Source organism: Hydra vulgaris, chromosome 03, assembly GCF_038396675.1.
Source record: "Hydra vulgaris chromosome 03, alternate assembly HydraT2T_AEP".
Classification (NCBI taxonomy): domain Eukaryota; kingdom Metazoa; phylum Cnidaria; class Hydrozoa; order Anthoathecata; family Hydridae; genus Hydra; species Hydra vulgaris.
The window spans coordinates 12,888,023-12,960,111 of record NC_088922.1 but is presented as its reverse complement, the minus strand read 5'-3'; the positions used below and the strand labels follow the sequence as shown (position 1 = coordinate 12,960,111).

Here is a 72,089-nt window from a genome sequence, read left to right as displayed (position 1 = left end):
ATCAGGTTTGCAAGTTGCAACTAGAGTTCTAACTTCATCAATTTTGTTGCTTAGTGACGCTGCATTTGTTGACCACACTGTAAGATTAGGAATGTTGTGTTTTTTTGTACAATAATCTTTTAAACAATAAGTTGCTGTAACTTTTTTGATGTCTTTCCTAGTTGACAAATCATTATTTTTCTTTCTAATCTTAATAGTGTTTGATTTAAAGGAACAGGCACCTCCGCAACCCATAAAAACATAAGTTGAAGAATACTACTAATGTCTAGTGATGAACAAATTTGAAAAAAACCATTTCTTATTGTCTTTGTCTTCTTGCATTCACAACACCTCCAAATATGTTTGTCCTAAATGAAAAGTAAATTTGATAAATCCAATTCTGATATTGACTAAAAACTTAAAGCTTAAAAAAGCTTATTTTGACTGAAAATAAGCACACAAAAAAAAATCAAAACTAAGCTTAATGAAAGTTTATTAATGTTTTTGTGATAGTAAACATTCCCAAAGATTAAATAAGGATTAACAAAGCTAATATAAACATTACTCAAGCTCAAAAAAAGGTTAACAAAGCTAATAAAATATTACTCAAGCCTAATTAAAGATAAACATAGCTTAAATACTATTTAAAGCTTTGTTTATTCTATATTTAAAATATTTAGATAATTAAACAAAGCTTAAATATTATTTTAGCTTTAATCTTTATTTAAAATAAAGATTAACAAAGCTCAAACAAAGTTTAATATAAACTAATATAAACACAATATAAGCTAATATAAACATTAACACAGCTTAACTAAATAATTATAACTTAAATAAGATTTAACTAAACTTAAAGGCTTTATTATTTGTTTTTCGCAATTTAAGCATAATGAGTTAATATTTAAAAACATTTACCTGACAGAATTCCAATAAGCACGCAACGTTTTATTCACTTACCAATCACATGAATTTTAAGTGACATCGTCCAGGTGACTATTTTACGTGAATAAAACGTGAGAGTTACGTTTCTGATATGTTTTTTTCAAAAGTGCCTTTCGGAACTTTTTTTTTTATTAGCAGTAGAAGCGTATTACTTTTGAAGTGTTTGTGATTACAAACGTGGAGAAAAAATTTTTGTTGTATTTATTACTTTTTATGTTATAGTTTTTATATTTATTTTATTAACTTTTATTTATTTTAATGGCGGACGTGTAATCGGCGCCACACACACACACACACACACACACACACACACACACACACACACACACACACACAAACACACACACACACACACACACACACACACACACACACACACACACACACACATACCTAAGTTTGGTAACTACCGACAATTTACGAGTGCGATTAATTTTGAAATCTATTGGTTAATAAAAAATAAAATGATTGGTGAAAAATAGTTTTCGAATTTCGAAATTCAGAAATCATGTTGTTATTTCACTTTATGTTAACTTTTCAACGCTTTGAAGATGTCTCCTCCTACGCATTTTATTGAACTAATAAATGAAGAAAATTTAAAAAGATTTCTTAAACACAACAGATTAATGGATATTCAGAAATTTTGTAAATGCGGACATACTACGAATGTTCAAGTGTATAATCGCTCTAAGATACTTGAGAGAATTATGCACAATTGGTTATATAATTTTTTTAAAGAAAACAATCTCATTTATTTCAAGCAGTTCGATTTTCAAAAAAATACATAAACTGAACACACAACCCTTCACTTGGTTAAAGAAATAAAAAACTTCCTGAAAAATGCAGAAGTTACATTAGGTGTTTTTGTAGATCTTTTAAAAGCTTTTGATACAGTCGACCGCTTTTTATCCAAAAAGATAGAAAGCTACTTAATATGTATATTACGGAGACAATAAACTCTCTAATCCGTCTTTAATAGAGTGTAGTAAACTTAAGGATTGATACTTGGGCCTTTGCTCTTCGTAATCTATGTAAACGATCTCTGTATGGCACCAAAAACAATTTCAACTATAATGTTTGCTGACGAAAGCAACTTTTTTATCTATAGAAAACTTATTAGCGAGCTAATAAGTTTTCTAGAGATAAAATGAACAATAAATTAGAAAAATTTCAGAATGGTTTTAGGAAAAACAAACTTTTTATGAACTAAAGTAAAACAAAGTTTTCTTTATTTCCTCCTTCCTTTAAAAAAAAAGAAGTTCAATCTTCTTTTACGAAATTGTTTATTGAAAATAGAGAAATAAGTAGGGATACTGTTACAACATTTTTGGGTATTTTTATTGACGAAAATCTAAATTGGAATAAACATATCGCTTATTTAGGAAGTAAAATATCCACAAACATAGGAATGATATATTAGTCACGTTACTTATAAAAAAAACCGCTACTCAAACAAGTCTTCTATAGTTTTGTTCAAACTTAACTAAACTACAGTAATATACCAAAAAGAAATTAGAACACCTATATCGTAAACAGAAGCATGCTATACGTGTAATTAGTTTTAAAAGTAAACTATCTCCTCTATTCGAATTGATAAAATTATATGCCGATTCAACTCCATTTTTTTCTTTTTTTATACAACTTTAACAGAGAGTCAAAATTTTATAAATACTTTTCATCGTTGCGAACAAAATAGCGCATGAACCAAAACTGATATAAAAATAATTTTAGTACTATCTTATTGGAAATTTAATTTTAATTCTGAGAGTATAATTTTTATGCATTTAGGACAAAAAGTTAAATAAAAAAGCATAAAAGCAAAAAAAAGCTATTTTTTCTGATAAAACTGCACACTCGATTAAGGTGGTACTACCCTGCTAATTTTATTTTCCAAAATAAGATCTTTTTCTTAAAATGATAAACATTTTGTGATAGTCAGGGTTAAAACATGCAGTCACAAGAACATAAATAACTTGAGTAGTATTTGAGATAAAAGCTTTTAATTTTACAAATATATAGCTAAATGGTTGGTGGAGGACACTTAGTAGAATTTTTTTAAAATACTGTGCCAAAGTAAAATGACAGATATTAACCTGTAAAAATCTTAAAAAATGGTCCGTGGGGTATGTAAAATTTTAAATTCTGGTCAAAATAAAAAATATTTTATGATTATTCTACTACCAGCCCTTTCTATAACATCAATGAACAAACTGTTAAAATTTTAAAGAAAAAGAGTAAACAGTTTCTGAGATATCCTTTTTTGTTCGTGGTTATTGTAACGAGCGGACGTGTTTTTGGAAATTGAAAATTTACAAAGAAAAAAAAAAAAATATATATATAATAACTTAGGACAAAAAAATGTTTCATATATGTTAACAAAAAACTATTAAATTAATAGTTGTAATAAATTTTATTGATATTTTGGCAGTTACACTTGTGGAAATTAAAAAAATGATAAAAGACTTGTTTACAAAGTACAAAGTAGAGACGGACGCTGCGCTAAAGCAACAAGAAAGTAACTTTATAAGTATCGTTAGTGCAAACACCAAAATCTTAAACGAAAGATTAGACAAAGTAGAAAAAAATATTTTAGAGAACGCTAAAAAGTATCAACACTTGCAACAGAAGTTGAAGAAATAAAGGTTAGTCTAAATTTTCATGAGAAACTTATTGAAAAAAAAATAAAAATGCATTAGATATTTTCATAAAAAATAAATCTAATCATAATGAAATACAAAACAACAACACTGACCTCAAAAAATTAACACTAAGCTAAGAGAAATTGAAGATAGAACAAGGAGGAACAATCTAAGAGTTGACAGAGTTAAAGAAGATGATATTGAAACCTGGCTGGAAAGCGAACAAAAAGTAAAAGAAATATTTAATGAGTACTTGGGTGTAGAAAATGTAAAAATTGAAAGAGCACATAGAGCTAGTAAAAAAGGCGTAAAAGAGAACAGAACAATTGTTCTGAAATTATTGGACTTTAAAGATAAGGAGGAAATTTTAATAAAAATTTAGAAATGTCTCTAAGTTAAAGGGAAAAAACATATATATTAACGAAGATTACTGCATGGAGACGAATAAAATAAGAAAGGAATAGCGTGAAAAAATGAAAATTGAAAGAAAATCTGGAAAATTTGCTTACATTTCATACGACAAGCTTATTGTACGCGAGTGGAAGACAAATAAAAAGTAATTTTCTACTTATTTTATTTACGGTTTATTTAATTTTTATTTATTTTTTAAATATTTTTATTGATAATATATCAATACAGAAACCCTTTAAAATGAATCCGAAAACGTTTGAATACGAAAATCTTTTTGAAAACATTTCAGATAAGGTTTTTAAAATAAATGATCAAAACGCTTTTGATAAATATGACCTTGACAAAAACTTTATTGATAACTTTTCATTTATGAATACGGAAACACCTTACATGTTTCCAGATGAAATAAATAAGTATTTAAAAGATGTTAAACCTTATGAGAGCCTTTCTCTTGTTCATCTTAATATTAGAAGTGCTAAAGCAAATTTTGAAAAATATTCTAAGAGGAAAGCAATTTTATTTTTAATATTTGTTTAAGCGAAACATGGTTAACGATGACGAATTTAACGAAAGCACGCTTTTTCAATTAAATAACTATGAACGAGTGCATTTGCAGAGGAAATGGAAAAAAAGAGGCGGGGTTGTTGTAATTTACATCAAAAATAGTTTGCGGTATAAATTACAAAACGACCTATGCATATCTGGTTAAGACAGGGAATTTGTTTCTATTGAAATCATTAACAATGACTCTAAAAATACTTTAATATCATGCTGTTATAAACCACCACAAACATCAACAGAAATATTATTAAATCATCTTCAAAATATTATTTTGAAAAGCACCCAAGAAAAAAAAAAATTTATTTATCGTAGGAGATTTTAATCTTAATGCTCTAAATTATGAAAGTAATAAAGAAACACAAAGTTTTTACAATAATTTATTTCGATTTGGTGTAATTCCTCTTATAAATAAACCAACCCGAATTACAAAAAATTAGGCAACACTAATTGATAGTGTTCTAACAAATTCTTTATTTGAAATCTCCTTAAAGAAAGGAGTAATTAAAACATCTATATCGGATCACTTTCCGATATTTATTTCAGTAAATATCTCAAATAAAATTAAAATAAATAATCACAAGGCGGCATTTTTCTTTGAATAGCCAGGTTAACTTTAAAAGTGAGTTAGCCAATATTGACTGGTCAGATTTAGAATCCTCAAATGATACCAATTTAATGTATAATACGTTTAGAGATATTTTTTTATTTGTTTATGATAAAAACTTCCCCAAAGTAGTAAAAACAATTAAATTTAAAGACATAAATTCACCTTGGTTGAATAAAGGTCTTAAAAAATCATCTAAGTGGAAACAACGATTATATATAAAGTACCTTAAAAAAAAATGCGATAAAACAAAATCAAAATACAAGAATTATGCAAGTCTCTTTGAGAAAATTAAAAAACCCGCTAAAGCTAGTTATTATAATAAACTACTTGAAAAGTGTCAAACAGATTCTAGGAAAACATGGCAATTATTAAATAAAATTATTGGTAAACAAAAAATTAACAAACCGTGCTTTCCTAAAACTATAAAAATCAACCACAAAACAGTTGATGATGAAAACGTCATTGCAAATTAATTTAGCAACTTCTTTGTTAATATAGGATTTAAACTTGCATCCCAAGTTCCTTGTGTAAATAAATCTTTCGACAAATATTTAGATCGTAATAAAAATGAATTGAATAACGAAAAACTAACCATGTTAGAATTTGACAATGCTTTTAAAAGCCTAAAAAGAAACAAAGCAACCGGAATCGACGATATTAATAGCAACATTATAATTAACTGCCAAAACGAGCTTAAAGTTCCTTTATTTAAAATATTTAAACACTCCTTAAAGGAAGGTATCTTTCCTAAAAAATTAAAAACTGCGAAAGAAAAACCTATTTTTAAATCAGGAGATACAAGTAAAATAGGCAATTACAGACCAATATCAATACTTTCGACATTCTCTAAGATACTTGAGAGAATTATGCACAATAGAGTATATATTTAAAAAAAAAAAAATAGATTTATTTACTCCAAGCAATTTGGTTTTTAAAAAAATACATCGACTGAACATGCAATCCTTCACCTAGTTGATGAAATAAAAAACTCTTTCACAAACGGAGAAGTTACATTAGGTGTAGTCATAGATCTCTCTAAGGCTTTTGATACAGTCGACCACAAAATATTATTATCAAAGCTTAACATGTATGGCATAAGGGGTAGAACGAACAAATGGATAGAAAGCCATTTAGATAAACGTGAGCAATCTATATACTATGGAGATAATAAACTCTCTAATCCTTCTATATTAAAGTGTGGTGTTCCTCAGGGTTCAATAATTGGGCCTTTGCTTTTTTTATTCTATGTTAACGATCTCTCTCGGGCATCAAAAAGAATTTCAACTATAATGTTTGCTGATGATAGCAACTTTTTTATCTCCGGAAAAATTATAAACGAACTGTGCGTAGAAATGAATCAAGAATAAGAAAAAGTTTCTAGATGGTTTAGGGCAAATAAACTTTCTATTAACTCAAGTAAAACGAAGTTTTCTTTATTTTATCCTTCTTATAAAAAAAAAATAAGTTGAATCTTCTCTTCCAAAATTGTTTATTGAAAATAGAGAAACAAGTAGGGATAATGTTACTAAATTTTTAGGTGTTTTTATTGACGAAAATCTAAATTGGAATAAACATATCGCCTATTTAGGGAGTAAAATATCTAAAAGTATCGGAATAATATACCGATCACGCCATTTATTGAAAAAGCCGCTACTCAAACAAATCTACTATAGCTTTGTTCAAAGTTATTTAAATTACGGCAATACAGCATGGGGTAGTACCTATAAAAGCAAACTAGAACCTCTCTATCGTAAACAGAAGCATGCTATACGAGTAATTAATTTTAAAAATAAAAAAGAACACACCAAGCATCTTTTTGAACGGATGTCTTTACTAACATTTTTTGAACTAAATATATATAATGTTCTAAGTCTTATGTATAATAGTAAAATGCAAAACACTCTTCCAATTTTCTATAGTCTTTATAAACAAAAGATAGAGTATAAATAACTGCACAAATAGTACCTTTTTAGAGCCTTCATGCAAAACTAAGCTTGAACAATTTAAAATTACTTATCGTGCACCTCATATCTGGAGTAAGTTTTTATTACTTAATCAAAGTATTATTGACTTTGAAAACTTAAATGGCTTTAAAAAAACTATAAAAAGAGTAACGATATATCTTTGTATAATTGTTATCTTACATTTTAATACAATTATAATGTAACAATTTAACGTAAAAATTTTGTAAATTTTTTTATTTTTCTATACATATATATAACCATGAGCGAGATCTCGTCTCGTTCTCGTTTCTCGTGAGAAATGGGACTTCTCGTGAGAAACGAGAAATAGAAAATTCTCGCGAGAAGTAGAACGAGACTTAAATATTATATTATTTTCCAAATTAAAAATTATTATAATTTACAAAATGCTTAATAATTTGTTTTTTTAATTAATTAATATTTTGACTCCGTGATTTTAATAAATCTAATAAGCGCCTTGACCAAGACTTGTGCAACAATCATATTTTGCAATGTGCAGTTCGAGACTTATTGGGAATGACTGCTGGAATGGATGATGCGTTGCAAACATGCAAAGATTTGGCTTCTTTAACTCACCAGTCAACAGTTGCAGCTGAGTTGCTTGAATCAGAATCAGACGCTCAAGGAATCAATTTTAGACAGTTACGCCAATCTGTTGACACAAGATGGAATAGTGAACTGGATTGCATGGCTTCTGTCCTTCATCTAAAGAGTGCAAATATCAGCTTATATGCAAATGAAGATATTTTTTCTTTAAAGACCATAAGTGCATCACAGTGGAAATCAATCGAGGGAGCAGTAGAAATTTTGGCACCACTTAAAGAAGCTACAGAAACGTGATCGGCTGAGTCTATTCCAACAATTAACACTGTCGCCGATTCTCTTTATTTAATCCATGACAAAATTGATCAATTTATTGAGACGGATGGAAAAAATAGCTACCTTGTCTTGTATGCAAAAACTTGAAAAGCTGCATTGAGAAAAGATTTTCTCTTTGTCACACTGGAAACTTATTGAGTGCTGCAGCAAACTACTTAAATCCTGCTTTAAAAGAACTTCACTTGAAGCTCTTCAAAAAATTTCAAACAACAAAAGAATGGTTAGCCTCACAGGTTAAGGATAATGTTGAGTGCCAACCTGTTGCCAGAGTCCTTTCAGCAGATTTGTCCCCGAAATACAAGAGCCAACATCTGAACTGAATCCTATTTTAAGCGAAATGTCCCAGTATGAATATCTCCCTGATGCCAAAAAAGACTTTCCGATTCTTGATTGGTGGAAATTGCATTCAAATACATTGCCAGAACTCTCTTCATTAGCTAGGCAAATTTTAGCTATTCCAGCAAGTTCAACTAAATCAGAGAGAGTTTTTAGCTCAGGTGGAAATGTCGTCCGATCATCCAGACACAACTTACACCCAGAAAAAGTAGAACAAATCATCTTAATCAGAGAAAACATTGTCTTGTTGGAAAAGTTTGGCAAAAAAATTCTGAATTAATATTTGAAAAAGTTGTTTACATTTGACAAATGTCATTTGTGTCTATTTGTCAAAACCATGTTTACATTTTTTTTTTACTTGGATTTTAATAACTTTGTTTTCAAAAATTGTTAAATTTCTCGTCTCATCTCGTTCTCGGTCTCACGAGAAGTACTAACTTCTCGTCTTGGTCTCGTCTCGGTTTGAAAAAACCTAGTCTCGCTCATGGTTACGTGTATATATATATATATATATATATTAGGGATATGACTTTTTTGCAACCTACTAGGCCTGTATCGTAATTCAATGAACTTTTATGTAAAAAGAACGAATAGATGTTTCATTTTGACATATTTTGAAAAAAGGTCACCCCAAAACCAAAAAATCGAATTTTCAATAGGTACACTTTTGTACAGTAAATGAATATTAAAGGCTGAAGATGTTGTAAGAGTCATACTCCTGTTGTTATTTTATTTATTTATGCAACATGTACTGTGATATAACAAAAAACATTATTTGATATATAATTATACAAGTATTACAAAATTAACAGTATCAAAGCGTCTAGTACAACAATATACATAACTGTCTGTGTCTATAGGCCTACTGTGTTTAGTACATGGGTCGCATTATGCTCACGTCTCATAAAGAGTCTAGCGCTTATTACTTAGAATGAATCGAAGTTGCAGTTTGTCTTTCTTTCTGCAGGAAGCATACAGGTCTTGCATCACCTTGATTGCACGCACGTTCAGCTATCTGATTACTTCGTGGTATGTCGATGACGGATGGCTCTTTCTTCCAGTGATTTTTGAATGACTGCAATGCCTTTTTGTAAGGCTTCTATACATCAGATAAATTCTTGAAGTCATTGTCATTGTACTTTTGACTACTAAACCAATGTTCTGCCCACTCATATGAAATGAACCTGCAAACCTTCTCCAAATTCTTTCTCGCTTCAGGCATAAGAATGAACGCAAGAATGGCGAGAACGGCTCTTGAGTTCCATCTGGCATTGCTCATATTAGGAATGTTCTGAAAGTGAATCAGAGGGAAGTTTCTTTGTTCTTCATAGAACCTAAACACTCTTGTTAAATGGTACAAAAACTTCATATCGTCTCTCCACCCTGATTTATCAAGAATTTCTACAGTTCCATTCACAAACTTATCCTTCAGTTCATCATACTTATTCAACAGTTCAGACACAAATGGGTATTCAATGTTTGGAGATTTGGTATCACCCCCAAGTTCTTCGTCCATCACCAGACGGAGAATCCTGTCTAGTACGTGATGCTGACAACCGATAAATTGTGGTATTGTGACACCCTTTAATTTAAACATACGTTGCAACTTCACAACAACTCCATTTCTCTTCCCAGTATTGACGTTTGTTGTATCAGTAATGATCATCTTAATTGAATTCCACAAATTGTATTCATCAATAAGTTTGGCAATTTTTTCAGCAACAGTTTCAGCTTTGCCATCTTTTAAACGCAGTGCATCAAGTTTCACGTCAGTTCTTTCATTCTGAAGTACAACTACCTGATATTCCTTATCATCTATTCGTTTGCCGTCAAAGTGTAAGGACCGCTGTTCCATTTTAAGTTGTTGTATCATTTCTTTTTTTAATTTACCTGCCTCTTTGAATATGGACTTGTAAATTGCTGATTGACTTGGAGTTGGAATATCAATACCTTGTTGTGATAATACATTGCATATTTTAGCAGCTTTCTTTGTGGAAACTCCACTTGATGTAACCATACTTACAGCAAACTTACTTTTGTAGTGCTTTCTAGTTTTTTTCTGAGTGTCCTCATCATCGTCTTTATCACCGTCGTCGTCTTCATCATCTTCACTCTTACTTTTGCAGTTTTCAGATTCAGTACCACTGTCTGTGGTAGACAGGACTTGTGATGTGGAAGGTATTGCTGTTCCAGACTGGACTTTCCTTCTCTTGGAAGGGTGAATGGTTTCTTTACTTGCCACTTGTCCTGTTGAGTACCCCACCTGTCCTTTACTTTCTTTTTGTAGGTGGTATAGACGTTTATCTTCCGAGGATAACCACTGGCCATTCACTTTCGTGATGTCAAATAATGCATTGAGAACATCATATTTTCCACGCTTGACACATTCATCATAGACCTTCAGCACCTTCATAAGCTTTGCTCTTATCACTTGATCAGACACACGTGGAAAATTCAGTTTATTTTCCACAATTTTGTAATTTCCTTAGAAATTTGGTCTATTCGTTCTTTTCTTCCTTTAACATATGCTCCGAGAAACTGGTATCTTCCTACGATCTGCAATTGAAGTGGTATTCTGGATTTTTCATCGAGTGAATGTTCTTCTACAGCCACGCTTCCTCTTCTTCTGTGTGACTCTTGAAATCTCACCAAATTTTTAGTCCAAGTCTTCTTGTTCTTTGTTACTGTGGTATGACTTTTCTTGTGAGACATCATATAATATTGTTACGACTTTACGGATAGCTGAGCGTAAATATCCGTTTAATAAAGTCGTTTAATTAATAAAATACTTTAACTGTATAGTAATCCAATTATAGTTCGATAATCCAGTCCGTATCCTAACGATAATGCTACAACTACTTATACTTCGTACACTTACAGCGTCTTTAGTTCGCTACAGTAGTTCCTTATTAGCTCAGTTACACGCAGAGTACTTCATAGAACTATTCACATTATCAACACTGAGCTCTGACAGCAGCTCGCTTATATAATTATTTAGAGCTTCCAGAATGTTCTACTAAGTTCTATAATCTTCTACAGTCTGTTACAGTCGTCTATATCACCGTGGTAACACAATGACGTCATCGCATAACAATTCCAAGTATTTGCCGGCACACGGCCGTTTCGTTGCCATGGTAACGTGTGGCGTTATATTTATAAATTCATAACAAAATAATGAAATAAATAGAATTAAGCTGAGAATTAAGCTTAAGATTAAAACATCGGTCAAAAATGAATGTATAAAAATGGTAAATCAAATTTTTATTTTGGGGTGACCTTTTTTTGTTGCAGAAAGCTATTTGGGCCTTTTTTCATGATTTTAGGTAAAAGTTCATCGATTTATGATACAGGAAACATTTTATTTGAAAAAAAATTAAACAGTCATATCCCTAATATATATATATATATATATATATATATATATATATATATATATATATATATATATATATATATATATATATATATATATACGTAATATATATATATATATATATATATATATATATATATATATATATATATATATATATATATATATATATATATATATATATATATATATATATATATATATATATATATGTATGACAATGTAAAGCGGTTCTTGATGATAAGACCTTTGGTCTTCTGCAAGTTTCCCGCGTTCTTCTTACAGTTCGTATTACAGAAGTTTGTTTATTATTTATGTTTGTGATTTTTTATATTTATAAGTATGTTCAATCTTAACGAATCTTTATTATGTAATCACGAAAATGTATATCCTACTATGGAACAAAAAAAAAAAAAAAAAAAAAAATTCTAGTTTAAAAGTATTAAATAAGTCTCTGACTAAAAAACATTGAAACTGACCAGAAAAATATGATTAACCACCTTTGATATTTTGTTCTGAGTAATAAAAATAAGCTTTTTACAATACCAATGAAAAAGTTGCGAAAATAGGGAAAACGCATAAACAAACCTAGTTGCTAATGCCGTTGCTAGGGGTTCGAAAAAAACCTTGTTGCTTTTAAATACAAATTTTAGGACTTTCTGTTATTTTTTGAAGGAAAGTAAAGTTGTTCTTGTGATTGGTGTGGGTGTTCAAACTGGTGTTCATGGGTGTTCAAACTGTTAGAATTTAAAGTAAAAAAAATTTTTTTTTGCTGATTTTAGCAGGGTAGTACCACCTTAATTACTTAATTTAATTTTTCGCAAGTGACTAAGCGCCTATCTTTATCTAACTAACTTAGTGTTAATTCCGGTTTAATTAAAAATGAACTTTAATGTTATTTGTTAATATAATTATCTCTTACTCATTAAAAACCAATTATTATTTTATTTCTCAATATAATCATCAGTTACTTAATTCAATTCAACTCACTCACTTTAACATGCCAGTCTCAACGCTTAAAGATCGCAAAAATAACAACAACAAACATGACTCAGGTACAACAACAGTATTCTCAAATGAAACAAAAAGATTGATGGTGCATGCGTTCCAATTAATTGGTGACTGGGTTTATGGTTTAACCCGAAATGAAATCCTAGAATTTGCATGTGGCTACCTTAAACGGGAAGATCAATTGCACTTATTCAAAAATGGCAAGCCCGGTAAAGACTGGTTTTATGCCTTTATGAAGAGATGGTCGAAAGAAATTTCAACAAAAAAAGCCGATAACTTAGCATCTAAAAGAGCCGCTTTTTTTACGCCAGAAACAATTGATCGTTATTTCAAATGCGTCGCCAAGCGATATCAACAGACTGTTATAACTTCTGGGTCGCATTTTTGAAATTGTGATGAAAATTTTTTTTCGGGTGATCAAGGCAAGGTAACCGTAGTGTCAAAAAGGGACAGGACGTGCGTTTAAACTTACTGGCAACAATGAAAAAATTCATTATACTGTAAACAATTGCCGCAACGCTGACGGACATTTTGCGCCATCATTTGTGATATACAAAGCTTATAGAAACTTTCGTCCTGACTGGGCAAGAGGTGGTCTAGTTGGCACCAAATATTCAATTTCAAAATCAGGTTGGTTGAAGCACGATACGTTTATTAAATGGCTGAAAGAAGTATTTATAGCCGAAACTGAGCAAATTGGTGGTATTCATATTTTAGTATTAGATGGGCATACAATTCACATAACTTTGGAAGCGATATTGCTGTGCAAAAAACACAATTTAATTTTGATTTGTCTACCAGAGCATTCTTCATATATTCTACATCCATTGGATAGAGGTGTCTATTGTCACGTCAAACAAGCATGGAAAGAAATTCTTACAAAGTGTTACAAAGACTCAATGTAAGAATTTAGATAAAAAAATTTTCCACCGTTGCTCAAACTGCTGTACGAGAGTGGTAAATGTTTTACACGCTTGCATGCAATCGCTGGTTCCAGTACACTCACTTATTTCCACTTAATAAGAACAACGTAAATCATTAGCAATCACACAAACGTTTAATCCACCTTCATCAACTTTAGCAGCCTCTGCAGCACCTACACCATCTTGCTAAGACACAGCTTCATCATCTTCATCAGCCACCGCAGTACCTACTGCAACTACACATCGATTACCATCTTTCTCAACTACACCAGCTTAGAGTTTTGATAGGTGCCAAGTATGTGTTGAGCGTTGCAATAACAGTATTGAGATACAGTTCAAGCATGTCAAAACTCGGCGGAAAATGCATTACAAAGAAAATGTGATCTCTGCAAAACAATAATGAAGAAGAAGTACCAGCCGCTAAACGATTAAAAGTTGCAAAATGTAAAAAGTGTAGGGTACAGTTACACACAGAAATGTGACAATTCGAGAATTCGATGTGTCGGGAACGGTTGTGTAAAGAAACATGTTACCAAAGAAATATGTAGTTGGAACTAAATTTTTTTGTTGCAAAAAATGTAAAAACTTTAATATAGTTTCTAAAATATAAGTTGTGTTAAAAAAAAAAATAAAAAAAAATTAAATTTATAAGATTCAACGTTTTCTCAAGTGTTCGGTTTTATCACAATGTTGCGCAAAAATAGCACAATTTTTTTTCTTTACAGAAATTTTCTTTACAGAATTTTTTTTCTTTATTTTCGATAATTTTGTTATTACTTTTTTAACATATATTTATATTATCCTATATAGATTTTTATTACCTATCGTATAAAAAAAAAAAAAATAAAAAAAAAAAATGAAAAATAAAAAACTTATTTAGAAAATATAATATAAAAAATAAAAATAAAATTTTTTATTGATAAGTGTGCGGTTTGATTCTATTGATTTAAAAAACTTAAATTGCTTAAAAAAAACTATGAAAAAGAGTAGGGGAGATGGGGGCGCATTGATCGCCGTAGCAGTGTTTTGAAAATTGCGCAGAACCTGAAAGAGATGTAAAAACTTATTAACTACGAAACACATGTAGAACTATCTGGCTTTTGGAATATATAAATATTTTGATTTAAAAAAATGATAAACATGAATAATTTTAACTTTTAAACAACCCTCTCTAAAGATCAATGTACCCCAAACTATGGGGTACTATGATCTCCGACTTGGGGCACATTGATCTTATATGCGTAATATTATCTAAACGTTTAACACTTCTATAACTAAATCTTGTAAATAATTTAGTCAAAGGGTAATACTGTATAACATATAATACATCTAAATTTTTTAATTATTTTTTAAATATAGCAGTTAAACCCACTAGTCTAATTTTTAATTAAAAAATGTATAAATCACAGCAGCTATAAGCTACCCGCTTTATATACGTTTAAAACTTTACAACAACTTGAAATTTATAAGAACTGAAATATAAAGACTGAAATAAGAATACAACTTTTAAGTTTACAAAACTTGTTAAAAGTACAATATTTTGATTAAGAATATTTCATCATTTGTGAAAGTCAAGTTGTGAAGCAGCTTTTGGTTTACATTGTTTTTTATTCCTAAGCAAGTAATTCTTAGTTTCTTTCTTATCTTTTGTGGAGACTTTTTGTTGATTTTTGGTTTGCTTCAAAATTTTCTTTTCTTTTGACAAACGAATTTCATTTCTGACAGGAGTATCAGTCAAGATCCTTGTTTTTAACTGCCTACTTTTAACATTTTTTTTTCTGGCAGATGCTTTTGGGTAAGGTTTTAAAACCTCAGGTGAGATTATAGAAGCAACACTTGTTGACACTTTGTTTAAAATACTTGTTTCAATATTTACTATAGTTATTTCAGACTCTATGTGATTAACATGTGCTGGTATCATTTCAGATTCCATGTTGTTGACAGGAGTGATAGTAACTGTATCTGGAGCAGCTCTATCTGTAACTGATGATGGTAAATATTCGTCATCTTTGAAAATTTCAGAATTGAATGGCTCAATGCCAGCTACTCTAAATCCTGTCTGTATATTAGATGGTGAGAAAGCTTTTGTATACGGTTCTCGAACTATTGAAACAATATCATAAATGGTCATTGGTCTTGGGTTTGAAACCATCCAATTATCACATGCAGAATTGTAAAACCTTTTCAATGGTCCAAAAACAGTTCTATCTAATGGCTGCAATTTATGGCTGCAATGGGGAGGAAAACTTATCATTGTAATTCCGTGTTGAATTGCAAGCTCCAAGCCTTTAACAGAAATATGACTTTCATGACTGTCGAGAAGTAACAAAACTGGAGATTCCTGAGAACAGTTTGAATATTTAACAAAATGTTTAATCCATTCTATGAAAATTTCTGAGTTCATCCAACCAGAAGGATTTGCAAATCCCACACATCCAGGAGGTCCTTCCTTAATCATGTAATCATGAAACTTTATCCTAGGAAAAATAAATAATGGAGGAATGGAATTTCCAATAGCATTAGAGGCACAACATGCAGTTACCAATGTTCCTCGTTCTGCAGATGTGATTCTTCCAACTTGTTTGCTTCCTCTACCAGCTAAAACCTTTACCGGCTTTTGAACGGTTGTTAAACCAGTTTCATCAACATTATATATACAGTTAGGATTATATTTATCTCGATTTCTTACCGTTTTAAGATTTTGAAAAAACTCTCTTGCAGTGTGTTTGTTAAAAGCTGTTGATCGAGCGAAGCTCGTTGCTTCAGGTGTTCGTAGAGACAACTCTGGTTGTCTTTTCATAAAACCTTGCAACCAATCAATGCCTGCAATTTTATTTTTGATCCATGATGATGGGCATATCTTATTGTTTTTTAAAGCAAATTCGTATGCCAATAATCGCGTTGACCTAGTTGAAAGGCGATAGTTCATTTTTGATGCAATTAGTAAATAACTTGATAAACTTTTTTCATCTTCTGCTGTAAAAACTTGTCTATTGTTGTAGTTAGGCTTGAAAGCTTCATTTGGATTAAGCCTCTTTTTACGACAATATCTTTTTAAAGTCATTCTATCTATGTTAAACTGACGTGCTACAACATTCAGTTGTGTTCCTTCTAAAACTTTATTAACAGCTACTTTCATTGTTTCACTTGGTATAGCAACTTTATTTGTTTTTTTAATTCTATTTCTAACCATTTTAAGATCTGTAAAAAAATATATCAATAAAAACATATGTTTTTAATAAATGCTAATACTTAACATAATAATATTATGTTAAATATTTTTTAACTATTATGTTAAATATTATTCTTTTGATATTATAAAATAATAGTATTATTATTACTAGCTTATAACATAAGTAGATTTAAAAAATGAAATGCTAAAAGCTATTGTTTGTTCATATATAGTTTTTTTTCTAAATTATAAATACAATTCCATTCGTTTAACTGTATTGCTTATAAACAAAAACATGGGGCACTTCGTCTTCTATGGGGCACTTTGATCCTCCGATCAATGGGCCCCGCATAGTCAAAGATCAATGTACCCCAATAGGTATAGGTAACATATTGATAGCAATATCTACTGTATAAATTGCAGCCAAATAAAAATTATATATTATATTATACACCTAACACTTACAAATTTAAAATAAAATTGTTGTTAACCCATACAGACATCTAAATAAAAATATATTTGAATTATAGTACGATTTAAAAAAATCACTTTTTATGACGAAAAACAATATTTTCTTTATTTTTTTTTGACGCTGATAACCTTATGAAAAAATATTACGAATAATCAATTAGGGAAGCATAATGGTTAATTAAATTGCAGCCTCACTTCTAGTAAGGCAAAAATGAACGAGTAAAAGCCAAAAGATCATACTGCCCCGGCGATCAATGCGCCCCCATCTCCCCTACTTTAAAGTATAAAAATTTAGTTATTGATTTTTAATAAATTTATTTTCTGCAAGCTTCTTAAATAACTTCTTATTTTTTATTATATATAAATATAATTTCAACATTGCAATAGTAATAAATGTGTAAATATTGTTGGAAAAAAAAATAAATAAAAATAACGATACTTGTAAAAATATATTTGTATCTGACATTTTAATACCATTATAATGTAATGAATTTATTTAAAAAATGTATGATTATGCTTTTATTTTACAGTGTTTATTATTTTTGTAAAACCACTTTGCAATACTTTGTTTTTATTTATATATTAAATATATATATATATATATATATATATATATATATATATATATATATATATATATATATATATATATATATATATATATATATATATATATATATATATATTCTGTTAACGAATCTTTATTATGTAATTGCGAATTTTTAATATTAAAGAACAAAAAATAAATTTAAAATAAAAAAATAATTAAAAATAAGATATTAGACAAAACGTTTATGAGATTTCATGCGTGATTTTTGGAAATGCCCGATGGTGAACTCGCAGCTCAAAAGTAAAAAAAAAAAAAAGAAAGAAAAAAAGTTAAACAATTTTAAAAATGTCAAACTATCAAAGTCGTTTTTCTCTGCAAGTTCATTTTTAAAACGCTTTCATTAATAAATTTTTAGAACTGCCAATAACGACGATATCGAGCTGATTTTTGTTTTAATTTGCAGCTTATTCTTAATAATTTGTTATAATTTGCAGCTTATTCTTAACTCTTTGTAACTCTATTGCTTTAATAACTCTAGATCTGATTTTGCACGAATTTATTTCATGTCTTACATACTATTGATATCTGACAATATCTAAAATGCCTGGGTTTTTCTATTCATTTTTTTAGGAGCCTATCAACAATAAAAACAAAAGGTTTGTGTTCTAAATTGGTTAATGGTTGTCAAAACTGCAACTGCACCACCGACTTCATTTTCATCAAAAAAAAAAATTATCATTCTAGTTTTTCTGTTGTCACTTGAAAATTCTCTCAAATTTATTTTTATCTAACGCATCTGTAAAAACTTAACTTTAATTGACTTTTATTAACCAAGGAGCCAAGGAGTTATCGTAGACTGGAGTGAGAACAAAGTAAAATACGTCATTTTTCAAGAAACAGTCTAAAGTAGTAAAATAATTTTCTATTCAACACTGCGTAATTATCATAATTAAAAGTTAACCAATCACATTCCACGTTTAACAAAAATTATCCAATGATATTGTTTCAAAACGTTATAAACGATTGCAAATAAAAAATCGAAGTTTAAAAAATTCGTAAGCAATGTTTAAAGTTGGTATATTGTTATTTTTTTGTTGTGCTATTGATCGACTAATAATAAATTTCTAGATTAGAATTTAACTAATAAATATCTAAATAAGAATTTGGTAGTATTTTTGCCGGATTTACAAAAAAAAGTTTTATATTTCTATATTTGCTTTTAAATCCGACAAAAATACTCCAACACAAAATAAAATGCGACAAAACTATATTTGCTTTTAAATCCGACAAAAATACTCCAACACAAAATAAAATGCGACAAAACTACTCCAATACAAAATAAAATCCTGGAGGGATTTAATAAGTTCCTGGCCGAAATAACAGTTTTAAAGAACGTAACTAACCTATAGCTAAACAAGCAAGCAAACAATAAGGTTAAAATAGTTAGTAGAGATTTAGGTAGAGAGTCTAAAACTTTGATACCTATAATTGAGGTAAGCAAGAAACAATTACTTCGCCTTAATCGTGATTTTTGTTTTAATTAACTTCTTGATTGACCGCATAGTTGTTAAAAACATATCCAACAAAACTTTTCTTTTACTAATCCATTTTGATTACAACTCTCAAAGCTTATTGATACGTTTTAAAATTTTCCATTTTTTTGCAAAAGCGCCATTTTGACTTGCTTCTGAAATAATTATACTACAAAGACTGTAATGCGATTTTAATTCATTTTCGGCTTTGTTCTCACTCCAGCTAAGCTATTATACCTCCTTGAATTAACTAAATGAAGTTTTTTTAGAACGGCTAAACAATAAATAAATAGCCTCAAAACTTTGCAATATTTCATTTTTTTGTTCCAAGATCAGAGAAGAACCGTAGGATCATTTATTTGAAAGATAATAAATGCGTTAGTTAAAAAAAAGTTTTAACCCGAACTTTATGCACAAAGAAACTTAAAGATATTTTATTAAGCTGTATTGAGGTATTTAGTGTTATTTTTTAAATTTCTTTTAATTTCAATTTTTTTATTTTTCATAGGTTTCTAAAAAGGTTTTCTTCGTTTTTTTCTTAGGTTAATTTTCGTAAGCCAACTTGAGCATGTGTTTTATTAAACTTTTAAAAAGTTTTTTTATATATAAACATTTACGTAAATATCGTAAAGTGATCTTATAAGTTTTTATTACTTCTTTTTTAAACAAAAATTAATTTTGCTGAATTTTTTGTAATTTTCATCAATCTATTTAGAAGAGGAATTATACAAAAATTAAATGAAAAAATTGTGTCTTTATCATTACCATAGCTTAGCGCCTTATGATTACTCTTCTACTACAAATAAAACTTTATTGCGTTATGGTTACTCTTTAAGTAAAAATAAACTTTCTGCTTCGGAAGCTACGAATAATATATTGAATATGATTTGTTTCTATTGATGGTTGAAGCGGTTGATACTTGCATGATATTTAGTTATTTTTAGTGCCGTTGTAAATGCTTTTAATAGCAAAACAAATCCTGCTGTATTCAGTTATGCATTGGACGTTTTATAATTTATATCAAAAACTATTTTGGATTTAGTTTTCAATGCCCCAACCTTTTTTTTTAAAGATATTCTCTGAAAATGAATTCTATTATTTATTTTATTGAAAACGCATGTCATCAGTTTAATTATAAAAGTTTGTTATCAATTTGAACAACAATATTTTATTTATTATTTGTTTTATTATTTTGAATTATTTATTTACTTTGTTTTAACAAATAATACTAAAATTAAAATTGATTTTCTCTGAGAATATTTTTAAAAACTTTGTTTTAGCACTTTATCATATTTAGCATATTAGGTACTTTAAAATATTAAGATAAAGAAAAAAGTTCTTAAAACGTTTAACTTAAGTTGAAGAAGAGAAAGATTCTCAAAAGTTTTAACTTAACCTTTTGGACGTCTTTTGAACGTTCAAAAGACGTCTTTAAAGTCACGTGCTCACTGGTTAATATATTGTTAGCTTTAAAACTATGATATATATTTATCAATACGTCGTAACGACGCCGTTTGCTACAAAAATACGATATAAGTTTAATGTCAAAATACTATTGCAATGTTTAACGCTTAGTTATTCATTTTAATTTTAACTATTTATTTTGGTTTTAGTCATTCATTTTGATTTTAGTCATTTATTTTGATAATTAAAATTAAAAGTTCTTGTTATAAAACTTTTTTTTTTGCAAAAATAAGGCGCAAATACAGATATGATATCATTTATAGATACCATGGCCTACTATAAATACTATTTATAGTAGGCCATGTAGATACTCAATAGTCCATATTGCAACGGATATTGAAATAAATATTTTTTAAATTAAAAATATATTTTAAATTAAATGTCAATTTTATGATTAAACTTTACATCTGATTTTTATTAAAAGCCAATGGAAACGGAATAAAGAACGATGTAGAATGGGAAGTTATTAACGTCGAAAAATAAATGTGATAGTTTACAACTTTCAACATATTTAAGCAAATACAGCGAAAACATTATTTTAGTCAAATTTTTTAATTAATAAATTGAACTTAAAATCAATCAGTCCATTAAGTTCATCAATTGTAAACAACAACGACTCATTTCATCAAATACAATATCAATAGATACAGTTCAGAATTAGAATACTTTTTATACTTTTATTTCATTACAAAAAATTCCAACAAAGCTACAAGCAGCCACTAAATTTTAATTAACAGAAAACGAACTGGAAACCTAAAGTGCTAGGAAGTGATTGACGAAAGACTTAAACTTTAAATTGTCAAGAACATTTATGCGGGGAGAGAATGCCAAAAGACCAATGTTTGCAGAAAACAAAGAGCTGTTTTAATGAGAGGTTAGTAATGAATGATCTATGAAAAAGTAGAAGGGTCAGTAAGAGTATTACCATTCATCAATATTATTAAACTACTTGCACTAATCTTTAGCAGTAATGAACTGATTTTGTTTGGGTTAAAATTCACAATAGAAGATTGATATCCATATTTTGAGTAGATGCAGTAATTTTTGATGGCTGAGAACTGCAAACATTTATATATTCATATTTATGTGAAATTATGGTGTATGGATACAAAAAAGCACTAAATTATGTGCTTTAATTCCCTAAACGTGAGAGTAACAAGTTGACAAAGAATTTTTTTTTTTTACGATTCTTCACTAAGTCTAAATTCATAGATATATTTCAAATTTCATACAATGACCTTTTAGCGTTCAAAAACTATGACCATATAAAATTTGTGCATCAATTTTGAATTGTACGTATTTTTCCGTGGTTGCATAACTATTTTATGTTTATTAATTGTTAGAATTTAAGGGAACGCAATTTTTAAACGCTCTCTTTAAATTTTTGCTTTAAACTTTCTAAAACTATGACTAAAGGCTTAACACGACAAAAAAATATATCTATTATAAACTAAAAACAAAAATTAATCATAAAACCTTTTTAATGCCTTTGAGTATATATTTTTCAAAAACTTAAGTTTGCTTTATGTCATGCTTAGCTTCCGTGCAATTTTCTTACGCAATAAAAAATAACAAAGAAAAATGAAAAAATCTGACTAATAAGAGCCGGCTTGAAAAGAATCGGCTGATCCAAATTAAATATAAAGAGCTAACAACCAAAACATGAAATGTCACGTGATATGGAACTGAGACAAATAAACTATTATGATTATAGCAATTTTTATAAATTTTGATGAAATGTATAAAAGTTAAAAGGTTTGAACTAATAGGACAATATGTTTTGAATTAGAAACATGATACAATTTTGCATTTAAAATGTACCTTGTCATATTTCTAAGGATACCTTCAAGTTTTAGATTATTTGGTGCTATATTTAAACTGAAAAAGCAACATTAAAAAAAATAGAACTTTAATTTAGTCTCGCAATTAACTCAACTTAAAATTTTATATAGTTTACTTCATTCAGTTTTCTTCAATCGCATTCCTTCTGATTATCGTTAACACTTTTCATAGAAGTAGCAATGGTTGGAGTTTTGAAAAGATGAGGATTGTCATCTAGCATTATTTTACAAGCTTATTAAAAACAGATTGATTCTTCTTTCCTTAAGATCACTATCTTGTGTTTTCTGCTTAAAGGCAAAGTTTGTGGTTGCATTCTCTTTAATGTATTAATGGTGAATGACTTTTCGCTTAAGGTGGTACCACAGGAAAAAAAAACAGATTTTTGAAGAAAAAATCAAAATTTATTTTTTAATGTTAATTGGTGCAAAATTTAATGCTCCTTTAAATAATATATAGGTTTCAGGTGTTTTTATGTCCTAAAATAGTGTAAGATTTTATTACTAGGCGGTATGAAGATTTAGTCCATAGAAACAACTTAGCAACGGGTATTACTCCATATATCTTGCTTTTTATTGCTAAAAATGGATAGAAATTTAACTGAATTGAATGTCATATAATATACTTTGCATTTTCGATCTAAAATTCTTTACTTAAAACAACAAACTTATGTAAAAACCTCTACAATGGAGCTTAAAAAACTGTCTACTGGGTAATAAAAACTGTGTACTGGTTTTACTCAAATAAAGAGTTTTACTTAATGTTATTCGCTGTTTATACTTTATAGTGTTATAATACTACTGAACAACTGAAAGTAAATTAACTATGAGTACAAAAATATCTAGCAAGCAAAATTTTATTAGACATCACAAAAGAAAGCGGAATGGCGTTACTCCAAGGAAATGTGCCACAAAAACTAAAATAAAGAACCGACTTAGTGAACCTACCTGTTCCAGTAGCAGGAAACTCAATGGCAATATAAATATTAATGAGAGTTTTTTTGGATAGAACTTGTGATAATGATTATTATTTTTTATTCAACTTTAATATTTTAAAAGAGATTATATCATCTCCAGCTTGTTAAATATGTCATAACCAATTAGACATTGTTGATTAACTTGACAGTTGTATGGGATTTTGCCATGCATTGAAACTCTTTTGTTACAGCTGCAAATGGAGTAAAGACTTTTACACCTCAAGTACAATTTCTCAAATAAAGATGCAGGGACGCAATATGTTTAAATCAAACATTCGTAGTGTTATAAGTTTTCGAGAAATCGGTCGTGGTTTTAGTGCTTTGGAGACATTTGCAAGATGTATGAACATGCATTGTTTAAGTGTAAATGGATTTTTGGGTATACAAAACAAAGTAAGCAATGCTTATGAAAGTGCAGCATTTGACAGTATGAAAAAAGCGTCTGATGAGAAGCAAAATAGGGTACCAGGAAAACCAACGCATAAGCGAGTAACAATTGATGGTACTTGGCAAAAGCGCGGGCACAGCTCTCTTAATGGAGTTGTTACAGCAGTAATAGATGATAAATGTGTTGACGTGCAAATCTTTTCCAAACATTGTAAAAGTTGCCAAGTTTGGGAAAAGAGAAAAGGAACTTCTGCATATGAAACATGGTTTGAAAATCATCAATGTTACATAAATCATCAAAATTCATCAGGATCTATGGAGTCTGCCAGTGCCTTTGAGATCTTTCGTAGATCAATAAGTGAACGCAATTTAATATACCATGAATACCTGGGTGATGGAGATACAAGTTCCTTCAAAAATGTTGTTCTTAACAATCCCTATAAAGACTTTAACATAGTGCCAATCAAACTTGAATGTGTAGGGCATGTACAGAAACGTTTAGGCAATAGGTTACGTAACATAGTGAAATCATACAAGGGTACAAAAATGCCTCTGGCTGGAAAGGGCAGACTAACTGATAAAAGAATTAATATCATGCAAAATTATTATGGCATGGCAATAAGGAAAAATAAAGGAGCACTTTATGCTATGAAAAAAGCTGTGTTTTCCATACTTTTCTATTTTACGGATTTTGAAGACCCAAGTTACCGCCATCAGTTTTGTCCAAAAACACCAGATACTTGGTGTAAATGGCATCAAGATCAAATTAATAAGACTAATAAGTATAAACTTACTGCTAGTATGCCTATGTGGATCCATCACATTGTTCTTCCAATTTTTAGAGAGTTACAATCTGATCAACTTCTTAATAAATGTTTATATGGAGAAACTCAGAACGCAAATGAGTCTCTAAATTCAATTATTTGGACAAAGATCCCCAAAAATGTTTTTTTAGCAGAAAAACACTGGAAATGGGAGTTTATTCTGCTGTTTTACAATTTAATGAAGGTTGTAATGGTATTACTAATGTTTTCAAAGCATTTAGCTTACTTGGAAAATTTACCCTGAAAAAATTAGTTAAACAAGATGTTAGTCGTGCAAGAAGAATGTTGCGGAAAGATTTGATTGAAATAAAAAATCAACGAAAGAGATTTAGAGGAACAAATGAATTCTTATATACCTGGTGAATTTATCTAAGATTATTAAGTGTTTTATTTTTTAAACTTAGTTTTGTCTTCGCCTTTAATTTTTCTAGAGTTATGATTTTTGTGAAAACTTTAAATTTTAAAACATGATATCTCGTCTAATAATATTGCTTCAGAGTTGAAATTTTCACCAATGATGCATTACATATTAAAAAATCATTTAACAGATAGGTTTTTTATGTCTTCTACTTTTTCCTATAAAAAGAATTAAAAAATAAAAAGCACTAAATTTTTCTAAATATTTATAAAAAATTCATTAAAATTTGAAGAAACCTTTTAGGCAAAAAATTAAACGGTTAAATGGAGCAAATCTATCATCAGAATAAGTGTGCAAAGTTTCAACTTCATTTGAAAAATTTCGCTTTTTAGCCCATATTTTAGGGTAAATTTCCGCCATTATGAATAGTTACCTAATATTTCAATTTTTTTTTTAATTGGAAAAAACATAAGTATATAATAAATCATAATGAAAATGAGTTTTATCTTAGAATCTGGATTTTAGTTTTTTTCCCGCGGTACCACCTTAAGCATAGGTATCGTTCATTGCTTTCATAAACAATTTTCTCCATGGCTTTAACTTTAACTAAATGTTTATCATTAACCTTGCTGGCTGAAGAAAATCTTTTTTTATATTAATTATGATTCTTATACTCGTATAGAATTGTTTCGCATTTTAAAATTTTTTTGTCTTTGAGCAGTAGTAGGCTTATTTTGCAACAATTTTTAAAAAAAATGTTTTACGAGTTTGCATAAAGTACATAATAGAACGTGTTACGATATTACTTTAATTTAAGTTTAATTAAAAATGGTGTGTAATTTTAAGTCATTATTCAAAAAGAAAATGTAACAAATCTGATTATATTTTTTTACTTCTCATTGGTTTGTTTGTTAGACAAGGGTTTAAACTTTGACTCTATTCTCTTTATATCAGCTATACGAAAGTTATATAAAGTAATCCTCCTGAGCAAGTTTTTACGCACTACTTGCTCTCAAAAAGTATTCAAGACCTAAGTCTTGAATACTTAATATTTTTAAGAGCAAGTTCAGTGATGCGTATCATACGACTACCACTATTCAATTCAGTTGTACTTTGACCTTACCTTTATCCAAACGCATTTTGTTTTCACTTAGAATAAACTAGGTTTCAAACTAAGCTATGTTTAAACTTGGTTTTACCGTTTTTTAAATTCTACAATAAAAAAATAAAAAAAATTAGTTAATCTTAATTTTTTTTGTGACAAATCAGGTAATGATTGTTAGCTCCTCATATTTTTAGTTTAATAAAAGTTTATTATGTGAATGCAATTTAATAAAGGGTGTTCAAGTTTTGATTAACTTTTTAATTTTTTAATAACACAAATTTAATAAGCAGATATTTTTATTGAATATTAAAGTAGACGCAAGGCAGTTAACAACGGAAAAAAATGTCACATAAGTGACCACCAAATGCAGCTCTTCAGGCCTCCAATTTTTTAGTAAAATTTTCAAACATATGATGACATAATTATAGTTCAATTTGAGTAGTTTGTTTGATTATATTTTCTTTCAGATGTTGAATGGTTTGAGGATTATTAGTGTAAACTTTACTTTTTAAAAATTCCCACAAAAAGAAATCTAATGGTGTTAGATAACATGGACTTGGTGGCCAGTTAACAGTTCCTTTTCGATAAATTATTCGATCACCAAATTTCTCTTTTAAAAGATTGATTGTTTCTTTTGCTGTACAAAATGTTGCAACGTCCTGTCAAAGCCACATATTCTGTACATCAATATGCTTCAATTGATCAAATAAAAAATTACTAATCATTGTTAGATAACATGCACTATTCACAGTAACAGTGTGTCCATTTTTATTTTCAAAGAAATATGGACCAATCAATCCACCACACCAAAAACCACTCCAAACAGTTACTTTTTGTAGATGCTGTTATTTGTCCGAAATACTCGTGGATTTTCTTTACACCAGGTTCAACAATTTTGTTTGTTTGCATACCCACCAATTTCAAAATGAGCTTCATCACTAAAGATTACCGTAATATCAGAGCCAAAAAATTTTTTATTTCGAGTCTAATTTGAAACCCTTCACAAAAAATTTTTATTTTGTTTAAGGTTAAAAGTAATATAAAAAAATAATATATTAAGTATTAGATCAGCCACTTATTTTCGTTAAAATTTTAATGACTTACTTTTTAAGACATAATCTGTTTTTTTCAGTTTAACCCTTTAAATTAGAAAAATTATTCACGTTACTATTAATTTTAAATCAGTCAAGTATTTATGCAGAAACATTTTTATATTTTCCCCCCTCCCCCCTCCTTCACCGGCAAAAAAGTTGCGGGGGTTCTATGAAAACTTACATTTAAAAATGAAATGTACAATACTTGTTTATTATAAAAAGTTAATAAAGCACGATTAACTATATAAATAATATATATTTTATAAATTAGAGAAAAGACCCTTGAATCTCTGGTTCAAATAATTATAAAAAAAATGAACATCGAAATTATGTTTGAGAGAAGCATATTTAATATCAAAAATTAACTTTACCTTACTTATTGCAGAATTTTTAAATTCATAAAAGCTATACTATCTTCAGGCGTAATAATTTTCAGAATGCTATCAGGAATATAAAAAAAAAATTTGAAAAATATCCTAAGAAATTTTTTATTTATTTAGCTACCTTAAAAATGAATTTTTCTTGTCTTCTTATTCGCAAAGTCCACAATTACTTTATCACAATACTTGTGCTTTTTCGTTCTCTATTTCCGAAATTGCACAATGTTTGAAATGTTCCTGAAACATGCTATTTCTTAAAAATGTTTTGATTAACATTAATTTGTTAACGGATCTTCATGCACTAGCAACAGTCACAGGTATTGTCATCAACAGTAATGTTGCTATGTTTACATTTGTAAAATACATGTTTACATTTTAAAACTGTAACAGATAACCACAAAGCCATCTTCTGTGACTGCTGCAGTTCATGGGTTCATGCTAAGTGCAACCAAATAGATTTTCTCACTTATAATCTTCTCACTGAAGACTCTTCGGAATGGTATTGTTTCAACTGTATATCTAAAAACATGTCATTTGGTCTGCTTACTGATAATGAGCTCTTAACAACATTATCATGCAAAAATCCACAAAATGTATCATCAAATTTTCTTGTATCTTCAATTCATTCAAGAAACATACTTAAAGAACTTAATAGAATCTCTGGTTCTGCTACAAATTGTAAATTCTATGATGTTATTGACTTTAACAAAGCTATCAAATCTAATTCAGATCTATATCTTCACCTTAACATTGCATCACTTCCCTATCACATTGATGATCTGTGCAGTCTTATCAGCAAATTAAATATTATACCCATGGCAATAGAGATTACTGTTACCAACTTATATCTTAATGATACCAATATTACAGACATAACTATTAATGGATTCAATATTAGGCAATGCCCCACTGAGGCCAAAAAAGGTGGTGCTCTTTTATATCTACAGTCTAATTTAAATTATGTAATTCGTCATGACTTAAAGATTTACTAACCAAAATTACTCGAGTCTGTTTTTGCTGAAATCATAAAGCCCCACAAAACAAATGACCTAATTGGTTGTATATATCGTCATCCATCAATGAATCAAAATTATTTCAATACAACATTTTTAACTTCACTTCTTGAAAAGTTAAGCGAAAAACAAAAATTGATTTTTTTAATGGGTGATTTCAATGCAGATCTACTGAACTATAGTGAATCTAATCTAGAAATTTCTAAAATCAACTGGAAGCTTATGATTAAAAATAATGACAATATCAATGAATCCATCAATCAATTTTTAAAATCATTTAATAGAGTTTTAGACCAATGTGTCCCCTATAAAACTTTGACTAAAAATCAAATCAAACTTAAAACTAAACCCTGGATCTCTAAAGACTTACTTATATCTATTTCTGTAAAAAACAAACTCTATAAAAATTTGCAAGATGTAAAAACATTAATACTAAAAATGAACTTTTCACAAAATTTAAATTCTATAGAAATGAAATTAGCAACTTATTAAAAAGTAGTAAAAATCATACAACATAATATATTTTAATAACAACATGAACAACATAAAAAATAATTGGAAAGGCATAAAAGATATCATAAATATTAAAGCATCATTACATAAAACACTTACTCAGCTAAATCTGAATGAAAATATCATCACAGACCATACCACTGTTTCAAATATATTTAATTACTACTTTGTCTCTATTTGTGAAAAACTACTCAATAAAATCATGCTATCGAAACGTACTTATAGTGACTTTCTTAATTTGCCTAATGCTAATTCTTTCTTTATTGACCCTGTGAGTGAAGATGAGGTATCTAGTCTTATTAATAATGCTCTTAAAAGTGATTTACAGAATTGCTCTGGTTTACAGAATTGCTTAAATGGCGTCCCACAAGGTTCAGTTTTAGGACCACTTCTTTTTCTTCTTTTTATTAATGACTTAAATACTTCTTTTAAATTTGCAACTGCTTACCATTTTGCTGATGATACTAACATGCTACTGGATGACAAATCACTTAAAAAAATCAACAAAAACATTAGTCATGATCTTGGAAATCTTGTTCAATGGCTTCGTTCTAATAAACTTTCTCTCAATTCTAACAAAACAGAGCTGATCATCTTTAAATCCAATCTGGCACCAATTAATAAGCACTTAAATTTCAGGCTAAGCGGACAAAAATTTTTTCCTTTAGACTCTATTAAATATCTTGGGATTAAAATTGATTCTAATCTTTATTTTCAAGGCCATCTGAATGACTTAGCAATGAAACTCAGCAGATCTAATGGAATGCTAGCCAAAGTCCGCCATTATGTAAATCTAGAAACTCTGCTAAATATATATCATGTTATCTTTGGGTCCCATCTAAGATATGCATGTCAAGTATGGGGACAATCTCATAAGCAAATCATTTTAAGGTTGTCCCATCTCCAAAATAAAGCTTAAAAAATAAAAAATAATATATTTTTAGTACAACAACTTTATATCTAATGTGTTATACCTAATTTCCAATATATTAAAATTAAGCAACCTTGTGATATTCCTTAACTGCCAATATGTCTGGAATTATTATCACAAAAACCTTCTCTTATCATTTAACAATTTCTTTACAAGTACAAATAGTCACTATCCTCTTCACTCCATAAGTAGCTTAAACTTAGTTGTTCCAAAACACCACTCTGCTAAATATGGAAATAAATCCATTAAATATCAATCTATTACCTCATGGAACAAACTACCTCCTGATCTAAAATCTCTTAATTCAATCTCTGAATTCAAAATCAAGCTTTTTAATTATTTATTAAAAAAATGCAATTAAATATTTCTACAAATTAATATTGGAATTCTTTATTATCTATATCAATTCGTGATCCTTCAGTTTTTTATTTGATATTTTTAACATTTTGAAACTTTTTTTTTATCTGCCATTTTGAAACTTTTTTCATTCTAGTATTATTAATTTTAGTACCAATATTTTGGCATTCTTTATTTATCTATCTATTTATTTATCTCTTTTAATTCAACCATTCTCTACTTCGTACTAAATGTTTGTTGTCGCTGTCATTATTCACTAAATTTTTGTTGCTGCTGTTATTTTCCTTATTTATGAAGTTCTCTTTTTATTATAATTGTTATCATTTTGTGTATATTATTATCATTATTATTATTAATACTGCTGTTGCTGTTATTATTATCATTATCATTATAATTAGTATTATTGTTATCAGTTATTACTACGAGTTTCTTTAATGACTATAAGGTTATGTTGTATATTCAGGTATTCACTTTATATTAGTACTTGTATTATTGTGAATTTCCTTGAAATGTTATAACTCTTTCAAAATATATTTGATTTGGTTTTGAAAAATCGCAAAAATCGAAAAAACTTTTGATGAGCAGTATGTTGGCTGTTTCTTTTATTATAGTTGTTTCAGTGACATTGTTTTAAATAAAAATGATTGCATTAATTAATTGGGTTGGAAAATTTTTTTTTGTAACTGTCTTGGTAATTCTGTTGTATTAATTAAATGAATCAATTATAATGAAAACAAATTTAAAGTTTAATATTTTGTCCCTTGATTTCGAGCTTCAGTTTATTATTCTTATTTCTAATATTTTAGAGAAATTTCATATTAAAAATTGAAAAATGTAAAAAAAATGAGTAAGTTTTGTATATCTCTGCAGGGCCTTCTGAGCTCCGGGCCCAATAGTGGATCAGATCTCAAAAAGCTGGTCAAATAGGAAAAAAAAGTTTAAATATGGTCATTTTGGACTATTAGGTTGGCTTCAGTGATGTTAGGACTATTTAATGCCGGCTGTGCAGAAGATCAGCTGTTCATTTCGTGCGCTCAATCGCAAGTAGAACATGTCAGTTCTTTATCTGTCGTGCTTGCAATCGTACAGCTAAAAAATTGTCTTTTCTTCAAAGATAAATATTTTTGTTGTGTGGACGTGAAACAAATATTTATAATATGTAAGTCATATTAAAAGTTTTTGCTTTATAATTAGTACATACCACGAGTATGTACTAATTATAAAACAAAAGCACTATTAGGGTAAACCGTAATAAACAGTGTAACAGGTAAACAGTGCAGTTATTGGACAGGGACAGATATTGGACACTACAGAACTTATGATTAAAAAATAAGAATAGATTTGAAGAAACTTGTAAAATATTTTTATAGATGTCTTCGTAAACAATTTTGCCATGCGTATAACCCCTTTCTTTACCAGCTTACTCTTTAAGTCAAAAACGTGTATTGTTATGCTGAACTGTGTATGCATTTTAATAGCAAGTTTTTCTTACAAAATAAGAGTATAGTAATATGCGTAATAATTTTATTTGGAAAAATGTACAAAATATAGTTATAAAAAGTGCATTTTTTAATTTTTTTTCACATTTATTTTGCTGTTTAACAATAAATAATCATCATATATATACAAAAAAGAAAAAATGTGTCCGTAGAAAAAAGAAGACAGTAAAATCTTGTCAACAAGCACCGTTTTTGTATATGCAATAAAAAGTAAAAACTTTTTTTTTTTACAATGATCTTTATAAAATAAAGAGTTAAACAGACAGAGGCTCAAAGAAGATGAAAATAATAATACGTCATCGCAACCTTTTCATAGAGCCCCTTTATACATTTTTAATAAAATATAGATATTAAATTAAAAACCCTAATGGGCATAAAACTGCTACGCTAATCAGTAAATCAAAAAAAAATCAAATAAAATAAATACTAAAATAATTAAAATTACTTGGTGATTCCTTTAAGCACAAATGATTCTCAAATTTTAGAAATTTGCTTGAATTTTAAATAGTCATAATCCACGGTTCTAATCGAAAATATCGAAAATATTTTATTTGGAAATATGAAAAAAATTTAGTTATAAAAAGTGAATGAATTTCAAACAATCATAATCCATGGTTCTAATCTATCATGTGTCCAATAACTATACTTATCAACGTGTTTTTTGTTAATTATAATTATAATTATAATTTATTTTTATTTTTTTATCTTATTTGATTCCAATGCAATTGAAATGTTTAAATATGGCGGGCTTAAAGGGTTTATTTAAAATTTTTATTTAAATAGTGGGTAGCCTTAATACAGAAAAATCTTTTATAAAATTGTAAAACTTGCTTTAAAGATAAAGATAAGTTACGAATTCCACAACATTCCATTTTCATTTACACTGTGTTCGCACGTATATAGTAATATTTTTGTAATTTAGCATTCAAATTCACCTACTAATACCAACTCCACTTTTTAGCCATGTTTTATATGACAGTTGCAAAATAACGTTATTGAGACATTTTGAAAGTTGAAAGTAAAATCATTTAACGGTGAGTTACATTTGTACAATTTTAATTATAATCGATGCCTAGAAGCATATAAAATATTAAATGTAGAAAAAGACTGGAAACAACGTTTTTTTCTACGCCCTGAGATGAATAACTTAAGGCGGTTCTCCACTAGTCGAAAATTGTCGCGACGCGCGATATTTTTCCTTGCTCCACATGCGCAGATGAATCAAATTTCCCAGTCGGCAAATTTAGTTGTAAATGCGCATTAGAAACTCGTTTAAATACGTATCGATGTGGTATGTATGTTAGCCATTTTATCGTGTCGATCACGCATTAGATGCGTATAAAGACAGGTATACAATACGACGCCTACTGAGTATCAGACTCGCATTTGAAACTCTTGTAAACACGTATAAAACACGATAACCAGAGAATATTCAATACGATATTTTCCTGGTATTACATGTGCATTCAAAACTTTCCAGAATACGCATTATTTTCGAATATATGTTAGCCATTTTATCGTATTAAACGCGCATTAAAAATAGACATCAGATGCGTATAAAGACAGGTATACAATACGACGCTTACTGAGTATCAAACTCGGATTTAAACACGTATAAAACACGATAACCAGAGAATATTCAATACAATTTTATTAACTAGTATAAATTCATAACATAATGATAATGATTAGCAGTAAGCAACCCGTAATACGGGTTATGAGTTATTAAATCATTAATAACAATAAAAACACATTAATAACTTGATATATTATCAATAATTGATATATAAAATTTTAAATACAAATTTATCTATAAATATTTTAACTTTGACTCCGTATCAGCAACGTCATTGCTTATAGGTAACGACATAAAGACCGCATTAACATCAGTTGAGTTCTTTTTAAAATCTGTCACAACACAAGTACCAGAAAAGGAAAGTCAAGTAAAGCCTGCAAATACCTAAAAAAAGACATGAAAAAAAAATTACAATTTTTAATTACAAAAGTACTATTTGCATTTTATTGTTAGCAGAATTAGGATAATAATTACAGAAAATTTATGAACCTGTCATTTCGAAAAGGGCACAAGTCTATTTACTAAAACTTTTCAAAATCAACAAAAATATGATTTTTATTAAAATAATGTCTAGGTTGCTAAAGAAATTAAACATAGAAGTAGATAAATAAAGAACGTATATAACTTATGTATTTTTTATTTTTTATAAAAAACACATAAATCATACAGAAATTTTTAATTCAAACTTATAAACTAACTGCTAAAAGTTTTGGACTTATGTCCTTTTCGAAATGACAGGTTCATATATTCTGGCTACAGAATAATTAAAAAAGATTATAAAAAGGCTAGACAACACAATGTATACATTGTTACTATAGGAACGCTGGCAAATAACACCACAACTTATCAAGATATTTTATTAACTTAAATACATGGACTAAAATGATTTTATTTATTACAATATTTGAACAATCAAGGGACAATTATAGTTAAACAATTTGAGCAACTATATCATAAAATAGCAAGCAACTCGTAAAATATTTCTTATAAATGGTCATTATCATTTGTGGTATTAAGAAATACATAAGAGCTCATTAAAAACATAAGTTTTATTAAATCTCCCTTTCATCTAAGAGAGAAAGAGAGAGAAAGAAAGTGTTTCCAAAGCAGCATGTTAACAAATGTAAAAAAGCACGGAATAAATAGTAGTAACTGGTTTTATTATGTTACCAATAAACAAAATTATTTTTACCTTGATTAAAAGCTAATTTCAAGCATTTCTTAATTAAGCTCCAGCTTCTCTATAACTGTTGACTAATGATTAATAGAGTAAATTTCACATCATACTAAATTTACAAAATTAAAACCATGTTTCAACAGTTAGCTAACTAATCAAAAGATGACAAAGGGAAGACAAACTAAAAAAAAATGAAAAAAAAGAACATAATTATGATAGAAATTATAAAAAAAAAATAAAATTATTTAGATTTAAAAGTGTTAATTGTTACTATAAATAGCTAAACTCATACTTTGCTTTGTTCTGAAGTGTCTAAAGTAAAACTTGCTTAGCTGAGTTGCCTAGTTTATAAGAATCTGAAAACAGATAAGTAAAAAACCGAGAACAGACTAACATTTATTTGTTAGAACTGCTATATTTAAACAAATTAAATTAAACAAAGAATAACGGGAATTCTCCTTAAATGCTAAAAAAAATTTTCAGCCCAAATTTGCTTGTAGACCTTGCTTGTAAAATAAAATGTGAATAAGAAACACATTTAGAAAAGCCTAGAAAAAATTCATAAAAATTTACATACATTTGTTCTTTTATATCGCATAAATCCATTATATGATAAATCTGAAATGAAAAAATGTAATGGATAAGTAAATACAAAGAAAAACATCAAATATGAATTGAAAATCAATATATCTGATAGAGATAGGATGTCATGATAAGAGAGTAGTAGTTGTTAAAGACGGTTGTTGAGACGGTGATAGGTCTTCGCAAATGGCGGTCGCGTTTTTTTAACGGTAAAAGAGAAAAAGAAAAGTAAAAATATTAAAGATAAAATTATGATAACAAGTAAATAATTATTTATTTTATATAAATAAATAAACTAATTTAAAGAACATACAAAAAAAAATCAAAAAAAAAAGGAGAGTAAAAAATAAAGAAATAAAGAAGTGTCAGAAAAAGTTAACGAGAAAGAATTAAAAAAAAACAAAAAAAAAACTCGAATTTAAAAAAAAAAAGAACACTTAAAAAAGAAAAAGAAAGAGTAAACAAAATAATAAAGTAAATAAATAAGAAAGACTTGAAAGGAAAAAAAAAAATTCGCAAGTTAAGAAGAAATAAAAGAAGAAAAAATAAAATAACAGCTAGATCGGTTGTTTTTATAATTTTAGACCTTTTTTATTACGATTTAAATTGTAATCATCTGTTTGTCTGTATATTTTAATTCATACTAATTTTATTACTATTTATTTTTCTAATTATCTTATTTATTCATAGCTAATTGTATTCACTTTATTTAAAATTTATTACTAATAATATATTTTTTGTTATTATTATTAAATATTTATTACTATATATTTTTATAATTAACATATTTATACTACATATTTATTATTATATATATTTTTTATTATTATTATATAGTTTTATTTGTTACATTTATTTGTTTTATGTATATATATATATAAATATAATCTATGTTAGTTAGTTGAATGTTGTTATATGTTATTTACCTATTTGTTGTTATACTAAGTATTTTAATATTTATTATTAATAAATTATCGCTAAGTATATAACTTTATTAAATTATTATAACATTAACTTTAGTTTTTTTCTTATTAAAACATATATTTAAATTGATTAACCAAAATTACGTAAATATAATAGCAATATTTATTTATTTATATTTTATTGACTTTGTCTTATAATCTTAATTGTTTAGCTTAACATTTATTAATTTATTTTAAATACTTTATACTATAATTAGTTTAGTATTTGATTCTTTTATATAGTTACGTTTAAATCTTATACATAACAATACATTAACTTTAACACTTTACTCATTCAATAAACTCTATTATGGAAAGTTTTCCTTGCATTGTATGCCACAAAAATGTTGCTAAAAATCACAAATCTATTCAGTGTGACAAATGTAATTGCAGGGTACACATCAAATGCAATAACATTAGTAGCAAACAGTATTCTGATTTAATTTCTGATCCACAGACCTGGTTCTGTATTATTTGTGATCCTCAACCTAGTTCAATTAAAACACTTAATTTAAATGTTTCAACTAATTCCCCTAATCTCAATTATTTGTTTAAATGTCTAAACAAAGTAAACAATTGTGTCTTAGATTGTAAGTACTACAATGTTGATGATTTTAATGCCTTAGATCTTAACCTAAACCCATTAAATTTCTTACACTTAAATATTTCCTCACTTTCTTTTCATATAGATGAGTTAAAATCTTTAATTAGTTCCTTTAAATTTCCTCCCTGTGTTATTGCTGTGTCTGAGACAAGGCTGAAACAACATGTATCACCCATAAGTAATGTAGAAATTGAAAATTATGTGATAGAACATACACCAACTGAGTCCAGTTGTGGCGGTGCCCTACTTTACATTAGTTCTACTTCTATATATAATAAGAGAGATGACCTTTTATTGTACAAAGCACATGAACTTGAATCAGTTTTTATAGAAATAATAGATCCTAAAGGAAAAAATACAATCGTTGGTTGTATCTACCGTCACCCTTGCATGTCAATTCATGATTTTAATAAAAATCATGAATTTAAAAAAAATGAAATTTCTTCTTAATTTATTGGAAAAACTTACAAAAGAAAATAAAAATGTTATGCTTATGGGTGACTTCAACATTAATCTTCTTAATTATGAAAACTCGCCTGAAATATCATTTTTTTTAATAATATGTGTTCAAATGCTTTTTTTCCTTACATTTCATTGCCAACGAGAGTCAATGTAAATTCAAAAACTCTAATTGATAATATTTTCATTAATTTTCACTCTAACAACATTATATCAGGTAACCTAATAATTTTAATCTCAGATCATTTAGCACAATTTGTTCAAATCCCAAGTTTTCACTCCAAATATACAACAGAAAAGATATACAGAAGGTGTTTTCGAAGGTTCAACAATGATGCTTTTCTAGATGATGTTAAGAGTATTCCTTGGTCCCAATTAATAAAAGAAGAAGACGACCCAAATCAATCTGTTAAATTATTCATGCAAAATTTTGAAAATATTCTTAATATACATGCGCCATTAAAACCTCTTACAAAAAGACAAATTAAATCTAAAAGTAAGCCGTGGATAACTCAAGGCATTTTGAAGTCAATTAAAATAAAAGATAAACTGTACAGAAAATTTCTCAATCATTCGTCAACTATAATAAAGGAAAAAACATTTAATTTATTTAAAGCATACAGAAATAAAATCAGTAATTAATTAAAAATAAGTAAAAAAAACTTTTATTCAAATTTCTTTCAAAACAATTTACACAATATGAAAAATACATGGAAAGGAATTAGAGAAATAATTAATATTAACAACAGTTTCACAAAAAAACAGTCTATTAATCTTATGATCAACAACAACTTAATTATCGATAATAAACTATTGCTAATTCATTTAATGATTATTTTTTAAATATATCAGTGAATATTTCTGAAAAAATTGAACCTTCAATTAATAAATTTAACGATTTTCTTAAAATCCCAAATTTTAACTCATTTTTCTTTTCACCTGTTACAAAAGAAGAAATTGAAGCAATTATTTCCGTGATGAATGATAGGAAAAGTATTGGCCCTAATAGTCTTCCCACTTCAATTCTTAAACTATCTTCAAAAATTATATCTGAACCAATCTCTAAAATGGTTAATAACTCATTTAAAAAAGGAATTTTTCCTGACGTTTTTAAGATTGCTAACATTATTCCAATTCACAAAAATGGGTCAAAGCTTGAACCATCTAATTACAGACCTATTTCTTTGTTATCCAACATCGGAAAAGTATTTGAAAAAACTATGTACAAGAGACTGTACAGCTTTTTTGATACCTTTAATTGCTTTCATAAATTACAATACGGATTTAGACGTAATCATTCTACTACACATGCGCTAATTGATTTTACAGAAACTTTAAGAAACGCCCTTGATAAAAATAAGTTTGTTTGTGGTGTTTTCCTTGACCTGCAAAAAGCATTCGACACAGTAAATCACGATGTTCTTCTTGCTAAATTACAATACTATGGTGTACGTGGAATTCCACTTAAATGGTTTAAATCCTACTTAAATAACAGACTTCAATACGTTACAGTTAAGGAAACATCCTCAATAACCAAAACGATAATTTCGGGAGTCCCACAAGGGTCAATATTGGGGCCTCTGCTTTTCCTTGTATACATCAACGAACTAAACACCTGCATTTATAATGTTTTAACATACCATTTCGCCGATGACACTAACCTGTTAATTGTTGAAGATTCGCTTGAAAAAATGCAGTTAAAAACTAATGAGGCCATATTTTCTGTTATTAATTGGCTCAGAGCAAATAAAATTTCACTAAACGCTACAAAAACTAAAATAGTTATCTTTAAAACCAAAACCCAAAAAAACAAGGAACAATGCACTTTTAACATTGATGGAAAAATATTAACTTCGTCAAAAACTGTGAAGTACCTTGGAGTTTGGCTGGATGAGAGTCTTTCTTTTAAGTACCATCAAACTTACTTACAGACTAAGCTAAGCCGATCAGTTGGAATGTTAGCCAAGATCAGACATTTCGTAAATTTTGAAACTCTTATGAGTATTTATCATGCCATATTTGGATCGCACCTTAGGTATGCGTGTCAGATTTGGGGTAAAAAAAAAGGTCCGTTAAACCAGCTAGTTTCACTTCAAAACAAAGCCCTTAAAATTATTCACTTTCAAAATTTCCTATTTGACAATGTTTCTCTACTGTATAAATTGTCTAAAATTCTTCGGCTTAACGACAATATTACTTATTTAAATTGTTTATTTGTATAGGATTATCTTCATGATAAACTTCCAATTTCCTTCAAGAACTTTTTCCTTCAAATATACTTACTTTATTTACTTTATTTTTATGATAAAGTTTTAGTAACTTTTTTAGTGCAAAAAAGTACTGTAACTGTATTGGAGATATGCGATACTACTTTAGCAGAGCGATATCTCTTCATACAACTTTTCATGTATTCCTGACTATTCCTTTTGATTCCAGACAAACTTTTTACTAAATTTCTTAAGAGAAAACTTTTTAATTTAAGATTTGCTTTCACAATTTCAGTTTAAGCATGCGCTTTAAAGCAAAGATTTTCGTTTTTACGTTATATGTTGATATTTTATCAAAATCGGATACGATATCGTACGTACGATATCGTATCCGATTTTGATCAAATATTAAATAATACGTATTTTTGATAAATAAGTGGTATTGAACTCGAATTTAAAACTTAAGAGTCATTTTTTGTAAGAATCAGGCAGTCAATGGAAGTGACCTCCTCCAAATTGCTTGAATTTTTTATATATTGATCAGAATATAGAAAAAACCTGTTGGGGAAAAAAAAAAATTTCAAAAATGTTTCGTTCACTCGGAATCTGGGCTTAAATTTTTGAGATTTTTTTAAAAATTTTTTAGAAATTTAGTTTTTGCCACCTTTGAACCCATTTTTTTGGCAAGGCAAAAAGTTGCACATAGCTTTTGTAGTTAATATCAGACGTAACCCAAAAGCTCTCTCCAAAAAATATAAAAAAGTTGCGTGACACTGTGTGGTTGGCTAATTATCATAGTTCAAAAGTACAAAATCAATCACTTTTGTCAATTTTTAATCGGAGTTAATTCTAGCGGCGAAGTGTTGCACACAATTTTTCTTTTAGGATTTGAAATTATCGAAGGTATTGAGTCTAAAAATGCAAAGAAAGTTATGTGATACCTAAGGCCTATTAATATATTAAGGCTTGAAATTGGAAAAAAATGTTTTAGTATACTTACAAAATGAACCATTACGGCAGAGGCGCTTAGTTTTGTAAAAATGTAAACATATCCAACTGTCAATACAAAAAGGTCCTAACATAATAATAAAAAAAATTCGTGTGATCTTTAGATATTAAGTTAAAAATAAAGGTACAAATTGTTAAAAATGATTAAGTACGAAGAGATATTTTTTTGGACACACAGATGAGGTTTTCGCTCACAATAAAATTTCTATCATCCAAAATTAGCATTTAGCATTACACAAAACATTGCACGTAATGTTAAGAAAAAATTTAAGCGTTTCTGACTATGATATAGAAATCATAACAATTGAAATAAATAATAATAAAAAACAATACATGATCAGAAGTGAATTATTTAAATTTACGTCATAACCAAATAACTTGTGGTGATCGAATGGAAGAAGAATCGCTGATATCACGATTGTGGAGAAACAAATTAGTGGGCGGTTGTTTACTTTACCATAAAAATGTCTTAACTTTATTTTAACGATCTTTAAAATTTGCATAAATAGAGTAGATATTTTATCATTGCTATTGAGAAATAGGTACTGCATAAATAGAACTTGTTTTTAGTTGAGTATGAAACAAAACAAATATTTTTATGAAAACTGTTGTTGCTTTTCAAAAGAAAATTGTGGATCATTCAAAAAACATAAAATTATAAACAAAATGTTCTACATTCATCAGCTGGGAGATGTTGATGTTAAGAAACACCTCATCAACTTAAAGGTAATTATGTATTTTAAATTTACGCAGACTGTAATATAATTTTTATAATTACATACTTTATAACTTCTCTGCAATAAGATTTTGAGACAAAGTTCTTTAAACAAAAAAAAATAGCTCTTTTAATTAATTCCTCACTCTTTTAATAAATTATCACTAAATTAATCACACTCTTGCAATATTGTATTTTAATAATAACAGCAATGTATTTCAAACTTGTAAACATTTTTCGTGAAGAGTCAGATTATAAACAATGCTTTAAATGACACACTTAATAATTGTTTAAAAAATTGTTTTTAGGTCATGCGATTAAACGATAATAATATTTGGGAAGAAAATGGACTTATTGCAAATAGACTTAAAAGAAATCTTGAAAAGGATGAACAAATATGTGCTTTTCACCGGTACACGTTTGGTATTGCATGGAGTCCTCCAAAAACATGCTTTCATCCTCACCATCTAAATATAAAAGGAAAAAAATCTCCCGCTTTAAGGGCGTCACCAATACATGTCGTCATATCAATGTCAAAGCGATACAATGAAGTATTTTCAGTTGGTGCAATGCTGTGTTTTACCCATTTAAAGCAAGAAACTGCTTTATCTAGAGTCAACGAAAACACCAATTTATGTACAGAAACACAAACACAACAAGAACAAACATATATGACACCTGCTACTCCAGATGAAGAATTTGATCCCGGTGAAATTAATGTTTCACAGGAGATTTTGGACGAATCTCTAAGAAGCCGTGAGAGTGTAACTGAGGTTCTTAATGCAAGTCCAATAAAATTTAGATTAAAAAGGAAGTTCGAATATCTGGAAGATACTACTAAAGATAAGTTAAAACGCAAGTATGTTCGCCTAGAAAACTTATTAAAGAAAAAATTTGCGGAAGCTGTTGCTCCTGGACAAGAGGAAATACTTATAGATTTTCTTAACAGTAAAAATGTTGATGAAATAAAACCCTCTCCCAATTGAAATTATTCGTGCTCAGAAAGTATATAAGCAAAGTGATTCCATGGGAAAGTTAGTTATCCTCTCATTATTAGACCATACCAAGTATACCAAAAAGTTTATAATGAACACATTTGAGTGTACCAAACATCGTATAGAAACAGCAAGAAAATGGCATGCATCTCATAAAGGGTTGGCATTTCCAGAGAAGAAAGTATTCGTCCGATCTAGTCTTGATCAAACAAAGTGTGAACATTTCTTAGACTTTATATTTACAAGCGGTATTTTGCATGATGTTGCTTATGGAATAACCAAATTAAAATACGACAGCGGTGAAGAACAAAAGATAGTGCATGCAATACTGACGACAAAATATAGCCACGCTATCATGTTCTATCGAAAAATTTGTAGTGAAAACAATTATATACCATTATCTGATTCAAGTTTGTGGAAAGTATTGCATGCAATAAAACCTTCATGTCGAAAAAGCTTAGCTGGATTAGATGATGTTACTGCTTCAGGCATGAATGGTTTTCAAACATTACAAAAATTGGCACAAAGATTTAGTTCTAAATCTCTCGAAGCTGCCCTTGAAAAAGGAAAAAGGTATTTGAAAACAAGTTATCAAACCAATTGTAGTGTCAATGACTCAAACATTTCTTCTCATAGCTCAAAACATGCCTTATCAGATCCATCTGAAAAAAATCTTCAATCCAACACAGAGATATCAGAAGTGGTATGTGCCGATTGCTATGATTTGTGCAAAGCTATCGAGATGATCAAAGAACTAACAATTCAAAGTTCTGACGATGCTGATTCTATTTATGATTTGGAAATTGCTGTAAAGGATGTATTCAACTACATAAAACACCTGATGAGAGATTCTCAACAGAAAAAGGCAAAAATTGAAGCTTTTAAGCAATTAAACGATGAAACTGCTTTCTGGCTTAAAGATTTTTGTCAAAAAATTCTTCCGGTTCGATACAGAGAGGGCCAAAGAGAGTATTTTGGCAAGAAAGGAATGAGTTTACATGTGGATATATTCTTCATAAAAATAGCAGGAAAGTTATTCAAACGTATTTACTTTACTTCAATGTATAGGTGTGATCAGGGAATAGGTGATGTTGTTTCGTTAGCCACTGCAGTTTTAGACCAATTCAGAATTGATCAACCGCATATCAAGAAAATGTTTACCAATCTGATAATGCCGGCTGCTATCAGGGAAATCTTTCAGCTGAAGCAATCTACAATGTATGCAAAGAGAGAGATATAAAGTTGCTGAGATATGATTATAATGAACCCTGTTGTGGAAAAGATCAATGTGACAGGGAGAGTGCAGTTGTAAAGACAATTTTAAGGAGTTGACGTTGACTCTGGGAATAATCTTTTGACTGCTGAAGATATACACAAGGCTATGCATTATAGTTTTGGCGCTAAAGATGAAAGTAGCAGTTGCTCAAATTAGCAATGATAAAACTGTAGTTACTGGACCAAAGATTAAGAACATTAGCAACTATCACTCATTTGAGTTTGGTGAGAAAAGTATGAAGATGTGGCGTTATTTCAATATCGGTGAGGGAATTGAACAAGAGTATGGAAATCTTAAAATTCAACCCTCGATTAAGTTGTTGTTGCCATATAGCAAAACAGATAATTCAATTAAGCGTAACAAGTCACTTAAGGAAAAACAGAAAAGAAGTGACAGGCAATTATATTCATTAAGATTTTGCACTGAAATGAATTGTACTTTATCATTTGAAAGCGATGCTGAGTTAGAAGAACACATGCTATCCGGTCTTCATACAGTTCCGAAATGATTAACATCATTGGATAAAGTTCGCAATTCGTTTGTTCATAAGATGAAAAATTACTTCACAACTAAATATGCCAATTTCTTCATCCTCTAACAGTGCTTCCGTAGATAAAACCACATTGCATGAACATTTTTCTATTGCAAGGTTGGGCATTAACCTGTTCGAAGTTCTTTTAGATTTTCAAATCAGCAGAAAGAACTGTTGTATAAATACTTTATTCGTGGAGAAGAATCAGGTAATAAAATGAGCCCTGAGCAGGTTCACATGCAGCTGAGGAGAGAACTTCCGCCTGATCAATATGTAACTAGCCAACAGATAAGATCTTTATTTTCAAGGTAGGCATTGTTGCTATCAAAACTTTTGCAAATTAGATTATGTTTCTGACTGTTAAATAGTTCTTTTACAAATATGAAATTAAAATTTAGGTGAAAGTTATAATTTTGTGTGTTTGTTTACATATGTTTAAAAATATGTACAATTGATATTGTTATAGATTTAGTAACCTGAAAAGAAAAGGTAAGCTGGTAGAACCGACAACAGAAAATAATGAAAATAGTCAGGTTAATGATAACAAAGAAGTTTATGACGAAAATGATGACTTTAATCTGGCAGGAGACAATGAAGATGATAATAAATATGAGGAAGACATCGCCAATCTTGCAAAAGAAATTTGTCTTGTATGGAAAGTGAATGATTGGGTTGCTGTTGCATATGAAAAACAATGGAATATTGGATATATTGTGGAGGTAATATTATTCAAAGTATATATTAGTTTCAAGTTTTTATTTTGTTTTACAAAACAGTGCTCTAAAATAAAAGGAATATAAATAAAATGTAAAAATAATTTCAGAATGACATTATATAAGACTTTACAAGTTTTATTGAATGTAAGCAAAATTAAACAAATCATTAACTCTTTATTATATTATTTTAAATGTTGCGCTAATACTTTTAGGTATCTATAACTGGGATCAGAGTTAATTGTATGATTAACGGGTAAGAGAAGAATACTTTTCGCTGGCCAGTTACTACCGAGGAGATAAATAACCAAACTGATAAAATTATCTGTTTAGTAAATGCTCCTTTTCTAATCAGTGGTTGTGGCGATTATTCATTATCCGAAGAAGACTATAATACAGTCATATCATTATTCTTAGAGAAACTTACAGCAGCAGAGTAGAAATTATGTGTGATGTGGTGGATAATGTGTGTAAATGACTCTATTAATAAATAAAAAACTAATTTTTAAATGGAAAAACATTTAAATGTTTGATTTATGTTTTATTTAATTAACAATATAGTTATCTTGATGTTAGATTTTTGTTCAGTTTTTAATTCATGTTATATCATGCGTGTGACAAAATCACACGAATTTTTTTTATTATTATGTTAGGACCTTTTTGTATTGACAGTTGGATATGTTTACATTTTTACAAAACTAAGCGCCTCTGCCGTAATGGTTCATTTTGTAAGTATACTAAAACATTTTTTTCCAATTTCAAGCCTTAATATATTAATAGGCCTTAGGTATCACATAACTTTCTTTGCATTTTTAGACTCAATACCTTTGATAATTTCAAATCCTAAAAGAAAAATTGTGTGCAACACTTCGCCGCTAGAATTTACTCCGATTAAAAATTGACAAAAGTGATTGATTTTGTACTTTTGAACTATGATAATTAGCCAACCGCACAGTGTCACGCAACTTTTTTATATTTTTTGGAGAGAGCTTTTGGGTTACGTCTGATATTAACTACAAAAGCTATGTGCAACTTTTTGCCTTGCCAAAAAAATGGGTTCAAAGGTGGCAAAAACTAAATTTCTAAAAATTTTTAAAAAAATCTCAAAAATTTAAGCCCAGATTCCGAGTGAACGAAACATTTTTGAAATTTTTTTTTTCCCCAACAGGTTTTCTCTATATTCTGATCAATATATAAAAAATTCAAGCAATTTGGAGGAGGTCACTTCCACAGTTTCAGGAATTTGCCTGATTCTTAGAAAAAACGGCTCTTAAAGCTCAATGCGTATTTTTCTGGTATCAACGGCGGTATGTTATGTTATACGTGATCAATACTCCGAGTATTTACAATACTAGATATGCCGACTGGGTTGTGTACCGCGAAAACGTGTCAATCTCCACATGAAAACAAAAGCGTTTTTTGCTTTATAAAAAGTAATAAAAATTTGCGATAAAAAAGAAGATGGAAAAGTTAAGATTTTTACTTCTTTTCAGAAAGTTATACATGAATATTTATATATGGCAAAGAGAAAAAAGAAAAAAGAAAAAAAGACGTTTTTGGATAAGAAAGATTTACAACGAGACAAAGTTAAAGGGGGAATATCAGACTCTTTTTAATGATTTGACACTTTATGATCATGAGATTTTTTTTAAATATTTTCAAATGTACCCTTCAACCTTTGAAAAACTTTTACAAATTGTGGCTCTTGATATAACAAAAACTAATACGAAAATGCGTAAACCTATTTGTGCACAAGAAAGACTTGCGATAACAGTAAGGTATTTGGCAACTGGGGATGCACACACTACAATAGCGGCTAATTATCGAATGTCACCAACCACTGTTGGTAGAATAGTTTATGAAACTTGAAATAGTATTTGGAACAATTTGTTACGTGAATACGTAAAAGCGCCTAATTCTGAAACTGAATGGGAAAAAATTGCTCACGAATTTGAAACAAGATGGCACTTTCCACATTGTGTTGGTCCCATTGATGGTAAGCATGTTCAAATGTTTGCTCCGGATCGATCAGGATCAAGCTATTTTAACTATAAAAAGACACATAGTACAGTATTGATGGCCGTCTGTGATGCGAAGTACCGTTTTATTTTGGTAGATATTGGTGATAGTGGCAGACAAAGTGATGGAAGTGTTTACAACAATAGTCAATTAGGATTTGCCATAGAGAACAACATCTTAAAAATTCCAAAAGATTCAAAAATATCTAATAACTCTCAAAAAGTTTTGCCCTATGTATTCGTTGCAGATGATGCATTTGAGTTAAAAAGACACATAATGAAACCTATGCTTTTAAAGATCTTTAAACTGATAAACTTGTTTTCAACTATAGGTTAGTAGAGCACGAAGAGTTGTTGAAAATGCCTTTGGTATTGCATCGAGTAGATTTCGTGTTTTTCATAAACCACGTATGTATGTATGTATGTATGTATGTATGTATGTATGTATGTAATGTATGTATGTATGTATGTATGTATGTATGTATGTATGTATGTATGTATGTATGTATGTATGTATGTATGTATGTATGTATGTATGTATGTATGTATGTATGTATGTATGTATGTATGTATGTATGTATGTATGTATGTATGTATGTATGTATGTATGTATGTATGTATGTATGTATGTATGTATGTATGTATGTATGTATGTATGTATGTATGTATGTATGTATGTATGTATGTATGTATGTATGTATGTATGTATGTATGTATGTATGTATGTATGTATGTATGTATGTATGTATGTATGTATGTATGTATGTATGTATGTATGTATGTATGTATGTATGTATGTATGTATGTATGTATGTATGTATGTATGTATGTATGTATGTATGTATGTATGTATGTATGTATGTATGTATGTATGTATGTATGTATGTATGTATGTATGTATGTATGTATGTATGTATGTATGTATGTATGTATGTATGTATGTATGTATGTATGTATGTATGTATGTATGTATGTATGTATGTATGTATGTATGTATGTATGTATGTATGTATGTATGTATGTATGTATGTATGTATGTATGTATGTATGTATGTATGTATGTATGTATGTATGTATGTATGTATGTATGTATGTATGTATGTATGTATGTATGTATGTATGTATGTATGTATGTATGTATGTATGTATGTGTGTACATGTATGTATATACCAATATAGATATACATAAATATATTTGTAAAAAATAGATTAGTCATGACAAAACAAATAGGTTTACGCATTTTCGTATTAGTTTTTGTTATATCAAGAGCCACAATTTGTAAAAGTTTTTCAAAGGTTGAAGGGTACATTTGAAAATATTTAAAAAAAATCTCATGATCATAAAGTGTCAAATCATTAAAAAGAGTCTGATATTCCCCCTTTAACTTTGTCTCGTTGTAAATCTTTCTTATCCAAAAACGTCTTTTTTTCTTTTTTCTTTTTTCTCTTTGCCATATATAAATATTCATGTATAACTTTCTGAAAAGAAGTAAAAATCTTAACTTTTCCATCTTCTTTTTTATCGCAAATTTTTATTACTTTTTATAAAGCAAAAAACGCTTTTGTTTTCATGTGGAGATTGACAAGTTTTCGCGGTACACAAGTTTGATTCATCTGCGCATGTGGAGCATCGAAAAATATCGCGCGTCGCGACATTTTTCGACTAGTGGAGATCCGCCTTTAGACTAAGATTGCGACACAACTATTATCAATTTCTTTAAGAAATAAGCACTTTTATTTTTTAAAATATATTATAAACTGATTATTTGGTTATTTTTTTGGACTTAATAATATTAGAAAATATTTTTTATTAAAAAAGTTACTAACTCCATAATTAAACTAAGAAAAAGTTACATATAAATCAAAACACTAGCATTGTATATACTCTGTTCAGATGTTTTTTCAACGTTTTTTAATTGTAAAATAAGTAAATTAATAAATAGATACATACATAAATAAAGCATAAATTAATAATTAAAATTAATGTTTCATTTATATTGTAATAAAAGTGTTTTATTACAAATATTGTTATTAAACTAAGCTGTGGCTAACTTAGCGTTTGTAATTACTTTTATAATGACTGGTTTGCCTTTTTTTTTTTTGGGCTCATTTGTTTGTACTAAGCTAAAGTATTACTACGCAGATATGAGGTTTTAAATAGAATGGTTTTGCCTAGTGGCATGCTCTCTGAAGATGCGCAGAAACAGGTTACAACAAAGAAACCACGAAGCACGAAATACGGATTTTAATCGTTTCCGTGAAAACTAAACACGCAAACGCAGCCGTTCGAAAACAAACTATGAAGTATTATGCTGACTTTTGTCCTTATTAGATTGATTATGACTTTTTTCCTCATTAGATTGATTATCAGATTGTGCTCATCATATTATTTCTTTTTTTATGCATGTTTTAATAAAATTAAAATAAAATAATAAAATTTTATTATACCTTTTTTTATGCATGTATGCATGTTTTATGAACTGTTGATCTATTTCAAATTGTCAATGTTTTATAGAACTATATTTTGTTTTTAATGACTTCAATTAATTACCTAAATATCTAATGTCTAATAGTTATTTAAAATTAAACGGTTTAAAATCCGATACAATTTTTTCAAAAATCCAAGTATCTGAGGGTAACTAAGAAAGTGTCTGATTTAAAGCAATATAGGTATCCATAGCAACAAATAAAAAAGTTATGAATTTTATATAAAGTACAACCTCGTTTTGGTACTCATGCTAAATTTAGTGAATATTGCACTCGTAAAAAAATCTGCAACAATCGAAAAAGGTTGTTGCTTTGCAAATTAAATATTCATAAAGGTAGGTATCCATAGTTATCAAATGAAAAATACCCCCCTCATAAAAAGAGCAAGCCTCATATTAATGCACAAACTAATTATAGCGTATATAGCATACATAAAACATCTGCAACTACAAAAAATTGGTTGTCGCTAAGCAAAATTAGATATTTGTAACAGCCAAATATAAAATATCATATTCATAAAAAGCGCAGACCTCATATAAGTACTTATGCCACATTTAGTAAATGAAAACCTAATATTTATTTAGTTATTAATTTTGTGCATTAAAAGTAAATTCTGGCCCACTGTGGGCTTCCCGTGCTGTGCTCCCCCTAGTTACGCCACTGTTTTTACGAAAGATTTAATAGCTTTTTTCACACCTTTTAAAAAGAGTACTGTTTATTTGACAATTATTTTACTGTTTATTTGACAGTTATTTTATTCTTGTTCTCAGGTATACATAATTTGCTTTCAATCTTTTCAATTTCAATGTTTACTGCCTTTATTTATTTATTTGTGCCTCAATTACTCGGCTAATTTCTTTATACTTAAACTACTGAATACCACTATTTTCGGAAATGACAAGAATATTTTAAATAAGTTGTATGGTTTAATTTACTTGCTGGATTATCAATAACCGGTCCTTGTTTTAAAGAAAATCCGCAGATGGGAGAAAATACATAGGATATTTACCACCGTGCTCCCCAACCGTAATCACCTCCCCCAATTAAAAAAATGCTCTTTATCCATAAGCTATTTATTTTTATTTAAAAATCTTTTTTAAATGATATCAATGAATATGTATATAACACATAACAACGATCTTAAATTTTATGACGTATTAACAAGTCATTAGTCTAGAGATTTTAAACCGATTTGAATGTGTCATCCATTTTAACGTTCGAATGCGTCATCCATTCTAACCTAAAGGATTTTGAAGAGAAATGCACAATAGAATACAAAAATCTAATTTTTGAAATAGCTAAGTCTCTCAATAGAGTTTTTTTAAAAAATGGGAATGAAAATGGGAATGTAGAAGCCCACTTTTTCAAATGTTTTTACTAATATTGTTTTGTAAGATACCATATTTGTTCACTTTTTTCGGGTGTCGTTATCCCAGGTAATGCTTATAGGTTTTCTTTGCTTAATCTGAACAAGTTTGTCAATATTGCCGCTTAGATTGACAATGGTGAACTTTAACGCGAAATATTTAAAAATGAAAGAGTTGTGTCTCAAAATAAAACATATAATTTAACTGTGCTGCAATACCAAAAGTTCTACGGTAACAATAGTGTTACCCCTGTTATACAGAAATCTCAGCACTTTATAATTTTGTAGTTTTGCTGCTACGTAATTATTTAACTTAAAGCACCTTTAGAAATAATTTTGACCCACTCCCCTCTGTCATTGCAATTGCATAACTCTTAGTCCTTTCATTTCGCTACGAATACCCGAGTTATATTTTTTAACAAAAAATAAACTCATTCAAACTCGGTCAAATTAAAATTATTTGCTAATAGAATGCTTTCTTTTAACTAATAGAATTCCATTGATGTAAAAATTAAATTATTGTATTAAAATGTTTAATGTGAATTTTTGTCCTAGCTCTATGCAATAGTATATCCTTCCATTCCCTCCTCCGTTGCAAAACGGTTGAATCACATCCAAAAGTATTTTGTTCCAAATATATTTTTAACTTTAAATTATGAAAACTTTAAATTTGTATAAAATTAACTTAAATATCTAAATTCACTTGGAAAAATTTTTCCATTCTTCAGATATTTTTTGTAAATATTCTACAAAATTGAACATTTGTTGAGTTTAAAGCTGCGTTTAAATAGAAAATAAATTTGAATGTTCTTTATTCTTGTAAAAAAGGGGAAAAAAAGAAAATTTATATTAAATAATTTTAAATAAATTGAATAGTTAAAACTTTTTTTTCAAATTGAGGAGTTAACAAATAGATTTTTAGAAGGTTCCATATTGGAAATTACAAAGACTTTTATGATTATATAAATAAACATATTTTCTCACACAAAAAAATACTGATATTTTTTCGTTGTATAAAAATTATTTTACAACTTTATTATAAAAAAATATTTTAAAAAACATATTTATATGAATCTAATGCTATAAAGTAATTATACACTTTTTACACTTTGATATATATACAAGGTTTACCTGAAAAGAAATATAAATGAATGAAAGAAAAAAGTTGTAATTGATGTATTGTCGTATGGTTATAATCATTCCAATTATATCTTTAAGCTTATTGTATGAAGAATGTGGAGGGGGTTAAATAACAAGCTATTCCACTGATTTTCATTAATAAAACAAACTTATATACAAAAATATAAACAAATACAAGAATTCAAAGGAAAAGCTAATTAACAATGTCAACAAAAAATTTATTTAATTCGTAGTATAATTGATTCAGAAATATTAGTCTAAAATAGAGCGCACTTTGCCAAAATTCATTCCAGATTGGCTGGCTCCTTTATTGGAACCCATTTGTAACCCAATAATTTTTTTACCTTTGTCTAGTTGCTCGTTTGTAAAACTTCTTGGGTTTCTTTTAGATTCTCTTGGCCCTAATATTGGCCCATCGTATCCATGATCTTGAGCTTTTCTTCCTAAAGCATGTATTGTATCTATAACATTCTTAATATTGACACTGTCGTATAAATCACTAGTTTGAAATAAATCTTCGTTTTTAAGTCCATACTCACGACAAGCATTTAAAAATAGCTGAATGTTCTCCATGCATTTAAAAGGTGTGTTTGGAGAGTTAATTTTTTTCATGAGTTCAGGAGATAAAGCTTGCATAACTTTACATAGATAAACCCCATCTTTTAAAACAGCGGCAGTGTTGTTCATTCCTTCAATACCTAAAAATACTTCTCCTTCATCAATAACAGCTTCCATCCAACACAAAGCGTCTTGTTCGTCTTCGTAGTTATACTTTTTTTCATTTTTGCGTTTAATTTCAGCCGTAAGTCCGTAACCAAGAGGTCTGTTTGCCATTTCTTTGAGAAGACTTTTAAAACTTTTCAAAATTTTCTTCTAGACTTTTAAATGAAAAACAATTTTCAAACATAGTTTCAACTAATATGAACTTTAAATTTGTATTTTAAATATTTCGTTTTTTGTTTTATAATTTCGGATAATACCTAAGTGTTTCTTGCTGCGCGTTGTAAAAAAAACAACATCCGTTTGCATAAAGATGATTATTTTTTGCACTCGCAGCAAGAACCATGTTAGCATACTATATAAAAACTGTATTTTTATTAACCTACATGTTTCTTACTGTGAGTATAAAAAAGAAACATTCATCTTTGAGTTATTTTTCTCGGATGTTGTATTTAATTTAAAGCATTTTTTTAAATTAAAAAAGGAAGGAAAATTATATTTAAAAGTTTGCATATCGATTTAATTTATACAAATTAAAGTTAACGTACATACACAAATTAAATAAGTATGCATATATTAAACAAAAAGTTTTTTATGTTTTACAAAATCTGTTTCCCAATGAGACAATACATTCTTCTATTGAAATTATCAACAATAAAAATCCTTTTTGTTCATCAGATTAGTTTTTTAAAACTTAGAGCCAAATAATTAATTTTCTCATGATCTAAATATGTATAATATACTATTCTAGATTTTGTTAAAAATGAAAAAAAGTTATGCTGATTTATTTGATTTTGCAAATAGGAACGTTGGGCAAAATCCTTAAACCTAACAAGAGCGCTATGTGCTTTTTGTAAGTAAAAAACATTTTGCGTAAAGCGTGGTTACGTCAAAGAGTATTTTTTTAACCATGATTAAATTATTTTCAACTAAAACAAAGTAAAGATAGATAAGAAAATTTCAGCAAGAAAGACTCGATTACTTAGTTACTATTTTTAATAGAAATCAAGGTTATTTGGTTTTATTTGACAAAAAACTGAAAATTATTTTTGATTCAACCACAAAATGATTGTATAGAAATGTTTAAAAATCATTTTATTTTCAATGGATTAAAGTGATTAAATGGATATTGTAAAACGAAGTATGTAAAACCGCATTTAAATTCTAGTTTTGAAATAAATATGCAAATTATGATATATATATATATATATATATATATATATATATATATATATATATATATATATATATACATATATATATAAATTTATTTTATGTAACGTAATCGAAAAGGTGAATATGTTATGGTCAATGCAATTAAAAGGACATTTTTCATAATCTGAAAAGCATTATAATAACTATCCTAAATAACCACTTAATTAAGTGCACACACTGGCTGAGAGTTTTAGCTTGGAGACAATCTACCGTCAAAATAAATAAATAAAAATAATATATATATATATATATATATATATATATATATATATATATATATATATATATATATATATATATATATATATATATATATATATATATATATATATATATATAAATTAGTAAAAAACACTTATCTAACTTTTTCTTCTACTTAAAGTTTCACCATTGAATAATGGTGAAACTTCAAGTAGAAGAAAAAGCTAGATAAGTGTTTTTTAACATAATTTACATACGTACATATATATATATATATATATATATATATATATATATATATATATATATATATATATATATATATATATATATATATAAGAAAATTAACTCACCAAAGCTTAGGTAGCATCCAAAGGTAAGGCAGCTTATAACAAACATGACTCTTCTTACAAATATTGACGTGATCAATTTCTTAAAAACCTTGGAAAGTACAATTTCATTTTTTTTGAATACCAAAACAGAAATGGTATTTTCCAAAGATGAAAAGGAAAAAAAAAATGAAAAAACCGGATCGCAAATAAATTATAACCAGTAATATAAAAAAAGATATATAATCTAAGTATCACAAACAAAATTTTTCGTATTAAATGTGTATTTACGTATAAAAATACATAAGATACGTAAATTTACGAAATAACGAACTTTCATATTAATTAAATATAAATTACTTAATAATGCGTATCTCTTAATCTTTATGTATACATATTTATTACGTATTTAAACTTAAAAATAATATGCAAATTTTAGAATATGTCATTTTTACGTATTATATAGTATTACTATAAAATTTATATCATATTTTGGTTTGCATTAAAAAATGATAGCAAAATATTTAGATTTTAGTCTTTTTTTACAAATGAGAAAAAGGTACATTTCCTTAAAAAAACCTCTTTTTTTTAAGCAAATATATTGTATAAGTGAGTATTTAAAACCTTTTTGAAGGCAATTTTTTAATTAAACTATCACTTAAATTATGTAAAATGATTTTAATTATAATCGTAATTATGATATAAATAACAACTTATACAATACAATAACTTTATATAATTATAATATAAATAACGTAATTATGATATAAATAACAACTTATACAATACAATAACTTATACAATACAATAACTTACAATACAATAGCTACGTTACAATATTTAAACTTATTTAGTACTGTAAAATGTGTTGAGACAGTGGAATGAGTAGAATTAAATTTTCATAAACATATATAAGAATGCAATTGAAAATTTATTTAAGTAGGAATTTGATAATAATTATTTTTTTACGTTGTTAACATTTCCGAACTTGTCCGGTAAGTCAAACTAATTCTACGCAAATATGTAAAAAACTTTGTAAAAGAAAGTTTTAACATTAAATTTCAACAAAAATTTTACGATTGTTTAAGATATTAGACCCCTCTAAATTTTTTACTAAAAAAATCTTTTTAACAAAAAAACCAAATATATCCTGAAAAATAACTATTTAACAGGATTATAAATAATGCATGATAAATTTATTAGTATTTTGAATTTTTCAAAATGGCGTATTTAAAAAAATGCATTTTTGTGAACTAAATCTTCTATAAATCAAAAACTTGTCATAGTATTGTAAAACTTTTAGTTCCAATTGTACAACTAGATGCTTTAAACGTTTGGTGAAAATTTCATGCAAATCTAAAAAACAGTTAATGAGATTGCCGGAAGATTAAAAATTGACATTTTGGGAAAAAACCATTTAAATATTACATTAACAGTTTTACCAAATAATATTGTAAAATGCTCAATTTAAAATCTGTTATTTATATGAACAAGAACCAGGATCATATAGGCAACATTCTGGGTCATTCTCTGTGTTATCTTTTTTTTCTTGGCAACCTCGAATAACTTTTCGTCGCTTTTTAGATATTGGTCGATTTTGATACTCTTCGAAAATTAAACCCTTTTTGTTCATAGTTGAACAGGTTTAAAAAGTATCTATACCAGGAATCATATTCAATTTTTCAAATAAAAGTATACCCAGAGGACACACGACGTTATTTTAACGTTGATTTACGGTTGATTTTTAGTCGCGACGTCATATAATTAAAAATCAACATTTTATCAACGTTGAAAATTCGTTAAAAACGATCAACTTAACGCGACGTTGAATCAACGTTAATTCAACGTCAATATTATGAGTTCCACCGTTCGTTTTGCATTTTGAGAACTCAAATACGCATGCGTGACTTTACGAGTCATTGATTAGGCCATCTATTGCCATTTCATAAGGTTTTGAGTTTGTCAATTTAACGATACCACATTGCTTAATTTGCGATGCATTAGTGATAAATATTAAATAGATCTTTTTTTTTATTTCATCAGTGTGTGTATTGCATGAAGAATTTGCTTGAATTTGTTTTAGAGTTTGTTTAAGTAAGTAGTTTTTTAGAGTTTGATTAAATTGTTTTACTATGTATGTTAGTATATTTGACTATACTAATTTTATATTATATAAATATATATATATATATATATATATATATATATATATATATATATATATATATATATATATATATATATATATATATATATATATATATGTATATATATATATATATATATATATATATATATATATATATATATATATATATATATATATATGTATATATATATATATATATATATATATATATATATATATATATATATATATATATATATATATATATATATATATATATACAAGTGGACGTTTTTAGAATAAAATAGCTAAATTAAAATAACATAAAACACACTATTTAATTATATAGTGCGTGATTCTTCACCATTTAGTAAACTTGGCATCGATGTTCATTTTTACCCCGTTGTTCATAGTCCCCTTTTCACGGTATATATTATATATGTATATTTATTTATATATTTATATACATATAATATATGATATATTTATATATATATGATATTATTATATATAACATATGATATATACATAAAATATATGATATGTTAATAATATATCATATAGACTATAATAATCATAATACTATATTATAGTATTTTTATTATTGTTATTATTATTTTTATATATTTTTTTAAATTTGGGAAGAGCGGAAGAAAAAAAGTGATTCTTACGCCAACACATACGTCACTTTTAATTACTTTTGACTTGCGTCCAACATTTGCGAGTTGTCAGAAAGTTAAAACCATTAATTTAATTACAAATTAATCGTTTTTAAAAAAGCCGCAAAAACGCAAATTTAATTGACCAGAATGTTTTTTAAAACATTCTGAATGTTTTTAACACTATAAACAATGTTTTTATTCTTATTTTTTTCATTAAAATGTTTTTATTTTTGTTTTTTTTAATAAAATGTTTTTATTTTTATTTTTTTTACTGTTAATCATGCACGGAGTGCTGCTACATCGACTATCTTATAGCCTGACTCGCTAGGGAGTGCTGCTACATCGACTGACAAATAGCCTGACTCGCAAGGGAGTGCTGCTATATCGACTGATAAATAGCCTGACTCGCAACGGAGTGCTGCTACATCTACCATCTTTTAGCCTGACTCGCAAGGGAGTGCTGCTACATCGACTGAGGGTTTGGTTGGGGCAGGCAGTCTATCAATTAATAAAAAAAAATAATCCGGTCTTGCATTTTAACTTTTACTTTTTGTCAACAAAATATGGAAAAAAACTTTCAGACAACATATAAGTGTATATATACATACTATAAAAGTGCCTTCTGTTGTTTAGGGAAATGGCTACCCGGTTAAAGCGATGGAGACGGAATAATGTTTTGGTTAATGAGCTTATTAGTAGTGACATTGATATTGATTGCTCAGCTTCATTAAATGAAGATGTCTGTAGCAGCAGCAATTGTGAGGCTACTGCAATAGTAGATTCTGAATATAATTCAGACTCTATTTTATAGGATGAAATTTAAAACTAAAAAATAAAAAGCAACTCAGATGAAAGCAAATTAAGAGGGAAAATAAGGGGGGAGGGGGGATATTCCGGACTTTTACCGCAAACAATTTTTCGGATTTTTTTTAAAATCTGACCTGGATGATCTATTATATATATGTATAATTTTTATTGAAATTGACCTATTTCTACAAAAAAAAAAGTCATTGAATTTTTGAAATTTTAAAACCATTCGGAATTCCGCGGTATACGCGGTGCCATTGGGCTACCTAACCTGATATTGTATCAAAGTTTAATATATTTATAAAAATAATAACTTTTTGTTGTAGGTTGATGACCAATGGTTTACAATCAAAGTTCAAGATGGCTGGCGGCAAGGGTAAAGAGAAATTTAAAGGCACAAATATTTGTAAGGTTGTTGTTGGTAAGTCATGAGTAATGTTATCTGTTATTGAAAAACACAATTTGATGCTTTGGTGCTACTTTAATTTCAAGTTCTTGCTGTACTTGTTGCAAATTACTCAGGCAATACCTTTTTTTATAGAGAGCGTTATGCTTAGTAAACCGACTGCTACGGTTGCTGAAGTCAGAACAGATATCATAAGTTTGTTGAAATATGCACCCGACAGATCCAATTGTGGCGGTCGGTGCGTAAATGACGATTCGAATATGTTAATATAAAATGCATATATAAAATGGTAACATTCTATCTATTTCTTATATAAACTCCCTTAAAATAATTTTTTGAACATGAAATACACTACTTTTAGCGCAAAATATTGCTTTTTTATTGTCTTATTTTATCGCAATCCAAGTCGAGACAATTTAACATGTTAACGGTGACAATTTAACATGGCTGCAGCCTATTGGATATAAGTTATATCCAATAGGCTGTATAATTTTTATCAAATGACCAAAATTTAACGTTGAAATTAGGTTGTTTGAACGTTGTTCTAACGTCTTATCGACAATATATCAACCATATATGGTTGATATATTGTCGATAAGACGTTAAAACAACGTAATTTCAACGTTGAACTTTTAATTTTCATTTTATCGAATTTGAAATATGGATGATATGTAGTCGATAAGACGTTAGAACAACGTTGAAACAACGTTTTCATCGACGTTGTTTCAACGTCGTGGTTTTCGACGTCGGATTTTGTTTCCAATTCCACCAAATTTCAACGTTGTTTCAACATTTCATTTCGTCGGTTTGCGACGTTGTTTCAACGTTATTTCAACGTCATTGTGCCCACTGGGTACTTGCTTTTCTTTCAATATTAAAATTTGAAATAGCATCGCATACACCGAACTCCAACTGCGTTAACGATACATACTTTGTTTGAGGTATGCGCTGCCATATCTTCCCTTTAAAACTTTCGTTCTGGTTTTGCATCTTACCATGAATGCATTTTTTTAAGAGTTCTTCTTGAGAAAGATCTATATATAAAGACTTTAGATGACTGATGACTGGGGTTGGAAGACCAGCACCTGGCTTGTAAATAGATGTTGAATTAGGTTTGCCCTGTTTATAATGGCATTTATAATGCATTCTTAACATAAGAACAGCTGTTACAATCGCCATTACCATAATAGTTAACACACCTGTGTCCATTGATATTGCTGTAACAACTCCATTTTTTGAAGAAAACCCACGACGTTGCCGGCTTCCATCAACTAATACTGCAGTGTCAACAATATTTGAAGAAGATTGAGAAATTTCTTTAACAGCACCAATCATTGTTTCTTTTGCGACAATTTCAGCACAACCAGAGACAGATTTAATTATTTTGTAATAATTATTTTTAGTCATAGATTTAGGAATGTTCATTAAAGATAATATAAGTAAATTTATCTAATCCTGAAAAAACTTGACCACATGCACGCATTAAATAAACTATTCTATTTTTTACATAAAACTTTTTTTTACTGAACATGTCTTTGAAGTATAAAATTCAATTATTCTATTGCGGTGAGAGCAGCAAATATTTAATATTCGGCTAAATCTTTTTTTTTGGGAAAACGTTCTGATAGATTTAATTTATATTGTAAACATCTTTTGCAAATTAGTTGATTAACCAGACAAATTTCAACATCAACAACTCGATAACCAACAGTTTTATTTTTATTATGCTAAGTTGTCTCAATTTTCTCAATTCTTTTGAGAATATAGATAAATTTAAGGAAGTGTTTCAAGAAATATGGTCATTTTCATAACGGATAAAGTTGAATCGATTAGCAATTTTTCAGTATATCGTCGGCTTACTATTAAAACCTCCAAAGTCCGATTTTTTCATTTTTGAGGTTTTGACTTGAATTGGTTAGTTTTCTTAATGCGCAGCTTAATGCAAAACCACATAAATCTAATTGCCTCGGAAATATATTAAACTGCCATCTATTGTTTGTGGTCAAAACCTTCTAACCCACAGACACATAATTGTCTTACTCATAACCACCTCCTATGTCTAGAATATATGTCAAAATCATAGGTTAGAAATTTAGCTCATACAAATTTTTTGTATTTTGAGTGTGTTGGGTGTGGTTTGAAAGTGCAAAATGGATAACTCTACCAAAATGGAGGTAAGTAATGTATTTTTATTGAATTTTTAAACTAATTATAGTTATTAGTTGCAATATTAATCTTAATATAACTTAAACGAAACATAGAAGCTTTTGAGTATTAATTTGTTTATTTTAAAAGAGAAGTTTTGATCAGAATTATTTTTTGAATTACTTGAAGTATTAAAAAATTGCTCACACATTCCATTTTTATTTTCAGTTTATCTATCCCAACTCCAGATCTCTTCGTATTTTTTCGATGATCAATATTAATGGCAACAATATCGTAACTGATAGACTGAATAATGAGACTGACTGTATAGAAAACCTTAATAACGAAATAGAATTAGCTGTTATTACTTTGAGAAATTCAGAAAATTCAGATATAAATGACTGTAACTGTAGACTGTGCAGAAAATATTTTTTCGAACACTGAAGATTTTAGTGTAAATGAATCTCTATTACAGTACTTTTAAGCCAAGGAAAATATGGATAAGAATAACTGTAGTTCCTTTGTACTTGCAGAAAGTCTTGATTCTGTTAAAGAAATTCAGGCGGTTTCCTGTACTGAAATTACCACTGAAATTTGTTTAAATAAAACAAGTATTGTAGGTACAGAAAATTTTGTTGATAACGGATATTATGAACCAGATAATGAAAATGACTTGCCGAATAGTAGTGTAATTCCTAGTGATACTAACAAGGAGTGTACTGAAAAAAAAGAAGAAGGAAAAGTTGAGAAAGAAAGACTAAATAACGCAAGGAAAAGAAAACGTAGGGTAAATAAAAAAGGGACAGAAATATTATGGATTAAAAAAACGCAGAAGGAAATTAGGTAATTGATCAGAAAAGAGAAGCAAGAAAGTTAAAACCCTTTTGAAACTGTAAGCAAAGTGAAGAAGACGATAGATTAAAAATTTTTAACCAATTCGGGAAAAAATTTAACTGGTCTAAGAGAAGAACTTACGTAACTAATTTAGTCGATAGTATTGCCCCCAAAAACAAAAAGAATCAAGTTAATGAAACATCACTCCGTTCAAATACGTTCTTTCCTTAAAAGAGACGGCGTTTAGGTTCGAGTGTGTACAAAAATGTTTATAAATACGCTATGTGTAGGTAAATGGACCTTACATAACTGAGCTATGCATAAATCAGACGTAAGACCAACAAAGCCAGACAAAAGTATTAATAAGAATGATGCAATGAAAAAAAAAGGTTCACAACAATTTTTTTCCCTTCTTCCGAAAATGGAGTCCCATTATTGTCGAGCAACTTCAAGTAAATTATATCTAGAGCCTATCTGGCAATCTAAATTGGCATTATACAAAGAATATGCCAATTATTGCAAGGACAGTGACCTGTCAAAGTGTTTTATGAAGAATATGATAACAACAATTTAAGTCTTTTTCACCCTAAGAAAGATCAGTGTGATTTGTGAATACGATATAAGTGTAGCAATACTTCTGAGGAAGCGTATACTTCACACATTCAAAGCAAAATAAGAGCACAAGAAGAAAAACAAGTTAAAAAGGATCACGCTGAACATGTATATACCCTAGATCTGGAAGCAATATTGCTTAGTCCAATACTGAAAGCATCTTTATTATAAGAAAAAGCTAATAGTTCACAATTACACTATCTTAAATTTAAAAACCAAAGATGGGTATTGTTATTTGAGGCACGAAGGAGAAGGTGGAGTTACATCCAATGAATTTGCTTCTATTTTGTATAGTTTCCTTGAAACCAAAGCGAATGTGTTCCCTGGTGAAGAAGTAATTTTATATATTGATGGATGCAACTATGAAAATCGTAATTCACTACTTGCAGATTCTCTATTACATCTATCCAGATAAAAAACATTACTATCACCCAAAAATTTTTGGTATCCGGACACACACAAATGGAATGCAACAGCATGCATTCGGCTATTGAAAGAAGCATTCGAAATAGGGACATGTACACACCTGCTTGTTATTTTTCTGCATTAAAAAGAGCGAAAACAAAACCTAAACCTTATGAAGTCGAATATCTGGGATATATTTTCTTTAAAGACTTTTCAAATTTAAGATATTACACATCAATTCGTCCAGGCTATAAAGTTGGTGATCCAACTGTAACGGATTTACGTGCCATTCAGTATAGACCAGATGGCCAAATCTATGATAAATTAGATTTTGGTGATGACTGGAAGTGTTTAGAAAAGCGATGTACAAGAAACAAAACTGTTATAAATGCTACAATGACGTTTTTAGATAAGGCAATAAAAATTTTTTTATTATAGGAAATAAAAAGTTTAATTCCTGTCGATTATCATACTTTCTATGATAACTTACGATTTGAAGATTAATACATTTTTACATTAAAAAAAAATTTAATTTTAACCAAATATTTTCTTAAGTACAACGTTATTCTATATTTTAATTAAACTTTTAAGTTGCATTTATGTATTTTTTGTGTATTGGTAACTTAATCTTGTAAAAGTTAATTTAATATGTTGAATTTTGTAAATAAATAAAAAATTATAAAACCTACTATGTTTTAATAATTGCACAAAAAATCTGTGTAAAACCTTTTTTTAGGCTATTTAATCCATTAAATTGCAAGAAAAATTAGTATTTATGTATTAATTATTAGTAATTACACTTATTAATGAAACTCAATTTAAAAAAAATATTTTTATGGGTCTATAGTATTTATTATTAGTTTTTTATGTCTCCTGTAAAATTCGTAAAAAAGGACATAGAATGTATCGAAGTAAGCCGACAATATCTATTTCCATGAAATTTTTTGGATTTTTTACTTTAAGTACTTTGTTTGACTCTACATGATTTACCCATTGTTATAAAAAAACAAAACAAAACAAAAAAAAATTGCTTGCAACTCTGATTAAAAATCTGTTGCTACGCGTGTTGCTAGGCAGATCAACTTTACCCAGTCGAAGGAATTGATTTATATCTCTAGAACTAAATCTTACTTTGAGAAATGGTTTTCAAATTTGAGATCAGCAAAAAATTTCGTGTCAGTAATAGACAAAATATATATATATATTTTTTTATGATTTTTGAGGGGTCTTAACCTCTTGGGAGCAATTTTGATGTCGCAATTTTTAAGGAATTTTAAAATGTTTAGGGTTTTGTTTTTTAAATTTGCGGCATGAAAAAAAAAATGAAAATTATAAAGATATTTTTTATCTATTTCACAAACCATAAAAGATTATTTTTAGTTTTCTCAATTTTTTTTGTTTTATCTTATTCAAATTTAAAATAAGTGAATCTTTTCTTTTTCTTGCTGTATCTTGGTTAGGTAGGTCTAATTAATCAAGTTGTTTTTTAGGATTAAGTATGCCACAAATATCAAAGCCTACGACACTGGGGTAGGTTAGTGGGGGGAAGGACCCCGGTCATGTTTTCTGCACTATATTACCATCTTATGTGGCACTACATTACCATCTTATGTGGTGTATAAAGTTTTGCATTTTTATCAAGGCTTGGCAGAATTAGAAGATAAAACAGAAAAATATAATAGGACAAAGTCTGGATGGTTTAATTTGTTTAGCTTTAAGGACTGAGTCACACAGTGGCCCTCCGATATTTTAAAAAGTTTGAAGGAAATAAGTCTCAATTTGGAAACAATTGGCAGTTATACAGTATATGATTAAGTATATGACTAAGGTACATATTTCTTCCAGCAAATCAACTCATCTAATCCAACTATTTGATGTGGCTTTTTTCCGGCCACTAAAAAATAAACGGAAAAAATATTAGATGAGTGGAATTAGGTTCCGAGAAAATATGCAATAACTGTTCCCCATTCTGTTGAAAAATGTTGCTGTTTCTTAAGAGAAGAAATATTGTTGCTGTTTTTTTAGAAAAGCGAAATCGCTTCTTTTTAAAAATAATAAGGTGTTATCAATGCACCATGCATTGGTGCATTGATAACACCTTATTATTTTTAATAATCAAGGTATAAGTATTATAGAGAAAAAAATAAAAAAATAAAAACTACCATTGAAAGCAACTTCAAAGAACTCCTTCAGAATGTAAGATTAGATTGAACTGGTACTCCAAAAACAAGTAAGAAAAGAAAAAAATATTTGTTCCGTAAAAAAAGTGTTAAGAATGACAACCTTCTGGGCTTTGATCCGCAAACTTCAACTGCCAATGCTGTTAGCGATGAAATCCAGTAAAATTAAAAAAAGAATTGATTCATTGTCAAGTAACGGTGACTACCAGTGTGTATTGCAGGATAGCAATAAAGATTTTTTTTTCCAACTCAGAAGTAAAAATTGACTTCAAAATCGCTCTTATTAATCCTTCAAAAGCAGATACATGCACTAACCGGGTGACCAAAGTTTATTATAAAACAAAAAATTCCTTTAGATGTTGCACGACCTCAAAATTGATGGTTTTTTAGGAATATATCTAAAACGAGTGTTGCATACAAATTATTTTACAATGACTAACAAAGAATCTTTGATCTTCACACAAGATGTGATTCAAATATTGTTTTCACCAACTCTAAAATCAAAATCTTGTTTATAAAACATTTTAAAGATATAATAACTGATGCTACACATAATTAAAATGTTTTTATAGTACCAGTTATATGTTACTTTATATTATCGATGGTATAAATGAGTTTTTTTTGTTTATTTACTAAACTTGTGTAATTAACAAAACATTGTATATTTTTTTCGTTTCATCTTACGTAATGTTTAAAAAGATACAAACATGAATTTAAATACCTATTTCTACGTACCCCATTCTGCAAGGTGTGTAGAAATAGGGGGGGGGGTTATTTGCATTTTTCTGTTTTTTGAAGAAAGGTAGTAAATCAAACGTATCATAACCTGATAACGGCACTACAGACCTGAATTTTGGGTTATATTTTTTGAATTTTTTAGTTATGCTGAAAAATTACACACATTTGAGTTATACTACATCATTTCAAGATGTAATTGAGAACTTGAAAATTGTAATTAAGAAAAGTAAGATGTAATTAAGAAATAGAACATGTAATTTAGAAGTCGCAATATGTAATTAAGAAACACAACATGTAATCAAGAAATTTTAAAATGTGATTGAGAAACCCAACATGTAAATAAGAAATCGCAATATGTAATTAGAAAAGCAAAGGTTGTAATTAAGAAATCGTAAAATGTAAATGAGAACACATTATTTGTAATTGCGACTTCACTATGTAACCTTAAAGGTCATTATAAAAGATCTTTTTGGACATACATTTTAATAAGTTAATAATATCAAATTTAGCATTTGTATGCACCAGCAATACAGTATACAGTAATAGAATTATTTGTGTTTTATCTATTATTCATCTGTATCTCAATTAAATTTTTTACAAACAAAAATAAAAGAAAGTTTTAATTGACACTCAATAGGATTTTTCCAGTTACCGCCTAAACCTCAAATGCCTTTTTCATGAACTTTTATATTTTATTGATATTATATTATTATTTTCAGCTTTAAATTTTAAAGTATATTAGGACTGCAAAATTTAAAATACAATGAACTTTGTATTCTTATGTTTTCCTTAATTACAACTATCATGTTCTCAATAGACCATTTCGCTATTAATTTTGCGCGAAATTAGCGAAAAGCATTATGGGACAACCGAGGCGCAAACAAATCAAAACAATATTTTAAAGGAAGTAAATATTATCATCATGGGTGGGGGTGATCAATGCGTTGTTCAAAACTGTAGCAATGATAGAAGGTATTCGGAAAAGTACATTATTAAAGACCATATTAAACTTTTTAATGGTAGCTTGCAACTTAAATTTTGGAGATGCAAAGACGTTAAAATGTTACCTAAATGGAACTCGAAAATTGGACTTTTCAGGAGTAACTTTAGAATTTCTCTTCGTTCTCCAGTCTGCTCCAGAGCTGTACCAAGGGCGGGGCCGGCCGGGCCGCGGCCTGAGGCGCCAAAATTGGGAGGGCGCAAACTTTAATAAATTAAAAAAACAATAATCAGTTTATGAAACTAATTTTCACGGCGTCGCTGCTGTTGATAAGAAAATTAATTAAAATTCCGCCTCTTGACACAAACTCTTAAATATTAAAGCTCATATACTGAACAAAAAAGCGCCCTATAACACTAATATACCTTTGATAACTTTTGAGCATTATAATTCTATTATGAGTCGAGCCCAAAAGTTATCTGGTGCTGAATTTAAGAAGAATAAAGCGCCAAGAAAGTGACGAGAAACTACAAAACTGTTTCAAAAAGTGGTTGGTAACAAACTCAGTGGAGAAACAAATTATTTCAGAGGATATTTGTATTGAAATTAATGACAATTCAACAGATCCTATAATTGACTTTAATTGAGTTCAGATCATCATTTGGAATTAATTGAAGAGGAGATTTTCATCAGCCAAAGTCAAGAAGAATTTTGCACAACTGATTCAGAACCAACCAGGGAAGATGAAAATGCCTAGCTTTCAGGCCCAGCTGAAATGGACCAGAATAAACTTCATTCAGATATCTCAGAAATTCCAGTGGCCTTGGAAGAAAATTGTCAACATAGGGATCCAGCAAGATGGCCTAAAATAACGGAAAAAACAAGATGCTTTTTGATTGAGCATAGGCCAGAGCAAGACAGAAGAAAATTTTTCCCAAACACGCTGTGTGATTTTGACAACAGAATGCGACACTTCAGCTCAAAATGGTATGAAAAAATCCATCCCAATGGTAAAAAATTTGTTCGCACTTGGCTGCAGTACAGCAATAAAAAAGATTCTTTATTTTGTTTTTGCTGTTTGTTATTTTTAACAACAAAAACCAACAATTTCTCAGAAATTTCTAAAGGGTTTTGTGACTGGAAAAAACTAAACCCAAGAATTTCTGAGCATGAAAACAACAATGAACACCAAAAATGCTATTCTGGTCGGAAAACTCTTGAAAAAAACCTCAAGGAAGGAAAGACCCTGAATTCTGATCTGTAGAGAGTTATTAGTGGAGAGATGAAAAAGCGGAGAGATATCTTAAAAGTGATTGTTGATGCAATTTTTTTCTGTGCCAAGAACAATCTTGCCCTTTTTTTTTTTTTATTTATTTACACTTTGCCGATAAAAAAAAATTTACAGTCGTAACTTATAAAAAAAATAATTACATGACCGGGGATAGAAGAAGACTAATTTAGTCTTATCTTTAAAGCCCCAAATCTTATCATTAAAAAAAAAAAAAAACAGTGGCATTTTTCTGAGCTTAATTGAGTTGATTAGCCATTATTATCCTTTAGTGGCTGAACACATTGAGTCCGTTGAAGCAAAAAAAACCACAACATCCTACTTTTCTCCTTGAATTCAAAATGAGCTGATTGAGTTACTTGGGCAGAAAGTCAGGAAAGAATTTTTGTCAAACATCAAAGAAGCTAAATACTACTCTGTTCTGTTTGACTGCACTCCAGATACCTCCCACAAAGAGCAGATGACTCAGATCATCAGGTATGTCCGCATCAGTGATGAAACCTGCACAATTAAGGAAAGCTTTGTGGACTTCATTGAATCTCACCAAAAAACCGGAAAAGGTCTTGCAACAGAGATAAGTGAAAAATTGGAGAAGGATTGTCTAAGCATTTCCAATTGCCGGGGCCATGGCTATGACAATGGAGCCAATATGTCTGGAAAATACAATGGCGTCAAAGCTCACATCCATTCTCTTAATGAGTCAGCAAGATTTGTTCCATGCGCAGCTCACACTTTAAATATTGCTGGTGTTCATGCTGCTGAGGTTTCCCCACTCATGATTACGTTTTTTGGAAAGGTTCAAGCCATCTTTAACTTTTTTTCAAGCTTCACGTCAAGATGATGAAAACGTTGACCATCTCATTAAAGGGAAATAGTGACACAAGATGGTCTACCAAAAAAGAAGCAATTACACCATTGCACAGACAAATCAAAGATTTTCTTCAAGTTTTGAAATCCATTATCCACAATCCCATGACAAATGCTGTCACAGTTAGCAGTGCAAAAGAACTTCTCATTCATATTGATTTCAGTTTTTTGTGTTTGTTGGATTTCTGGTGTCAAATTCTTTCTCTAATTGACCGGGAAAACAAACTACTTAAGTCAAAAACCATTTTAATTGACATTGCCGTAAAAAAAATGAAATGGTTGAAGGCTTTCATTCAGAATTTTTGAGATGTTGGGGTGGACAATATTATTAAAGATGCCACAGAAAAAGCTAACCAGAGCGGAATTGATGGTGGCTTTCCAATTAAAATGAAGCGCAAAGTGAAGCGAATAGCACTTTAGAAGCTGAAGATGACTCTCACCTTCTCACAGCAGAAACAGAATTCGGATCTCAGTGCAACTTTGTGTTTGACAGCATTATTACACAAATAGAGTGGCGGTTTGAGGCTGATGTCTGCTGTATCCTCTGATTTTGGCTACCTCAGTGGGCATTCACTCGCTAAAGTTTCAGTGGATGAACTCAAGAAAAAAGCTGCAAATTTATCTCAAATTGACAAGGCAGATTTAGATTCTTCCGATTTCCAGTCAGAAATGGCAAGCTTTAAATATCAAGCTGCCGCAATGATGGACAACTTTGAAAAATCTAGCCCGATCGACATTTTGCAGCTCATTCATAAATATTCTTTGACCGATGCTTATCTATTATCAATTGGCCAAGAACGTTTGTCTAGTTTGGCTATAATTTCAATTGAAAATGAAGTGGCAAACAACATTGATTTTGATGATATCATTAGTGAATTTGCCTCAAGAAAAGCCAGAAAAGTGGCATTGAACTAAAGTTTGTGCAACCTTAATGACAAATTTTACTTATAACTTGATGTGATAAATTTTGTGATCAATAAATCATTTTTTTCGTTTAATTTTCTTCTTTTTTTTTTTTTAAGGAGGGGGAGGGGGAAGGGAGGGGAAGAGGGGGCGCAATTTTCTTTTCTTGCCCGAAGCGCAAAATTGGCTCGGTACGGCCCTGGTCTACTCAAATCATTTTAAAATGGGACGACCTACTGATGCTTATCCTTACCCTACTGAGTATTTAAATGGTTACGATATAAAGTTAAAAAAGAGAAAACCTCCATTAAAACGGATATCCATAATTAAGAAAAAAAAGTATGTTGCTGATTACCAAAGTAGTCATGATCTAAACGAAGATAATCATGATCAAATAGAATTTACTGAGCCTATTTAAGAATTAATATTCAAGAAAAAAGATTTTCTTGTATCTGAAACAAATGACGTGGAAGACTTACAAATATTTATTAACACTCCTAAAAGATTACTTAAAAGACCTTTGTTATTAAAACATCGAAAACGTTTGTTGAGTAAGTTTTCATTGAAGTTACAAGCAAAGTTTAGTTGGGACAGAGTATGCCATTCCGATAGGTTAATAAAGTTTTCTATTGGGTGCACAAAAAAAGTATTCATGTTTTTAATAAGTAAAGAGGAAAAATACTATGACAAACTATGCTACTACAAGGGGAAACTTTCACAAATTTTCAAATTAAAACAAAAAAAACTAGAAAAGCCTGGAAGAAAAAGCACTATAACAATCCAGAATGAAATTCTGCTAATGTGCATAAAACTGCAATTAGATTTGGCTATTCAAGATCTAACATTTAGATTTTCGATTTCCCAGTCTCATTGTTCAAGAATCTTAACAACCTGGATTACTTATTTTGGAAATAAGTTAAAGCGTCTTCTTTTATGGCCCACACGAGAAGCAAATTTATTGTATAAAGCAAGACATTTTCCTGGAAAGTTACACAATGTAGAAGGTATAATAGACTGCACTGAGCAAAAAATTCAGAGACCATCAAATGCAAAAGCACAGTATCAAGTCTCTTCTTGCATGGTTTTTTGAACTGGTAATTTAAGTTTACTGGCATAATACACGTTTTTTAGCAACTTTGCTCTTGCAGGATTTTGACCAAGAGGAATGCTCCTTGCTTGAAGAAATTCTTTTAATTTTTCTACTTTCCAACTTTTTATTTTATCCTTAAAGGCCTTATTTTTTTCGTCATCAGAGGAAGAATCAGACATAATTTTAAGTGACTTTCTTGTTAATAATGTTTGTTGTTATTGTTTGCGCCTTGATTATCCCATAATGCTTTACGCAGAAGTTCACGCAAAATTAATAGCAAAATGGTCTATTACATTTTACGATTTCTTATTTACAACTTTCATTTTCTGAATTACATCTGACGTTTCTTAATTACAACTTTTATCTTCTCAATTACATCTTACTTTTCTTAACTACAACTTTCAAGTTCTCAATTACATCTTGAAAAGGTGTATACAATTTATATGTATACACCTTTTCAAGTATGTATTCGATAAAACCAATTTATTTTAATGGTTTCAAATCACAAACCTGAATATTAAAATGATATATATTCTTGTTACGCAACAATCATAAAAAATCTTAGTAATTAGAATAATAAATAATTAAATAAGTAAATAATAAAAGCAATGAGTTTTTAAAAATAGATTTATATTTAACAACTAAATGAGTTGGGTTAAAATAAACTGCTCTATTAGTTGGTATTGCTGGCGATAACAGGTTTGTCTAATATGACCTCAGATGTGGTCACAGAATTGTCATTTTTCTTACTTTTTAATAATTTGAACACTTCGCAATCAATTTAATAAGCTATCTGTTAAAAAAAATCCGTGTAAAGTTCTATAAATTTCAAATTTGTTAAAATTTATTATACGCTCTGTTTTATGAAGCACTAATTTTAAACTGCACCTAATTGCAATTTAGACTGTAAAATACGACCTATTTGGAGGCTTGAAGAAAAGTTACGAACTTTCGGGAAGCTCACGGTTATCATGGATCCTGGTAATGACAATCTAGCTAACCTAATGTCACTTATACGGAAAGATATGTTACACATCAAGGTGTAACATATCTTTTGATGCAAATGTGAAGCAAATTTTGAAATTGCGAAAAAAAATTTAATTTGAATGTTCAAATTGAACTTTCGGCTTCATAGTGCACCAATTAAAACATCTATAAAATAAACACTATATAAATTGATAAAAATTAATGCAAATCTAGCTTATGGGCGCACCAATCTCTGGATAAAATTTCAGTCTGGTTAGTTAACTGGTTAAAGATTTATGACAGCTTTAGTGTTTTTGCAAATTATATTTCCAAACATTGCCAATTACTGTGGTAATAGGTAATTTAATCAATACTTTTAAAATGATAGTTACATGAGTGTTCTACAACGTAATACTAACAATTTTTATAATAACTTATTTTTGGTACATGTATCGTTTTCAGTTTTTAGATCAAAATATTGATTTGCTATTTAGGGCAAGGTTTAAATTGGCTTATGAATAGCGTCAAAATCTCAGCATTTTTCTAATTTTTCATTAAAGCTAAAAAATGACATAAAATTGTTACAACAGTTTTCTGAATATACCTTCACAGAATTCAAAAAAATATTTCTTTTAAAACAAAAAAATAATTGACTTTTAAAATTTAAATAAGATCGACCGCTAAAATATTTTCAGAGCCAGTCCGAGGAAAATTATTTTTTACAGATT

The 72,089-nt window shown here is 28.7% G+C and overlaps 3 protein-coding genes and 1 long non-coding RNA gene across 4 annotated transcripts; 1 reads left to right on the top strand and 3 right to left on the bottom strand.

The window, feature by feature from the left end:
- Positions 1-15,201: 15,201 nt before the first annotated feature.
- LOC136078477 (tigger transposable element-derived protein 4-like) lies at positions 15,202-16,836 on the bottom strand. Its single transcript, XM_065794250.1, has one exon. The coding sequence runs from the start codon at positions 16,834-16,836 to the stop codon at positions 15,202-15,204; it is 1,635 nt and encodes a 544-aa protein (XP_065650322.1).
- Positions 16,837-33,865: 17,029 nt separating this feature from the next.
- LOC136077660 (uncharacterized) lies at positions 33,866-35,111 on the bottom strand. The gene is made up of 2 exons (XR_010637159.1): positions 34,877-35,111; positions 33,866-34,068 (listed from the first exon to the last, which is right to left on the bottom strand). It is a non-coding gene; the product is annotated as an uncharacterized LOC136077660 (long non-coding RNA).
- Positions 35,112-51,895: 16,784 nt separating this feature from the next.
- On the bottom strand, positions 51,896-52,969 carry LOC100200622 (myophilin). Its single transcript, XM_065792380.1, has one exon. The coding sequence runs from the start codon at positions 52,757-52,759 to the stop codon at positions 52,178-52,180; it is 582 nt and encodes a 193-aa protein (XP_065648452.1). The 5' UTR covers positions 52,760-52,969; the 3' UTR covers positions 51,896-52,177.
- A 16,559-nt stretch (positions 52,970-69,528) lies between these two features.
- On the top strand, positions 69,529-70,395 carry LOC136078476 (uncharacterized). Its single transcript, XM_065794249.1, has 2 exons — positions 69,529-69,664; positions 69,725-70,395. Exons 1-2 carry the CDS (start codon positions 69,529-69,531, stop codon positions 70,393-70,395), a joined length of 807 nt encoding a protein of 268 aa, XP_065650321.1.
- Positions 70,396-72,089: the final 1,694 nt, after the last annotated feature.

Bases quoted from the DNA above. Each gene is read 5' to 3' on its own strand.
- LOC100200622 (XM_065792380.1), bottom strand. From the start codon at position 52,759: ATGGCAAACAGACCTCTTGGTTACGGACTTACGGCTGAAATTAAACGC.
- LOC136078477 (XM_065794250.1), bottom strand. From the start codon at position 16,836: ATGGTTAGAAATAGAATTAAAAAAACAAATAAAGTTGCTATACCAAGT.
- LOC136078476 (XM_065794249.1), top strand. From the start codon at position 69,529: ATGGGACGACCTACTGATGCTTATCCTTACCCTACTGAGTATTTAAAT. The intron at 69,665-69,724 runs GTAGTCATGATC...AGCCTATTTAAG, and splicing joins GTATGTTGCTGATTACCAAA to AATTAATATTCAAGAAAAAA.